Source organism: Spinacia oleracea, chromosome 3 (genome assembly GCF_020520425.1).
Source record: "Spinacia oleracea cultivar Varoflay chromosome 3, BTI_SOV_V1, whole genome shotgun sequence".
Classification (NCBI taxonomy): Eukaryota; Viridiplantae; Streptophyta; class Magnoliopsida; order Caryophyllales; family Amaranthaceae; genus Spinacia; species Spinacia oleracea.
The window spans coordinates 70,008,689-70,080,777 of NC_079489.1; the positions used below are offsets into that span (position 1 = coordinate 70,008,689).

At 39.2% G+C, this 72,089-nt stretch overlaps 1 long non-coding RNA gene and 1 other non-coding gene across 2 annotated transcripts; one reads left to right on the forward strand and one right to left on the reverse strand.

The window, feature by feature from the left end:
* The first annotated feature begins 29,577 nt into the window (after nt 1–29,577).
* Nucleotides 29,578–29,679, forward strand: LOC130471109 (small nucleolar RNA R71). Its single transcript, XR_008931782.1, has one exon. It is a non-coding gene; the product is annotated as a small nucleolar RNA R71 (small nucleolar RNA).
* A 26,562-nt stretch (nt 29,680–56,241) lies between these two features.
* On the reverse strand, nt 56,242–57,224 carry LOC110802408 (uncharacterized). The gene is made up of 2 exons (XR_002537155.2): nt 56,914–57,224; nt 56,242–56,527 (listed from the first exon to the last, which is right to left on the reverse strand). It is a non-coding gene; the product is annotated as an uncharacterized lncRNA (long non-coding RNA).
* Nucleotides 57,225–72,089: the final 14,865 nt, after the last annotated feature.

The window sequence follows — 72,089 nt, forward strand, 5'->3', positions numbered from 1 at the left end:
AATCCTATTCCTAATATGATTCGGAAATAAGAGTTACGTATTAATTAAAATCCTAACGAGCCTAGAGTTCGTAACAGGCGCAGACGCATTCCGTCATAAAATTGATACGCGCTAAAAGACTCGATTAAATCTCAAACTCTACAGATTTCAGGAATCCGAATCTGACTAAAGTAAACAGCCCAGACCCTATTTTCAACGCCTGGCTCTGGGCGCCGAAATCTTCGGCGCCCAGAAAATACCTGGGTACGTGTTTTTTCCTAATTCTTTGTGGATTAGAACTCTGCAATTCTATCTTTTCACGAACTCTTCCCTATAAATAGACCCCTAAATTCGACGTGAAAAACACACACAACACATAATTATACTCTGAGTATTGACTCCAACCCTTAGCCTAAGCCTCTCGCTGCGAAACTGTTCACGCGTTCTGTCGCAATCGATCCATAAATCGAACAGAACGTATCCTGTCCCATAATTGAGATTCGTTAAATAAAAAGGAGAAATAGCAAAGTCAAAGTGGTTAGTTTTCTGAGAACCGTGACGCACCTCTCAAGGGTGCGTCGTAATGTGTCCCTTTTCGATGATTTAACTGCTTTCCTCGCCCTTTTTATGAACTGTTAAACTAACCTAATCTGATTGTTCTATCACGCCTAACAAATATAATATTTTTGGGAAATCGGATTATCATGCTAGGTCCCTTAATGCTATTTAAATCAGATAATCACGATCGAATTAGTATTATATGTTGCATGTTGCTAAAATCAATTCAGATTAGTTTAATAATTAACGCATGTCCCTTCAATTATTTATGCTGAGCTAGTAAGGATATCCTGCCTCTGGAGTTATCGACGAGCGAAGTACTCCTCTCGGTAGTTACAGTCCTCCGAACCCTCAATCTCTACCTTGCGGGTGTATGTTGAGAGATCCCCACACCAGGGATCACAAGGGAACCTACGGCCGTCGTGGTCAAACATAATTGCACTCCCTTTATGTCACAATTAGGGATGGCAATGGGTAGGGTCTGGGTAGGGTCTAGTAATACCCGGACCCGGACCCTAACTTTTTGACATATATCCATACCCTACCCTTACCCTATAGGGTCTAAAATTATAAGACCCTTACCCGGACCCTATGGGTCCGACAGGGTATGGGTAGGGTCTAGGGTCTTATGCGGGTCCGCGTAAAACTATAACTTTTATTTCCTTTTTTGTATGCAATTATATGTAATATGCAAAAATAATACAAGAACAACGATTAATAAGGCATTTTAAAACAAATAAATAGCCAGTCTTCAAATATTATCCTTGTCTTTCCTTAAACACAATACATTTTAAAGTACGGAGCTCATAAATTACAAAATCCCACATACTTAACTACACAGCATTAATATTAATAAATAGGCATCCATTCAGTACTTTAGTAGTAGTTATCGTCCATATCATCATCTACTTAATCATCAAGATCCTACAAAAAAAAGTGAAGTACATAAAAAAAAATAAAAAATTTAAGCGGGTCTAAATATAGGGTATGGCTAGGGTATGGGTCTTAAGGGTCCGCGGGTAGGGTATGGGTAGGGTACGGGTCTGAAAAATTAAGACCCTTACCCTACCCTAAAAAAAACAGCATATGCCCATACCCTACCCTTACCCTATAGGGTCTAAAAAATAAAGATCCATACCCTAATTTTAGGGTAGGGTCTGACAGGGTCCGGGTAGGGTCCTGGACCCGCTGCCATCCCTAGTCACGATAACCGGGTTATGTCAGTTTTTCTCATTGTCGTTAAAAACCGAATGGCGACTCCTATATTACTAGTCAATTGGGTGTATACTCATAGGAAATCCAATTACACTTGATTTAATAAAAAGAATCGTCACACCCACGAGGGACGAGGTCACGCATTAGCCTCGTGCTTTTTCGACCCCCTCACAGTGGCGACTCCACTGGGGATAGTGAAGGAAATACTCATGCTTGTAGATAATCAAAATAGCCGAAGGGTGAAACGATCCTACCCCGCGTTTATTTCCCCATCAAGTTGGGACGACCTGAAAATCAGCATATTAATGTGAACGGGCAGAACATCATAACGAATCTCGGCTCCCTCGGGAGTTGGGATTAAGGATACCTTTTTCCGCCAATAGGGGGGTGCATACGCCGCCGCGCATGTTTCCCACTCGGTACTTGTGCAGGTAGTACACCTATCCCGAACCCAATCGCTCGCTCATTAGGTCCCTCTCGCCTGCATGCCCCCTTGGCATGCACTTGCGGGTTGGTCTCTTGAGCGAAATTCGTCTGTTGAAGACACTACCTCGACCGGGGCATGTGTTGGATCTACAATAGAAGCGGTACCAAGCCAGGCGAGAGGGATTTAATTTTCAAATCCATGTTTGTAATGTAGTTATGTGTAGCGAAATATGTGATTGTGTGTGACAAACTATCCTAGAAAACCAACGACCTTAAAAGTTACCCAAACATTCATAGACTAATTTGCCAAAGAGTTATACCGAAACACGTGTTCCGCAAACCCGAATGATCGCCACAAAAATAAGCGACGCTCGGGATGGCCTGTAACGAATCCCACAAACGCCGCTACGCGTAAAGGACGTTATTAGGCAAGCACGCAAATCGAAGTCGCATAAACAGAAGACAGAAAACGAGAACCAGCCAGGGACGCATTTTCAACGCCCCTGGCTGGGCGCCAGAATTTCTCACGCCCCTAGCTGGGCGCTGGAGTTGCTGCTTGGCCTTCTGGTCAGGCGCAGCAGCCTCGGTGCCCGAGCGAAAGGAAAATACGTAGCGCAAAAAAAAATGTTCATAAAAAGAATTGCTACGAGGGCGTAAGAAAAGCACTCGATTTCAAAAAGCGACTCGTGAAAAAATTAATAGCTCTTTGTGTCGTTGTTGGGCCTCCTACGACAGCAATGCTCGGCACCAAAACCGAACATGCTAACAACTATGAGTGTCACACGGGCAAGTGTTTCGAAAATCCAAAGAATGACCAAAAAAAAACCAAAAAGTGTACCGACAAAAGAAAGAGTGAAAAACCAATTTAGAGAGTCGAAGTCTAGACTAAGTAATGCTTGAAACTTTGGGAACCTAAACTTTATCTTATCTTATGCCTAGGACTGGTCCTGCCACTTGGTGCCGATCCGGGAATCAACGGTTAGTGCGTCTCGAAGATACATCGCCAACACCAGGTTTAGTGACTCCAAGCTCCGTCCGTCGTCCCTCATTTCAAGGATCTCCGCTTCCCCAACCTCGATTCGCACCTTCAAACTTGTCCATCGAAGATTTGCGAGACCAGATGGTCCAAATGACCCAACTTATGGGCCAACTGAAAATGGAAAATGGAAAATAAAGCTTTAGCGGCTGCGCAAGCCAAAAATGACCTCGATAACGAGAAGAGGATTGAAAAAATGGTCCTACAACAAACCATGGGGAGCAAATACTTCTCCCTCGATCCTGAACCTTTTCCTGGCAAACTACCAGAAAGTTCAGTTCATCTGACTTACCAAAGTTCAAGGCCACGGACAACCCCCGTGATCATCTACTGAGCTTTGTGAATACCATGAACTTGAAAGGCGTGGACAAGTCCATGTATTTACCTGCCTTTCCTTTGTCCTTGGAACATGTGCCGCTCAAATGGTACTATCACCAGGTTCCTAAGCTCTTCCCCACTTGGGAAGACTTTGTCAATGTCTTCATCAAGCAATACTCGTCGAACATGGATTTCCAAGTCACCATGCGCGAACTGGAAGTTCTCTTCCAAAAGAAAAATGAGGGTTTCACAACCTACTTTGCTAGATGGAGGGACCAGGCGGCCCAGCTAACTTTAAATACGAGCAAAATACCAAGGCACAAAAAAAAAGAAATAGAAATAAACGCAAGAACATGTGAAGCAAAGCGTCAAAAATTGACAGTCCAAGTCATTTTCAGCGCCCAGGGCTGGGCGCCGAAATTTCTGACGCCCCAGCCTGGGCGTTGAAACTCTCTGCCTGACAAAAAAAAATTTTGAAGTGCTCGTCATTTTATCCGCACACAACGGAAAAATAACGAACACTTGGGGGGTACAGTACGTATCCAAATAGGCTTACCAACCAAGAATATAGCCATACAAATTAATCGAATTTCGAATTTCATATTTTACACGACTTATGGCAAAAAAAAATGGCAGATGAAAATAATGATAATACTTCACTCATTTGACCGACTAAGTAATATGTTTCCACCTCAGGGCATATCTACCGAAATCCGGCATACTAGAACTTATTCTAAAGCTAGAACTACGCGCGACCTGATTCTGACAAGATACGTAGGCAATCCTTACCAAGGATTCGGTCCAAATAAAAAAATATGTTCTTTGTGCAAAAAGTGTTAGACATATAAAATACATAAAAAAGAGGAGAAACAAAAATAAATGAAAATGAAAAATAAAAATACGCCTTTATTGAGAAATAATAAGAAGGAAAACAAAGTGCTAGGAATAAAAACAAACACAACTGAAATAAATAGAGGGCACCTACACCCTAGCAAAGACTACACTACTCTAGTTCTTCTGGATCATCAAATAAAGTCTTGTAGAGGGCAATATTCGCAGGATCCACCCCCACAGTCTTCTGCGCTGCCGCAATGTCAATCTCCATAAGAACCGGCTCCTGGACACTAACTTCCAAAGATGCCAAGGCTTCAGAAACATTCTCAGTTATAGCCCGCTCAGCCTCCAGGGCACATGCAATGGTGGGAGAAGGATTATTATCATCAACTAGACTAGCCACTGTTTCTACAGGCGGCTTAACCTTCCTAACCCATACATTGTTCCGGCGGCGATCTCCGCGAGAGCTTGCATTTCTTTTAACTACAGCAGGCCCCTTCATGTTAGGCATCTTTTTAGGCCTGAAACTGGAACGGGGAGGAACTTCCTTTCGCTTTCGATCAGGACGAGCTTTCACAGTCTTAATACTATAAGTACGAGGTCTGGCAGAATCAGGACCCTCATACTTAACACGAATACGAGGTATCAAAAGCTCAGCCGGCTCCCCATTACGAGCCTCAGTCCTCACATCTTTATCATCGGAGCTCATCCACAACTTGTAGTTTTCAGAAAGACCCACAAAGCCATTTGTAGCTACGGCCCAACGCGGGAGACCATCATAATACTTAGCCCACGCTAAGACCCGTGTTTGTGAAAAGGCCGCTACCTTAGGTGGTACTGTATCAGAAAAGGGGATAGTCTGCCTTAAACCATATTGACGCATGACTCGGTAAGGGAAAATATAAATGGGACGAGATAGCCCCAACAAAGAAACATAAACCGATACATCAGAACCCCCTGTCATAGTGGTCAAACCCCACCATGGTACCACCCACTTAATAGAACAAATGCCATAAGTAAAAAAGGAGGTCCATTCGGCCTCGTCCTAGCCTTGGTGCAAGTATTTTCGGTTACCCAAAGCTATAGGGCGATAATGTTTAGGATCGGCAGGAGCTTCCAAAAGTCTAAGCCGTTCCGTAAGCCAAATCTGCAAAAACAGGAACGATCGAATCAAAAGAATGAAAAGAAAGAAAAAACGGTTCCTGGGGCGCAGTTTCAACGCCCAGGACCAGGCGCCGAAAATTCCAGCGCCCAGCCCTGGGCGCTGAAACTCAGCCCCAGGCGAAAAGAAATATATGCAAAAGGGACGTGTACGCGCGCAAAGAAAAATCGATTACCTGCAGTAATAGGGGGCTTCCCTTAAAATGTTCAGATTTGGCATCCTTCTTCAGCTCATCCGCACTCAGCAAAGTCTCGGCAACAACCAACGGCATGATAGAATAGCAACTTTCCATCTGGCTAATCAAGGGGATCAACCTTATGTCACCGAACTCACCATTGTTATTCGATAGCAAATAATGATTCAACAAGCAAAATACAAGGGCTCGAATATTCAATTTCTGTTCGGTTATATTCTTACTAGGCCTAAAGTGATGTTTTACAAGTTTTGCCAAGTTAACCTTATCATCTACAACAATTTCAGCAAACGTGTTATCATCTAGCCCTAGGAAAGCCCCTATGGTTATTTTACCCTCTTCAATAGTGCCAGGGGTAACAGGAGTAGCATTAATAGGACAACCAAGGATCGCAGCAAATTCATCAGACAAAGGACATATTTCATTGCCCCGAAAGGCAAAAACATGATGATCGGAGTCCCAAAAGCTTAGGGCACCATGCAGAAAGTTATAATCAATATTAATTTGTTGTAAGCTTAAAAGTGCCTCTAAGTGGTATTCTTATAACAAAGCTTTTTCTGTGGGAGAAAGGGCCCGTAGCCAACGCCTAACAGTCCGTTGGAGTGAGAAAGTAGGGATCGACATGGCAAAAGCAATGAATAATTAAAGCACAACAAAAGGAAAAGAAAGAATTTGAGTAGAAAATAGGGACGTATCTAGCCCCTATATATAGCTGAACGCAACCAATGACATCCTGATCCCATTCGGAAACTTGTTAGGAAATCCGAAGGTCAAATATTACCAGGAAAGGACTTTCAGCGCCCACGGCTGGGCGCCGAAATGTTTAACGCCTGGCCTTGGGCGCTGAAAATGCAGCCCAAGACCCAGATTTCACAAAACACGGAACAGGAAAGGACTTAAGACCGTGCTGCTAAACACGAGGCCCTATTGCAAGTAGGATCAAGCCCAAAGCACCTTTAGCTCCCAAATAAGAAAGAAAAAATATAACATTAAAACTTGGTCGAAACTTAGACTCGTCTCAGAAAATGCTTATGTACACTTTTCAAAAAAAACAAGTTAAATATCATGGTCATTCTTCGAAACACCAAAAATATGTGTCGTCAAGTCATTGGTTTTCCAAAAAAATGTTTGTCTGTCAAAGGGTTAATCCGGGCCAAGCTAAAACCGGATGTCGCCTGAAAACTAAAGTCGCACTCCACGGCTTCGCTAAAGTAGCACACTACTATAGAAGGTCGCTCGCACATACGAGCATGACCCCAAACATGATTACAAGATGCGAAAAACAACCGACGAGCCCCAGTGCTTGGGGGCTCGCGAAAAAATAGACTCCAACGAGGAGCGCGCGATCAAAATCACATTCCCGGACTGCGCCATACACCATATCATGTTTGGATATCTCAAAAAAGAACAACAACAGGTTCGACCTCATCGAAAGGACGTCACTGACACTGGTGCACGGTCCTCTGATCAAAGACCAAGTCGAGCCGTAAAGACTAGCTCAAAATCACGAAAGAAGACAGTCACAAGACAAAGATCCGTCTGAACACGTTGTCAGCCCACGTTCAGGTTACAACTAAATTCGAGCATCCCTCGAAAGAATTCGCTCTTGCAAGAATGAATAAAAAGAAATTCTCAAAAGAAATCACAAAGAAATAGGAACTTGCCCATCTTCAGTCGGCAAGATCGCGTAACCAACCGCGCGAGTTCCCAAATCGAAAAAACGAATTCAGGGACGTCCACCCTTAGCGGACAAGACTCGCCCACCCTCAGCGGGCGGGGTCTGTGTCACTAGCCGCGCAGGTCCTTAGTTTTCGAAAGAAATAAAGTCTTCAAATTTAAAATAGGCTCGCCATCTTCAGCCGGCGGGGTCTACGCCACAAACCGCGTAGGTCCTTATTTTCAAAAAAGCAAAACAAATTTCAAAATAGATTCGTCCACTTCTATCGGACGGGGTGTCCACCCTTAGCGGACAAGGTTCGCCATCTTTAGTCGGCGGGGTCTACGTCACAAACCGCGTAGGTCCTTATTTTCAAATTTCAAAAATAGATTCGTCCACTTCTATCGGACGGGGTGTCCACCCTTAGCGGACAGGCTCGCCATCTTTAGCCGGCGGGGTCTGCGCCATTAAACCGCGCAGGTCCTTAGTCGCTGCAGCGATAACTTTTGCTGGATTTTCCTTCGTTTTACGTCCTATAAAAACAAGGGTGCTGGATTTTCCTTCGTTTTACGTCCCATAAAAACAAGGGGGTTTTCTCGTTTAGCTAGCCCTGAAAATGAGAATCTTTAAAAACATTTTTACCTCGTGATTGGGCTTGGCCAGGCCCAATTACACTTTATAGCTTTGATTTCGAAAACATCTGTAGCTACTCCCAATGACAAAGTGAGGGAGTTTCTACGCACCTTTAGATCCTTCCAATGACAAAGTGAGGAAGTTTCTATACTATCAGTTGACAAATCCCAATGACACGTGAGGGTCGACACTTTAAGTGATGACCCTTAAGTAAAATGTTATCACTCTGGGGCTCGTGAGACCCTCGCAAAACAGGTCACATGTACCATGGCTTGTGTGACGCACTCCGTCTAATACTTTGACCATCGTCTTACTCCAAGACTCAATCAAAGTGGGGGCTAACTGTAGACACCTACTTTTGTCCCCATTCCCGAAAGGGAAAGGTTCGATGATGAAAGCATAAATCTCCACTTGACAACGCATCTCCTATAAAATAAACGAATCTCGATTCCCCATTTCATTTCACCCGAAACCTGCTAATTATGGAAACCTGCTAAAAATAGTAACTGCCGTAAAGGGTAGCTTCTAAAAGTGGCAAGTCATAAAAGATAGAAACCTGTCAGAATTAGGTGTTGCACTCCAACATAAATCCTAAATGAGATAGAAAACTGCGAGAATCCTATTCCTAATATGATTCGGAAATAAGAGTTACGTATTAATTAAAATCCTAACGAGCCTAGAGTTCGTAACAGGCCCAGACGCATTCCGTCATAAAATTGATACGCGCTAAAAGACTCGATTAAATCTCAAACTCTACAGATTTCAGGAATCCGAATCTGACTAAAGAAAACAGCCCAGACCCTATTTTCAACGCCTGGCTCTGGGCGCTGAAAATACCTGGGTACGTGTTTTTTCCTAATTCTTTGTGGATTAGAACTCTGAAATTCTATATTTCCACGAACTCTTCCCTATAAATAGACACCTAAATTCGACGTGAAAAACACACACAACACATAATTATACTCTAAGTTTTGACTCCAACCCTCAGCCTAAGCCTCTCGCTGCGAAACTGTTCACGCGTTCTGTCGTAATCGATCCATAAATCGAACAGAACGTATCCTGTCCCATAATTGAGATTCCTCAAATAAAAAGGAGAAATAGCAAAGTCAAAGTGGTTAGTTTTCTGAGAACCGTGACGCACCTCTCAAGGGTGCGTCGTAATGTGTCCCTTTTCGATGATTTAACTGCTTTCCTCGCCCTTTTTATGAACTGTTAAACTAACCTAATCTGATTGTTCTATCACGCCTAACAAATATAATATTTTTGGGAAATCGGATTATCATGCTAGGTCCCTTAATGCTATTTAAATCAGATAATCACGATCGAATTAGTATTATATGTTGCATGTTGCTAAAATCAATTCAGATTAGTTTAATAATTAACGCATGTCCCTTCAATTATTTATGCTGAGCTAGTAAGGATATCCTGCCTCTGGAGTTATCGACGAGCGAAGTACTCCTCTCGGTAGTTACAGTCCCCCGAACCCTCAATCTCTACCTTGCGGGTGTATGTTGAGAGATCCCCACACCAGGGATCACAAGGGAACCTACGGCCGTCGTGGTCAAACATAATTGCACTCCCTTTATGTCACGATAACCGGGTTTTGTCAGTTTTTCTCATTGTTGTTAAAAACTGAATGGCGACTCCTATATTACTAGTCAATTGGGTGTATACTCACAGGAAATCCAATTACACTTGATTGAATAAAAAGAATCGTCACACCCACGAGGGACGAGGTCACGCATTAGCCTCATGCTTTTTCGACCCCCTCACACCTTTTCTGTAGGAGTAAGGGCTCTTAGCCAACGCCTAACAGCTCGTTGGAGTGAGAAGGGAGGAATCGACATGACAAAAGCGAGGAGGAATTAAAACTAAGCAACTACGAGAGAGAAGAAGATTGAGAGTGATGGGAAAGAGGGACGTATCTAGCCCCTATATATAGCTGAAGACATCGAGTGACATCCTGATCCCATTCGGAAACGCGTTTAGAAATCCGAAAAACCAAAAATCGCCAGGAAAAGACTTTCAGCGGCCACGGCTGGGCGCCGAAATGATTAACGCCTAGCCTTGGGCGCTGAAAATGCAGCCCAAGGCCCGAATCTCACAAAACGCGGAACAGGAAAGGACTTAAAACCGTGTTGGTAGACACAAGGCCCTATTGCAATCAAGATCAAGCCCAAAAGCTCCGTTAGCCCCCAAATAGTGAAAATGAATGTTAAAACTTGGTCGGAACTTAGACTCGTTTCAAGGAATATATGTGTACACTTTTCAAAACAAATATGAGCAAAATAAATATCAAGGTCATTCTTCGAAACACCAAAAAATATTGTTAAGTCGTTGGTTTCCCAAAAAATGTCTGTTTGTCAAAAGATTAATCCGGGCCAAGCTCAACCGGATATTATTGGAAAATAAACTTTGTCGCCCGGAAAATGAAGTCCCACTCCACGACTTCGTCAAAATAGCATACCTAGTCTTTCTAGTCTTTCTTGCTACATTAGTGGTTCTACGCATTTTGCAATGAAGAACCATTAAGTCAACAGACATGTGATCTTCCCAAGTTCAATGAAGAACTCATATAAACAACTCTGTTTTATTGCTTCTTAGGCAATAAGTACTTTTACTTCAACTGTTTAGGTTGCTACTGATGCTTTGTTTGGATTTACTTATCCAAGCAGTTCACAGATATGTGGAAGACTTTCCATCTGTATCTTAGAACATAGAAATTAATATTTAATTTCCCACGCAACAACTCATGGTCTCCAATCCATGTTGCCATTTCAAAACACGATGCTCTATAGCTCGTCCTTGCCAATGGTTAACTCCAAAGGGATCTTGCTTGATCCTTTACCAGTGTTTATGCATGTAGCATCAATATTTAGCATATCTTTATTTCCTTGAATCAAGAACTATTCCTATGTACCTTTTCAAGTACCATAAGTATTCTTGATCTCAATCTAGTTGATCTTCACTTAGATCAATAGAGATTGGTATATGTTCGTCATGCCTAAAGTCATACGATACGTTTTTGGCGATCCTCATATTATATCATACATGATAAATTCTTTTGCAGAATAATTCCCCATTGAATTTTATTCATGTAACTTTAGCTCATTCAATTTCAGTAGATACTGAATCCAGCTAAATTCTTTGATATATAATATAGGTTAAGAATCTCACTTAGATCCTTTGATGTTTAACTTAGTCAATGATTATACATAGTTCAAACATTCATTACTTAGATTTATTCATATGGATCGAATATCTCCAATGGAGTCTTTCGTGTTTGATTTAGTAAATGCCATTACTTAATCTAAAACAATATCATAAGATCTTTGTAAATAGATCTTAATACCCAGTATGTACTAAGTTTCGCCATGGTCCATCATTGATGAATAATCTCAAATCTAAGTCATTAGCATTTGAATGTTATTTCACAATAGAGAGATATGTGTGTGATACACATAAGACAAATTAAGTTTTACGTATTCCCACTAAACTTCTTATATATCTATAAGAATCATGTTCATTTTATGAAACTAAAATACTTATTAGCTTCACTAAAATACAATTCCAATTCCCAATTGCTTGCTCTAATCTGTACTTAGATTTTATAAGCTAGCTTTCCTTTTCAAGCATTTATTTGGTTCCACAAATCCTATGACATACCATGTACATAGTTTCTTCCAACATTTGATTGAGGAATACGTTTTGTCATCCAATTGCCATATGCAATCATTGCTTGATTTATAGACTTGAGCATTACGATTATGCATGAGGTTTCAACACAATCCATGCCATGAATTTGCTTGTAACCTTTAGCAACTAATATAGCTTTGTGTGTGAACACAATTCCATGTTTGATGGTTTTTATCCTTAAAACAAACTTGCAACCAATAGGTGTGAAACTATTCTTGCAAATCAGCAAAATTTCAATTTTGTCATCAAAACATTGAGTATGTTTTTATGGCCTTTAACCAATTAAACATTAAGTCTATATATGGCCTCTAACCATTTTAGGGAATCTATGTTTCATCATAGCTTTCTTACGAGTCACAAACTCATTAATCTACTTGATAAGAAGTTTGACTGCAAGTTGTAGGTTTCTTCACTATCTAATAGAAGAATCGCATAGCTTCAGTGGCCTGAACTCTATGCCTACTTGGGTATAGAACATCAAACAATAGAATATCAATAGCCACTTGAAAGTCCTTTGAATATTCTGTTCTCCTTGAATCACTTGTAAAGTCTTCTTAGAGATGTCTATTCTTTAAAGCCACTTCTAAAGTCCTTAAAGAATACATGTTCGGATTTCCTAAAGAACTCCGAAAAGCCTCCTGAATGTCCGTTTATGTTTGTTGTTCGCCTCGAAGACTTTCGAGGTCTATTTTCTCCCACTTGTCATTTTGGAAACGAATCTCCAAAAGTACATTATTTCGAGCAAACAAACATTATGTTCTCAAAAATTCGTGGTAGAAACAATACCCTTGTGTCTCATTTGAATAAATCACAATGAAACATATATCTATACTTGGGCCTTAGTTTGTTGAACAACAAACACTAAGCTCCCACTGAGTTTAACAACTCTCTAGATATATATTATGAAAAGATATTCTGAAATTACTTTTCAATAGCTTTGACGAATTTGGTTTAGTTTGGTGGTAGTTGAGCATTTTGTTTTAGAAATTATAGGAAAAGTCTTTATGATTCATCATTGATCGAATCAAGTACTAATTGACTTCGATCATTCCACTTAGATATGCCATATCTCATGGAGTTTGATCGTGAAATTACAACACACAATTATTGATGATCATTCTTGGTATAAGTAATCAACAACATGATCTAACCTAGATGTTTATGATTTCTTTCCAAGTGGATTTTATACTTCTGAATCTTTGAACTAGCAAAACATATTCAAATTCATATCACTTTGAGTAAATAAACCAATATTCACTCAAATCCATGTGAAATAATAAAGTCATAAAATCTTTCTTTAGCTTTGAACTCTATTGTCTAGGCGTTCTAACAATAGTTCATATCTTTTGTTACTTTCAACAAGTAAGACTAGCTTGTCTTAAATTGATCTAGAAATAAATCAACTTTCAAAAGTCCATCGAAATAGAGCTTATGAATGTTAACTTGTTGATATGGTCTAAGCAACAATGCCAAAGATTAGTGGAACTCAAATCAAGGGGTTGATTTGATCCTAGTAAAGTTTTTATTTAAAGAGTTGTTTGTTTTACTCAAGCATATTGACTCAACCCGTAAATGACCATTTCATTCAAATAAACAAACAAACAAGCATTGTTTTCATTCTTCTGAATGTGAGTCTTTATGTGTTTGAAGCAGAAATTTAGGTATGCTGATTATGGAACAAAATAGCCATTAAGTTCCAGCCTTTGAAAGGACTTAAAACAAACTTAGATGACCCTACAACTAATGTAGCATTGCCATGCTTCATTTCCGACTTGTAGGTCATTAGTGTATCCTAGCTTCCATTGTTTGAGTTATTACCGAAGTAAGAACCTCAAGCGGTATATGATACCAAGGAAGTTTGATTGCTAGGTCACTTCTCTTTAAACATAAACTTATAGGTAGAAACGGAATTGTAAGTTCCTTTCATTTGTTCCTTTGTTTTCCTATTTCTTGTACCCTTTCTTATAGTCTCAAGAATTGAATCCTCTAGTGTTGACTTTTATACTTTGTTAGACATGTCCAATGTCACTCCAACAAGGTTCTTACCATTTTATGTTGAATATTAAGTTTCAACTAGATGATCTTACCAGAAGCTTCTAAAGTTCTCTAAGCATCGATCTATTCGAATGTCTAGGAACTAGACTCATTCGAGAATTAAATGGAAAAAGATTTTAGGTTGTTAACCATTGGTAAAGCTGAGCGTTTAAACTCAATGCTTTATGATCTCAAAACTACATTGTATTTTGAATTCACAATCACCAATTGGTTTTCCATTCGATTTTGATATTTGAAAACAACCATAAAAGTCGCTAAAAGAAACGTACATTTTAAATTCCTCATTGTCTCTCATTTCTGTGAATCGTTCTTGGATTCACTACCAATCGAGGAAATTTACTGTTACCTTTCTAAAAGGATTTACTGCAGTGCAAGATATTTAATTATAAACAATAATTAAAACATACATTGAAGCATGCAAAGTCTAAACATTTATCATGAATAATAACTTGAAAATTAAAGCAATCATGCAATTCAAACAAGTTATTTGCATTTTATTCGAATTTATTGTTCTGGCAGGTGTGAATAAAATGATTTCAAGACCCTAAAACCATTGAAGAATTAAGAACATTATGTATTTTAACTCAATTCTAAAACATTTTAGGTAAGCAAAAGCCTTTTGCTAATAGTCTAGAAACTACTCTTGGTTGATAGGTACGTCTAAGAACTTATTAGGTAAACCTATCGATTTTGCCACGACATAAAAGGACTCCTTACTTATATCGTTGAGTTTCACCAAAACTAACATGTACTCACAATTATTTGTGTACCTTACCCCTTTAGGACCAATAAGTAACACTTCGCTGAGCGAAAACTATTACTAAATTGATGTAAAGGATATCCAAGTAAGTGTTTATTTTGGCATGGCACCTTTTAACTCAATTTTTTATGTTTGGAACTTAAGGCTCTTACTATGTTGGTTAGATTTTAAGTGAACTAAAATCCTTAATCATGCAACATAATCAAGCCACAATCTCATGCATAATTAAGATATATTTAAAGCAATAAATAACTTAAAGCATGCATAAGATAAATGTGATCTAGTATGGCCCGACTTCATCTTGAAGCTTCAACTTCAAAGTCCATCATGAAAATGGATTGAAAACTCCGTCTTGAATTTCACCGTGGGAGGCGCCATTTTCTTCAAATAGGATAAGCTATAATTAAACTAATTACAACTATTTGATGGTACGCAGACCATATTTAAATTGAAAAACAAATTTGTGCATTAGACCAATTACATTCAAATTAATGGTATGCAGACCATATTTTCTATCCTATTTGGGCCATACTAGTCACTCCATAACCTGCAAAACAGTACATATACAATATATACCATTCACCCATTCATTATCATAAATGGCCCACATAGCTGGTTAGTAAAACACGTTATGCATCACATAAATATTTGCAGCAATTAATTAAGGGCACCAATAATCTATCAATTATCAAGTCCTTATTAATTCTAATCAAGTTGTTTAACCTTAAAGGATTTGTAGACCTAATCAAGAGTTTATGACTAAAAATGCTCCCACTTAAACCAATAAATTCATATACTTTACTAATTTTAAACATAAAAATGTATTTCTAGTCTAACCGGAAACATACAAATTTAATTAAAATTTCAAACTCGTATAAATTAATAATCGAATCCATTAATTTAATTTATTTCAGTTGAATGAAACGAATTTAAATTAATTCAAGATTTAATTTTAGTAAAATAATTAGTATAAATAAAATTTATAATAATTATAATATTCAAAATTAAAATCCGAGAAAACAATTTAAATTACGAATTTTTAAAATTAATTAAAATCGTTTCCGAACTGAAAATTAAAATTAAATTCAAAGCGCATCAATCAGGTCAAGACGAGGCCATGGGCTTGCGCCCATGCCCCGTCGAGTCCACGAGGCAGCATCGCCCCTCACGAGTGATCGCACAGCAAGGCACGAGCAGCAGCCACGCGCAAACGCAGCAAGCCAAGCCACGCTTGCGCGCAGCATTGCTCGCTGGCTTCGTAGCGCATCAGCTGCTTGGCGAGGCTGGGCGAGGCAGCGCTCGTGCTGTGAGGCACCCCTCGCTGCCCGCACGCGCGCGCCTGCCATCACTCGCTCGCCTTGCTTCTTCGCCCATCCGCCCATGCATCATCGCAGCACTCGACGCAAGGCAGGGCAACTGCCTTGTGCTTGCGTGCCCACTCGCCTTGCTCGCTGCATTCGTACCGCATGGGCAACGAGCTCCCTTGCTCGTCGTCGCATGCCCGCACTATACAACACCCCTTAAGGGTAACACGTAGCGTCCATTGCTTTGTGCGTGCAAGTTTATTGAGGGAATCGCATAAAAAATTAAAACTTTTATTTCCAAAATTAATGACAAATTAATAAATCATATTAATTTCATAATTTTAGGGCGAAAAATCGAAAATTTATTAATCAATTAATTTCCGATTAACATGGATTCAAATCTAGGTCATAAAAATTTAAAATTTAACACAAATTAACAATTTTTATGGTGGTTTGTAATCATTGGTACCTAATTAAATTATTAATTAATTATGAAAATCAAATCAATTCTAAATTATTCGAATTTCAACAAATTAATCATAATTACAAATTAGGTTGTATAATTAACAAGGCTAGGCATTCAAACTTGTTAAACATATACAGTAGGTCAATCGAAGATTCAAGATTTATCAACAAGAATCGCAAATATTTAATTTAACATCTTAAATTTACAAACTTTTGCGTTCGAAAAACTAAAACCTCCGAAAAGTCATAGTTAGGCTTCCAATTTGGGAATTCTGGGTTTCGGCGAAAAGTACTGTTTTTGTCAAAATTTTAGAATGCCTTTTACATGCGGAATTGACACAAAAATCACTCGATTTGGTTGCGTAACGAACATTCTGCCGAAAAACTGCGTACATATAATTAAATAAACGCAATTTGCAATTAATTAACAATTACGAAAATTAATCACCCCTTTTAATTCCTTGCAAATTTCTAATATTTAACCATGTTTATGCAATTTAGATTATGAAAATAATAAGAGGCTCTGATACCACTGTTAGGTTATGATACATATGACAAAACATAAATCATGCGGAAAAACCATAAAGCCAGGAAACATATTATTTACACATAATCATTTAGCATAGTTTAGATGTATACACTTTGTAGCGTGCCTTCCCTAGCTGCGCCCGAACCGAACAAGAACAAGTCTTTAGGAATCCAAGTGTCGTCCCTCCGTAGATAGTCCACACCACGTCCGGATCCGCCTTAAGGTTGACCAACTAGAATCGCCCTTAAGGTTGCTTAGGAATTTCGGCTATTATGGTGCAAGTGTTTGGCTGATTTTGCTTAAAAACCTTAGCTTTGAATACTTCAATTGTCTATAAATTATGACCCTAGGCACCTATTTATAGAGATATGGAAAAGGAATTATAATCCTACTAGGATGTGGATTTATTAACTAGAATCCTATTTGAACTCTAAATAATAAATTTAATCTAATTAGGATTAGGATTTAATCAATACCCGAATTCCGATAGGATTAGGATTCGTTAGGAACACGAGCGTCGTATGGCCACGAGCATCGCACCACCCGCGCAGGCCTTGCGGCCCACACGAGTAGTCGCTGCTCGCAGCCCACGAGCACGATCAGCGCGCGCGCCAAAGGCCTTGCTGGGCCTGGCCTTGCGCTGGGCCTGGAGAGGCTGTGGCAGCTCCGTGTTTGGGCGCTCGGCTTGCTGGGCGCGGGCCTGGCTTCGTGCTGGGCCTTCGTCTAGCAAGCCTCGTCCGATGCTAATTCGTACGATGTGCTTCTGATTAAATTCCCGGTTCCGGAATTCATTTCCGATACGAACAATATTTAATATTTCCGATTCCTAAATTAATTTCCGTTTCGAACAAATATTTAATATTTCCGTTTCAGGAATTATTTTCCGATTCCGATAATATTTCCGATTCTGACAATATTTCCGTTTCCGGCAATATTTCCGATTCGGGTAATATTTCCATTTCCAATAATATTTTCCGATACGTACCATGTTTCCGTTTCCGGCAACATCTACGACTTGGATAATATTTATATTTCCGATACGATCCATATTTCCGTTTCCGGCAATATCATCGTTTCCGGAGTATTCATTTCTTGCTTGTGACGATCTCAGCTCCCACTGAAACCGAGATTCGTCGATTCCGAATATCCATAGATGGAGTATTTAATGCCATTAAATACTTGTTCCGTTTACGTACTATTTGTGTGACTCTACGGGTTCAGTCAAGAGTAAGCTGTGGATTAATATCATTAATTCCACTTGAACTGAAGCGGCCTCTAGCTAGGCATTCAGCTCACTTGATCTCACTGAATTATTAACTTGTTAATTAATACTGAACCGCATTTATTAGACTTAATATTATATGCATACTTGGACCAAGGACACTATTTCCTTCAGTCTCCCACTTGTCCTTAGGGACAAATGTGCATTTCCTAATTCCTTTGTCACTCGATGCTTGCTCTTGAACATAAGGTAAGAGTTGTCATCCTTATTATGTCCAGAGGTGTTTCTCGGTTTCAGAGTTCAACTAATCAAAGAAATAGATAATCATAGCCTATGATTCATCTGAGCACGGCCATGCATTTTCCAGTTTCTAGCTCTCCGAGTGGCCTTGTACAACTTTTCAGCATCTCATCCCGATTTATGGGAGGACAATCCCAATCTTGTGATCTTGAGATTAGAATTCGTTGAATAGGTGATTACCTGAGCGTTGCCTTTATAGCCTCCTTTTACGGTGCGACGGTTGACAACGTCAAAGTAAGCAGTTCTCAAACAAGTAATCTCAAATCACTCAGGTATTGAGGATTAGTGTCTAATAATTTCAATGAAATTCACTTATGACAGATTTTCATCTTTTACAATAAAGTTTCATAGGTCTGTCCGATACTAGTCTTCCCAAAGTAAGTATCTATGCAAATGATTACGACATTGTCATGTCCACATAGTTTAAGGAACAGAACTACTAGTCATCTTGCATTCTAGTCGTCTAACGTTTTCTATGCGTCCATCTTTATAGAAAACTCCGACCAGGGACCATTTTCAACTTTTGACATTCAAGTTCACTTGATAGACATTTCTTAGTCACAGGACTGGTCCTGACAGTCTATCTTGTTTACTTGGCAAAATGACAAAGCAACCTTTCTCTAAAGTTGGAGAAAGAGCAATTGAACTATTGGGTTTAATCCATATGGATGTATGTGGACCAATGAGTACAAATGCTAGAGGTGGTTTGAGCTACTTTATCACTTTCACTGATGACTTCAGTAGATATGGTTATGTCTACCTAATGAAGCATAAGTCTGAATCCTTTGACAAATTCAAGGAATTTCAGAGTGAAGTAGAGAATCAATTAGGCAAGAAGATTAAGGCACTGCGGTCTGACAGAGGCGGTGAATATCTGAGCTATGAATTTGATGACCATCTGAAAGAATGTGGAATTCTATCAGAATTGACTCCTCCTGGAACACCACAATGGAATGGTGTGTCGGAACGGAGGAACAGAACCTTGCTAGACATAGTTAGATCAATGATGGGTCAGGCCGAACTTCCAATAGAATTTTGGGGACATGCACTAAATACAATTGCACTCACTATAAATAGAGCTCCGTCTAAAGCTGTTGAAAAGACTCCATATGAGCTATGGTTTGGAAAGCCTCCAAAAGTGTCTTTTCTTAATATTTGGGGATGTGAAGTATACGTCAAACGATTAATTTCAGACAAACTTCATACAAAATCAAACAAATGTATCCTTGTGGGCTACCCTAAGGAAACAAAGGGGTATTACTTCTACAATACATCTGAGAACAAGGTGTTTGTTGCTCGAGATGGTATCTTTTTGGAAAAGGATCACATTTCCAAAATGACAAGTGGGAGAAAAGTAGATCTCGAAGAAATTCGAGTCGAACAACAAACTCTAGAGAATGCTCAAGATGACATTCAGGATGAAACTCAAAGATCTTTAGAAGTATCTGGTGAGACTCATGGACCATCTAGAAATGTAATCCCGCGTAGATCACAGAGATATAGATCTCAACCGGAAAGGTACTTAGGTATTTTGACAAACGAGAGCTATGACGTTCTATTACTTGAAAGTGATGAACCTGCGAGTTACAAACAAGCTATGACGAGCCCTAGCTCCAAGCAATGGCAAGAAGCCATGCAATCTGAATCAGACTCCATATCAGAAAACCAAGTTTGGGATTTGGTCGATTTGCCAGATGGCTACCAAGCCATAGGAAGCAAATGGGTTTTCAAACTGAAAAAGGACAAGGGTGGGAAACTTGAAGTTTTCAAAGCTAGATTGGTTGCAAAAGGTTATAGGCAAGTCCGCTGTGTGGATTACGATGAAACCTTTTCACCAGTTGCAATGCTAAAGTCTATTCGGATAATGTTAGCAATCGCTGCATATTACGATTGCGAAATATGGCAGATGGATGTCAAAACCGCTTTCTTAAACGTTGTTTTAACAGAAACTGTGTTTATGACACAGCCTGAGGGTTTTGAGGATCCAAAGAATGCTAAAAAGGTATGCAAGCTTAAGAAATCAATCTACGGATTGAAGCAGGCATCAAGGAGCTGGAATATATGTTTTGATGAAGCAGTCAGTGACTTTGGTTTCATCAAGAAGGCAGACGAATCTTGTGTATACAAGAAGGTCAGTGGGAGCAAAATTGCTTTTCTAGTATTATATGTCGACGACATATTACTTATCGAAAATGACATTCCTATGTTGAACTCTGTCAAGAGTTAGCTTGGGAAATGTTTTTCGATGAAGGATCTAGGAGAAGCACAGTACATATTGGGCATCAAGATTTACAGAGATAGATCTAAGAAGATGATTGGACTTAGTCAAAGCACTTATATCAATAAGGTGCTTGAAAGGTTCAAGATGGCAGACTCCAAGCGAGGCTACCTACCCATGTCTCATGGAATGACTCTAAGCAAGACTCAGTGCCCAAAAACACTTGATGAACGTAGACGAATGAGTGGGATTCCATACGCATCATTGATTGGTTCAATAATGTATGCTATGATATGTACACGCCCGGATGTTGCGTATGCACTCAGTGTTACGAGCAGATACCAGTCAGACCCAGGAGAGGCACATTGGACTGTTGCCAAGAATATTCTGAAGTACCTGAAAAGGCACAAAGATTATTTCCTGGTATATGGTGGAGATGATGAATTATTTGTTAAAGGCTATACGGACGCAAGTTTCCAAACCGACAAAGATGATTTCAGATCACAGTCTGGGTTTGTCTTCTGCCTCAACGGAGGTGCAGTAAGCTGGAAAAGTGCTAAGCAAAGCACCATTGCGGATTCAACAACTGAAGCGGAGTACATTGCTGCACATGAAGCGGAGTACATTGCGGATTCTACAACTGAAGCGGATTCAATTTCATTTTTCCATTTAATTTGTGGTTTATTAAATGATGAGTCCCTTCAATTTGACGATATATTCAAGATAGATTGTCGGGACCAGTCCTGTGACTAAGAAATGTCTATCAAGTGAACTTGAATGTCAAAAGTTGAAAATGGTCCCTGGTCGGAGTTTTCTATAAAGATGGACGCATAGAAAACGTTAGACGACTAGAATGCAAGATGACTAGTAGTTCTGTTCCTTAAACTATGTGGACATGACAATGTCGTAATCATTTGCATAGATACTTACTTTGGGAAGACTAGTATCGGACAGACCTATGAAACTTTACTGTAAGAGATGAAAATCTGTCATAAGTAAATTTCATTGAAATTATTAGACACTAATCCTCAATACCTGAGTGATTTGAGATTACTTGTTTGAGAACTGCTTACTTTGACGTTGTCAACCGTCGCACCGTAAAAGGAGGCTATAAAGGCAACGCTCAGGTAATCACCTATTAAGCGAATTCTAATCTCAAGATCACAAGATTGGGATTGTCCTCCCATAAATCGGGATGAGATGCTGAAAAGTTGTACAAGGCCACTCGGAGAGCTAGAAACTGTAAAATGCATGGCCGTGCTCAGATGAATCATAGGCTATGATTATCTATTTATTTGATTAGTTGAACTCTGAAACCGAGAAACACCTCTGGACATTATAAGGATGACAACTCTTACCTTATGTTCAAGAGCAAGCATCGAGTGACAAAGGAATTAGGAAATGCACACTTGTCCCTAAGGACAAGTGGGAGACTGAAGGAAACAATGCCCTTGCTCCAAGTATGCATTTAATGTTAAGTCTAATAAATGCGGTTCAGTATTAACTAACAAATTAATAATTCAGTGAGATCAAGTGAGCTGAATGCCTAGCTAGAGGCCGCTTCAGTTCAAGTGGAATTAATGATATTAATCCACAGCTTACTCTTGACTGAACCCGTAGGGTCACACAAATAGTACGTAAACAGATCAAGTATTTAATGGCATTAAATACTCCATCTATGGATATTCGGAATCGACGGATCTTGGTTTTAGTGGGAGCTATATAAATATTATCCAAGTCGTACATGTTGCCGGAAACGGGATCGGAAATGGAAATATTGCCGGAATCTGAAATATTGCCGGAAACGGAAATATTGTCGGAATCGGAAATATTATTGGAATCGGAAAATAATTCCGGAAACGGAAATATTAAATATTTGTTCGAAACGGAAATTAATTCCGGAATCGGAAATATTAAATATTGTTCGTATCGGAAATGAATTCCGGAATCGGGAAATTAATCGGAAGCGCGTCGTACGAATTAGCATCGGATGAGACTTGCTAGACGAAGGTCCAGCACGAAGCCAGGCCCGCATCCAGCAAGCTAGCGCGCCACACAAGACAGCCAAGGCCACGCTAGGCCCAGCAGGCCAAGGCGCGCGCACGATGGGCTGCGAGTTGAGCTGCTCGCGTGGGCTGCGAGGCTCGCGTGGGCCGCAAGGCTTGCGTGGGCTGAGCGTCCACAAGGGCGATGCTCGTGTTTGTTTGTGTCCGATACAAATCCTAAATCTAATGGGATTTGTTCAATGATTAAATTCCTAATCCTAATGGATAAATTAGTTAATAAGAGTTTTAATAAAATTCTAATTAAGCTAATTAGTATCCTAATAGGATTCCAATTCCCTTTCCATACCCATATAAATATGTGGCCTTGGTTCACAATTTACAGACGAGTTTCAAGTATTCAAAGTGAATTTTTGAGAGCAAAATTCAGTCATATTATTGCCCCATATTAGCCGGAAATCACTAGTACCTTAAGGGCGATTCTAGTTGGTCAATCTTAAGGCAGATCCGGACGTGCTGTGGACTTTCTACGGAGGGACGACACTTGGAGTCCTAAAGACTTGTTCTTGTTCGGTTCGGGCGCAGCTAGGGAGGGCACGCTACAAAGTGTATGCATTATAGACTAATTATTTGATTATGTGCAATTAATTTGAATCCTGGCATATAGGTTTTTCCGCATGATTTATGTTGTTCATATGTATCATAACCTAACATCACTATCACTTCTAAGGGTGAAAATAAAACAAAGGCTAATAGGCTTGTAATGTGCTCATAAGAAATGAAGGGGAAAGGCTCAAATGGCTAGCAAGGGGGCAAATGCAAACAAAAACATATGAGAAAAATAGGAAATAAAGTCCTAAACTAAAAAGAAAAATAGTCACCGAAAGAAATGCCTCTATCGTCCCCTAAAGTAGTTCGGTCGCGGTCTCGGGAAGGAAATAGTCAAATTTGGAAGATAAGAAAGTCAATGCCAAGGATCCATGCCACTCAATATATGTATATGTGTTTGGGCTAATTTGAACATGAACCTTACATGGGAGCAAATACCACTCTCTCCGGTTTCAAGTCACTAGAGAGATCGACACTATCTTACCACAAGCCAAGGGTTCAAGACGCATGCTACCCAAAGTTCAACCAACTTTCTTAACACCTAAATCCTAGATTCGACCCAAGACATTAAAAACCGTGTAAACATCTACCAATTAGGAATAAAAGCATTCTAGTCTACAAGTTCCAATTTTATTTGCGCAAATCAAGAATATTGCCTAAGAAAACCTAGAAAAACTTGCCTTGACAAAAGGAAAGGAAAAAGAAGAAAAAGAAAGAAAAAGGAAGAAAATAAGAAAACACACCAAAAAGGAAAACAAAAAGAAACAAACAAAACAAACGAAAAGAAAAGAAACTAAAAACAAACTAAAAACAAATAAACTAATATATACAAGTGCGCATAATGGTATGGTTTCCAAGACATGAGCATCACAAATAGGCAACTACACAACAAAACTCCCCCCAAGCTAGAATTAGGTCATGTCCTCAAGGCATAAAACTAAACAAGGAGGGGCACAGCTACCCATCCAACCAAATGCCCCATATGCAAGATGCCCGTCCCAAAGAATGCATGTGATATAGAAGGATATTACCGAAAATGTCGTGGGAGCAAGTCCTGCAAAGAGCCGGTAAAAACCGAACAAAACTCACCGAACAATCGACGGACAAGGCAATGGTGGAAAGTAGGAACCACATCAACGAAACCATACCAAAAGCATGCAAAGAAGCCGTAGGGTGCCTCCCGGAAGCTCTCGTTTTACGTCATTAGCTTGACGAATCCCCCCAAATTCATGGGGGGTCCTTGAGGTCCAAGGTAGCAAAAGATCCAATAGAGTCTCCCAAGTAATAGTGTTTGAGCCGATGCCCATTCACTTTGAAGGACCCGGAATCATCATTCCGAATCTCGATGGCACCATGGGGGAAGACCCGAACAACATCGAACGGACCGCTCCACCGGGATTTGAGTTTTCCCGGGAACAACTTCAAGCGAGAGTTATAAAGGAGGACCTTCTCCCCTCCTTGAACTCTCTCTTATCAATCTTGGCGTCATGATATTGTTTAGAACGCGCTTTTTAAATGCTCGCCGAGTCATAGGCATTCATGCGGAGCTCCTCTAACTCATGGAGATCGAGCAAGCGCCGATCACCCGCACTAGTGAGCTCGAAATTCAAAGTTTTGATGGCCCACATGGCCTTGTTCTCAAGTTCCACCGGCAAGTGGCAATTCTTTCCATAAAAAAGTTTGTAAGGAGTCATCCCAATTGGCGTTTTGAAACCGGTCTATACGCCCATAAGGCGTCATCAAGTTTGATTGACCAATCCTTGCGGTTCTTGGCAATCGACTTCTCTAAAATAGACTTGATCTCCCTATTGGTGACTTCCACTTGGCTGCTAGTTTGAGGATGATAGCCCACACCAACTTTGAACACCATACTTCCGCAAGAGAGCCTTGAACTTACCATGGGCAAAATAGGATCCCTCATCACTAATCAAAGCCCTAGGAACCCCAAAACGCGGAAAGATGATCTTCTTGAAGAGGTTGACAACCACTTTGTGATCGTTAGTGGGAGAGGCAATGGATTCCGCCCACTTGGAAACATAGTCAACCGCTACAAGAATGTAGAGGTTGCCATAAGAAGAAGGGAAAGGACCCATGAAGTCGATCCCCCACACATCGAACACCTCCAACTCTAGGATAGGATTTTGGGGCATTTCATGTCTCTTGGAAATATTACCCGTTCTTTGACAACGATCACAAGACTTGACAAATGCCCAAGCATCCTGAAAAAGGGTAGGCCACCACAACATACTTTGAAGAATCTTGGAAGAGGTTCTATCACCTCCCATATGCCCACCATAAGGGGAGGAGTGGCACATACGAAGAACACTAGGGAACTCCTCATCCGGAACACACCTCCTTAAAAGGCCATCCGGGCACCGTCTCAACAATGTGGGCTCGTCCCAAATATAGCGCCTAGAATCATACTTCAACTTGCGGCGCTCTTGAGTTGTGAGATCTTCGGGGATCGCCCCACAAGCCAAGTAATTCACTATGTCAACAAACCAAGGGAGTTGGGAACTCCCAACCATGTACAAGGTATCATCTCTCAAATCATCCTCAATTGGAACATCATTCGGAGCCTCACTCCCAAGTTCTAGCCTAGATAGGTGGTCGGCCACCACATTCTTGGCTCCTTTCTTATCTCTAATCTCGATGTCGAATTCTTGAAGGAGTAGGACCCAACGAATGAGTCTCGGTTTGGCCTCTTTTTTCTCCATAAGATAGCGAATAGCCGCATGATCCGTGTACACAATTGTCTTTGACCCTACCAAATAGGTCCTAAACTTTTCAAATGCATGCACAATGGCGAGAAATTCTTTCTCGGTCGTGGTGTAGTTGGCTTGAGCTTGATTAAGAGTCTATGACATATAATAGATCACATGGAGCTTTTTGTCCTTTCGTTGACCAAGGACTCCCCCAACCGAGAAATCACTTGCGTCGCACATCAACTCGAAAGGTAGAGACCAATCCGGAGCTTGAACTATAGGAGTAGAAATAAGGGCACTCTTGATTGTGTTGAAGGCCTTGAGACATGCGGAATCAAAGTGAAAGTCACACTCCTTTTGGAGGAGGTTAGTGAGAGTTCGAGCAATCAAGGAAAAGTCCTTAATGAATCGCCTATAGAATCCGGCATGCCCAAGAAAGGACCGTATCCCCTTAACATTCACCGGGGGAGGAAACTTCTCTATGACTTCGATTTTCGCTCTATCTACCTCAATCCCATGGTGAGAGACCTTGTGCCCTAGAACAATTCCTTCCTCCACCATGAAGTGGCATTTTTCCCAATTGAGCACCAAGTTGACTTTCTCACACCGCACAAGGCACTTCCCAAGATTGATGAGGCATTCATCATAGGTGGATCCTCACACCGAAAAGTCATCCATGAACACATCCATTTCTTCTTCGAGCATATCACCAAAAATACTCATCATACACCTTTGGAACGTTCCGGGGGCATTGTAAAGCCCGAACGGCATCCTCCTATAGGCAAAAGTCCCATAAGGGCAAGTAAATATAGTTTTCTCTTGGTCATCCGGGTTTATGGGGATTTGAAAGAACCCGGAATAACCATCAAGAAAGCTAAAATACTTGTGTTTTGTTAGACGTTCAAGCATTTGATCAATAAATGGTAGAGGAAAGTGGTCTTTCTTAGTGGAAAGATTGAGTTGGCGATAGTCAATAAACATGCGCCACCCGGTTACCGTCCGGGTGGAAATGAGCTCTCCATGTGAATTCTTGACTACCGTCATCCCACCCTTTTTTGGAACCACATGGACCAGGGATACCCATCGACTATTTGAAATAGGATAGATAATCCCGGCCGCCAAAAGCTTCATGATTTCCTTCTTAACCACCTCTCCCATAGGTGGATTATGTTTTCTTTGCCTTTCACGATGTGGGACGGCATTGTCCTCAAGCTCAATATGATGCATGCAAAGGGTTGGGCTAACACCTTTCAAATCACCAATGGTGTAGCCCAAAGCCCTTTGATGACGTTTGAAAACATGAGTGAGCTTGAGCACTTGCTCGTCATCTAAAGAGGAATTGATAATCACGGGGTAAGAAGAATTTGGACCGAGAAAGACGTACCTTAAGCTCGAAGGTAGAGGTTTTAGCTCTACCTTAGGAGCTTCCTTACCGATTCGGGCTTCATCCAAAGCTTCTTTCCCATCAAACACAAGCATCCATTGCTCAGGTTGAGCGAAAGGTGAGGGGGCATCCAAGAGCTCCTTGTAGTTAGCCTCTTCAATCCCTAAATCACCTAAGCCTTGTCTATTCAAAAGAACAAGCTCAAGTGGATCGTTAGTGGTGAGCAAGTGCTCATGCATGTCATTCACTATGGGATCAAAAGAGTCCACCAAGAAACATTTCTCATTAGTGGAACTAGGATAATGCATGGCCTTATTCAAGTCAAAAAACAAACTATCCTTCCCAACTTTCAAAGTAATGTTCCCTTGCTTGACATCAATAATGGCCCCCGCCGTGGCCAAGAATGGGCGGCCTAGAATAATAGGGACATGCACGTCCTCATCTATGTCTAGGACTACAAAATCGACGGGGATCACAAATCCACCAACTCTCAAGGGTACATCCTCAACCTTGCCAATAGGGTACTTGACCGAACGGTCGGCAAGTTGCAATGTAATGTTGGTTGGGGCAAGATCACCAACTTCAAGCTTGGCGAACACCGAATAAGGCATTAGACTAACGCTAGCACCCAAATCACACAAGGCATTGCTTATTTCAAGCTCCTTAATAGCACAAGGGATAGAAAAATAACCCGGGTCTTTGAGTTTGGGTGGCATTTGGTTAAGAATGATAGCACTACGATTCTCGGTGAGGCTCACCGTCTCCTTTACGTCGCAATCCCGCTTCCCACTCAAGATTTCCTTGAGAAACCGTGAGTAGGTAGGCATTTGTTTCAACGCATCCGTAAAGGGGAGAGTGATATGCAATTTTCGAAGAACATCAAGGAATTTTGAGAATTGCACATCTAACTTGTGCCTTATGAATCTTTGGGGATAGGGAAGTTTAGGAGTGGGGAGAGGTAGGAGAGTTGCCTCCTTTGGTATAGGAGTTTCACCTTCATCATTGATGGGAGGCTCCTCTTGTACCACATCATTGTCACTAGACTCAATGACTCCCTCTTGATCCTTCCCATTGGGCTTAGAAACCTTATTAGCTTTAGGAACATCATCTAAAATCCTCCCACTCCTTGTCACTATGGCATTAATTTGCTTTGGAGCATGATTTTGGGGTGGGAGACTAGCATGCGCATGATGTTCCCTAATGGTATTAGCAAGTTGAGCTAATTGGTTTTCAATCATCTTCAATTGAGTGTTGGATTGTTTGAATCCATCCTCAAACTCGACATTCTTCTTGGCTTGCGCCCCCACAAACGACTCCATGAGAGCCTCAAGATTAGACTTGAGAGGCGGGAGTGGTGGAGGTGCATTGCCATAACCACTAAGGTTTGGTTGATATTGGTTGCCAAAGGTCCTCGGTCCATTGAATTCGGGAGGTGTAAATTGAGACACACCATATGGACCTCCCGAGTTCAAAGGATAACCCCCACTAGAGGCACCCCTATATTGCCCATAAGAGTAGTTGTAACCCCCTCCACCTTGATGGTTGGGATTATAACTACCTTGATTGTATTGGCCTTGATTGCCAAAATTTTGAGGTTGACCATAGGGCGCTTGGCCTTGATAGCCTTGTGCTCTATAGCCACCTCGGTTTTGGCTATCATACCCACTTCATTGGCCATCTCCTTGGTGGGAACCATACATAGGGGGCCCTCTAGGTTGCCTAGCAAATTTTGATTGTTGGGGTTATCATTTCTAGACCTCTCATTCAAGGCATGAGCATATTCCACATCAAAATCACCTTCATACGAAGGGCCATAATCCAAAAAAGACACATTATGAACCAAGGGGCATGCATTGGGGAAGTGACCATAATCTTGGCAATTATCACAAAAAGAAGTGCCCCAAAGGCATAGTGTCATAGGAACTCACTTTGCTCTTCCCCTTAGTGAGAAGAGTGGCCCTAGGTGATGGAATTGTAGATGGTGATGGTGGTTGGCTTGTTGCTCTCCCCGCGAATGGAGATGGTGGTTGGCTTGGCGAGCTTTCAAGTTTCTCCAACCTCGATTTAAGCTTCTCAATGATCCTAGCTTGCTCCATAGCATAGACCGATCCTTTACCATCATCATTTCTTCCCTTGCCATCATAGTCCCTTGCACCAACGTGCCAAGCTTGATAATTTTGGACCACGTCCTCAATTATCTCTTCGATTTGATCTTGGGTCTTGTTCATGATGGGACCTCCCGCGCCCGCATCAAGGCTTGTCTTTGAACTTGGATTCAACCCCAAGTAGAAGGTTTGAAGCAACAACCATTTAGGGATCCCATGATGAGGGCATTCCCTTTGGTACTCCTTAAACGATCCCAAGCTTCGAAAAGTGACTCGTCTCGTCTTTGCTCAAAGGATTGGATCTTGTGGGGATATTCCGTCGTCTTTCCATGAGAGTAAAACTTACTCAAGAAGGAACTAGTCACCTCGTTCCAAGTGCGAAGTGAGTTGGGATTGACCTCCTTGTCAAGCCAATCACTAGCTCACCCAAGTAGAGAGAAACGAAACAATGTCAACCTCACATAGTCCGATGTGAAACCGTTGTGCTTGATTGTGTCACAATAGTCACTATTAGAATTCTTATCTTTAACGACAACCCAATAACGACAACACAAAAAACATGTCGTGAGAAGCCTTATTATGTCATACTAGTAACGACAAATCCGGTTAGTTGTCGTTAGCATTGAACTTTACAAATTAAAAAGAAAAAAACATATATTTGTTCGTCGTTAATCCCAATAAACCTATAACGATGGGTATCAAATATTTGAAACACATGAAAATTGAGTAAAACACCCCTTGCAAAAGGTAGCAAAGGCGCCGTTTCTCAAACCCTTACCTGGTGAGTTTTCATCTTCTTCTTCTTTAATAAAATTATAATATCTCCATCCTAACATTCCATCAATTAACGATTGTGTTTTTATGTTTTGCTTCAAATTTGGGTCTTGAATTACAGCGAAGATCCTATCTTTAGCTCTCGATAATCCTGGAAACTACCTTGCTTTATATGTTGAAATAAGATGTTTGTTTACTCTCAATTTTATGCTTTTACTTTTAATTCGCGAATTCCCAATGAAAATTTTAATTTTGTTGGTCTAAATTTTAATTAGGGTTTTTGGCCCGAAATTTTGCTACAGTTCTGGTTTCTGACTTGAAATTTTGCTATAATTCTAGTTTATATTACCTAATTAAGCTATTTTTTTAACAATTTTATTTATAAAATTTGTGATTTTGAAGTGGGGTTTCTACTTTTATAGATAATTTGATGATATAGATTGGTTCAAAAACAACCAACTCGATATCCAACATCTGAAGAATGGAGCATCGAAAATCAAAATCAAGGCCATCGTTTTGGGAGCACATCAGATCTCTCGTCGGTAACTCGAATTTTACCCATTTGTTTTTTTGAATCACTCTATTTTTACATTGCAATTTCTTTGTTTATGTGAATTGGATAATTGGATGTGTATTATGATTATTTCATCTAGTTCAAATAATCAGTAAAAAACAATTGAAATAAATATTTGTTAACATGAATTGAAAATTTAGTTTTTATACTATTAAGTATTAACCTGCAATTCGTTTTGTTAACATGAATTGAAAATTTAATCTTCATACTATTAAGTATTAACCTTCAATATAGTTTTCATACTGTTTAAAACGGATGCATCACTGCAGCAAGATGAGAAGGTGGGATGGGGAGCTGTTGTCAGGGATGAAACGGGAATGTGCTACTGATTGCAGGAAGGAGTATGGTGGGGGCTCGGGGGCTGTCAGTGGTGGAAGCCGAAGCTGCTACTGTTTTGTTTGGTCTAAGACTCACCTATGATGCTGGCTACAAATATATAGAGGTAGAGATGGACTGTCTTCACCTGGTCTTAATGTTGCAGGGGAAGAGGAAGGAGGCGACGAGAGTGCAGATGAGGGTAAATGATATTGCTGCATATGTCAGTAGTTTTTATGATTGCAACTCCATTTTGATACTAGAAAATGTAATAAAGTGGCACATACAATGGCTAGAACCTCCCTCTCTTTTGATGAGGAACTTCTCTGGTATGATGAATCCCCACCAAACATTTTACCCCTTGTTCTGATGGAAAAGAGTTTGATTAAATGATAACTACGTATTTTACCCATAAAAAAAACCTGCTATTCATTTTCTTCTTGAATTTCATAATTAGTGATTTACTGGGCATGTGTGTTAATTGACATAAACTTTTCGCACTAGTTTACATGTTGCAGCAGATTAGTTATATTCTTATAAGTTTGGGTGTAGTTGGATTTTGAATGTGCTTAGTAGTACCTTTGAGTTTAGTCATATTATTGATTATTGATCCTAATAAATTCATATTTTTCTACTTTGGTTATGCCCACAAACAATTCTATTATTGGTGTGATTATTGTGTCTCTTAGGATGTATTTTTTAAGTTTGTTTCTTCAACTTGTTTCTAGCTGCACCATTACCTTTAAATTTATTTCCTATATTTGATGGAAAATTTACTTATGGGCATATGGCAAAACTTATGTTGCATAGAGTAGCTTCATTTAAAAGGGTTTCACTTATAGGAAAATGTATGTCAAATTTTATTTTTCTAATTTATTTCTCTTAATGCCTTTTAATAGTAATAACAGATGTGTGTGTTTTTTTAGTATGCGGGGGTCTGTGTATGTGTGCAGGACTTTTGGCAGAGGCATGCAAATGTGCAAGCTGTTGTGATGGGCTGAAGCTTAATTGGTGTGTGCGTGCGAGGCTTGCAGGGGAAACCTAAATCATTTGATGTACTCATTAAGTTATGTATTTCTAGGATACCGTAGGATGGAACTAAGTGCTAGATGTTCTTTTTTCTTTCTTACTATTAAGGGAATTTTGCGAGAAATTGATTTTGTGTTGCCATATTTTTGGCTAAAAATATTATTTTTATACGAAGTTTTTTTGTTCCTTTTCATTTGAATGAGTAATGAAACATTTTAAGCAATATATGTTATTGTTATTAGAAGCTAATTAAAATTTTGGTGAAAATTTGAACATTTTGTTACCTCGACTTAGTTGGTCGATAGTTTCTATTTGTTTGACGTTATTGCATGCATAATAACGACAACAAATTGAACCGTCGTAATAAATTAACGACGGACGAAGTATTTTGTCGTTGAAAATTCACGACGAACATCGTCGTTATAACCAATAACGTCGGAAGCTGTTACGACAAAACCAACGACCAACTAAGTTCGTCGTTAAAAGTTTTAACGACGAACTTTTAGCCTTATAACGATGAAAATGTTCGTCGTTATAAACCATTTTTCTAGTAGTGAGTGCTCGAATTGTTTGAGGTGTTCTTGAGGCGACTCATTGCTCTTCCCACAAAAGGGGTGGCTTTGAACCAAATTGATCAAGGCGGGCTTGATCTCAAAGTTGTGGGCACTTGTTGTGGGGGCTTGGATACCGCATGTAGCTTTGAATGCCCCCGATATTCCCAAGTTCTTAACCGGGAGCGCCATATTCTCAAAAACTTGCTCACTCTCTTGTTGTTCCTCACCAACACTCAACGATTCGAATCTGTTATTGCTTGATGAGATAGACCGAACACGTCTTAGTCTCCTAAGCGTCCTCTCCAATTCAAGGTCAAGAGGATGGAGGGTCCTTTGACGAGCACGCCCCCTAACAAGCATACAAACTCAAGAAAACCGTGAGCAATGCCAAGGAAAAGAAATCTAAGCAAAATTGCAATGTTTTTGTATTTTCTAACGATGAACTAGTCTCAACTAACTCAAAAACAACTACCGTTCCCCGGCAACGGCGCCATTTTGATAGCGTGTTTTCCGTCATTGATAGGTCAACACCTCAGCAAACAAAATTTATAAAACCGCTGGACTAACAAACTATATGAACTATAGTGGCAAGTATAGGGATCGTCCCAAAGAAACGGTGGTTATCGAGTTTAGATGTCAAGCTAGCTCGAACAAGAAGTTTGGTTTGAATTATCGCTAAGAAACTTAAAACTAACAATTATGCGAAGTTGAATCAAGAAAAGGAAACGTTAGGGAGTCGGGGATAGGCTAGGGAAATTGGGGGAAATGAACTAAACTATCTAGCAATGACGATCATGCAACGACTTGGCAACTAGGAAAATAGCATCAAATGACGTGCTCACCACCTCTCGGATGGAGCACGCGAAGCAACCTAGCCTAAGGAAGAGCTTTCGCCTAATCCTAGACTAAACTACTTGCATATAATAGGCACAACTATTTGCTAACACAAGATAGGCTCACAATCTCTTGCCAAACCTAACCTATGCTTCCAATTGAATCTAATCAAGTAGCATTTGCAACTACCACTCAATTAAGCATGGATATCCTATCACCAAATCATATTTAATCACATTAATCAATCAACAAACAATCATCAATTTCCCCTAATTAAGCCCCTAGATTCTCCCCTTTCCCTAACCTAATTCTACTCACTAATCATTCTAAGAATCAAGAAATCCATTAATTCTAGACTAGCAAGCATAAAATTGAAGGATTAGAAAGAGAGAAGCAAATAGTAGAACAACTAATTGAACAATCAACTAGAAAATTAAGAATCAAGTAACTAAGTAAAAGCAAGAAGAATTCAAGAATTAAAGGAATTCAAGAACAATCAACAATCACAACAAAAGCAAGAAGTAAGAAATTGAATTGAATTGCAAGAAATTAGAAGGAGAGTTTAAGAAATTACAACTTGATGCTTCAATGGAGGAGAGTTTCTCTCTCTAGAAAATGCTGAAAAACTATTTTGAGATTCTAAAAAAATGTTAAACTAAAATTCCACACAAATAAAATAAAAGAAAAAACTACTAAAAGTTTCCCAAATAGAAGCTGAAATTCGAAAATATGCAGTCCGCGCAACCATTCGGTCGCACATACCCTCTGTGCGACCGAACGTAAGAAATCCATTCGAGCAAACATTAAGCCCTGTGCGAGCAAACGCAGCGAAGAACAATTCCTTCGTCATGTGCGACCGAACGAGAAATCCTGTTCGGTCGAATGGTGTTTTCTTGGCTCATGTCTCCTTTGCAGTTTGATTCGGTCGAACAGAAAGACCTGTGTGGGCGCACAACTTTTGTGCGGTCGAACACAATGACATGTGCGGTCGTTTACCAATTTTGGGACATTCTGCCTCAAAAAATCCATTCTGTGCTACCGAACAAGAAGGAACTTTCGGTCGCACAAAACTGCAGATTCCTTGATGCCATCAACCCTCCCCTGTTCGGGCGCACAAATCACCACTCGATCGCATAAGCCCTGTTTTGGCTCAATTCTACTTGTTTTCCATAACTTTTCAATATAATCACCTATAAAGCACAAGATGGAGAGAAACTTATAAAAATAACACAAAAAGCTATAAAAACTATATAAAAGCATAACAAACTAACATGAAATCCTATCCTAGGAGCGACATAAAATACCACTGGGTATAGCTCAAGTTCGACCCCCTTGATGGCCATTATTGTAGCTCTGAAGTTCTTGAGGTGGTATTTAGGATTGTCGGTAGACTTGAACTTTGAAATATCATTGGCGGAGAATTTGTCTGGCAGATTCGCCTTCCCCTTGAGGTTATCCTCCATTGAGGTGCCAAAGTAGTTCTCTTGATTATTGACTTTACTGACCAGAGTCTCGATCTTCTTGGTTAAGTCATCAGTAGGCGCGCCTTGCTCCACAACACCCAGTCGGTTGCTTATGTTTTCCACATTGGCGTTGAGGCTGGTGAAAGCTGCTAGGAGTTGAGTGAGTTGATCGGAGGCAGGCATTTGGACTCATTCTCGAAAGGGATTGGAAGCTTGATTTGTAGGAGATGATATGGCTGCTTGTTCGATGCCGGCTATGCGGGAGGCTAGGGCTGATGGAGTTCTTTTCAACCTCTCTCCTCTTCGGCGAACCCACAAGATCCTCGGACTCCTATTTAGGACACCACATGATTTAGAACTTGGACTTCCCGATACATGATATGATATGCATGCAATGAATGAAACCTAGACTTGACTCTAAGTGCCACTCCGAAGATTCGGTTTGGATTTTTGTACTTGTACTCGGGATTTGCAACCCGTTGGAAGTGTTTGAGAGGAGCCTTCATTCTTTTGTGGAAGTTGACTCTTTGTACTAGAACTTGGAATGTCGAAAGAATATTTCGACCTATTGGACCTTGGACTATTTTAGGGGAATTTCAACCCATTGAGAATTTCGAAATTGGACTTGTACTAGAAGATTGAATTTTTTATTATTTCAAGGGAATTTCAACCCGTCAATATTTTAGGGGAATTTCAACCCGTCGGACTTGGAATATTTGAAGGGAATTTCAACCCATTTGAAAGGGAATTGATTTTGTACTATTTCTGTGAGGGGGTCGAAAAAGCACGAGGCTAATGCGTGACCTTGTCCCTCGTGGGTGTGACGTTTCTTTTTGTCAAATCAAGTGTAATTGGATTTCCTGTGAGTTTACACCCAATTGACTAGTAATATAGGAGTCGTCATTCAGTTTTTAACGACAATGATAAAAACTGACAAAACCCGGTTATCGTGACATAAAGGGAGTGCAATTATGTTTGACCACGACGGCCGTAGGTTCCCTTGTGATCCCTGGTGTGGGGATCTCTCAACATACACCCGCAAGGTAGAGATTGAGGGTTCGGGGGACTGTAACTACCAAGAGGAGTACTCGCTCTTCGATAACTCCAGAGGCAGGATATCCTTACTAGCTCAGCATAAATAATTGAAGGGACATGCGTTAACTATTAAACTAATCTGAGTTGGTTTTAACAATATGCAACATATAGTACTAGATCGAACGCGATTATCTGATTTAGATTGTTTTAAGGGACCTAGCATGATAATCCAATTTCCTAACATATTATCTTTATTAGGCGTGATAGAACAATCAGATTTAATTAGTTTAACAGTTCATGAAAAGGGTGAGGAAAGCAATTAAATCATAGAAAAGGGACACATTACGACGTACCCTTGAGAGGTGCGTCACGGTTCTCAGAAAACTAACCACTTTGACTTTGCTATTTCTCCTTTTATTTAACGAATCTCAAGTTATGGGACAGGATACGTTCTGTTCGATTTATGGATCGATTGCGACAGAACGCGTGATCAGTTTTTGCAGCGTGAGGCTTAGGCTTAGGGCCGGGGTTTAGAGTCAATACTCAGAATAATAATTGTGTCCTTTTTCACGTCGAACTTGAGCTATATTTATAGAAAAAAGTTCGTGGAAAGATAGAATTGTAGAGCTCTAATCCACGAGGAATTAGGAAAGAATACGTCCCAGGTAATTTCAGCGCCCAGAGCCAGGCGTTGAAAATAGGATCTGGGCTGTTTTCTTAGTCAGATTCAGATTCCTAGAATCCGGAGTGTTTGAGACTTAATCGAGTCTTTTAGTGCGTATTAACCTTGTGACGGAATGCGTCTGGGCCCGTTACGAACTCTAGGCTCGTTAGGATTTTAATTAATACGTGACTCTTATTTTCGAATCATATTAGGAATAGGATTCTCTCATAATCTCTATCTCATTTAGGATTTATGTTGGAGTGCAACACCTAATTCTGACAGGTTTCTATCTTTTATGACTTGCCACTTTTAACAACTACCCATTACGACAGTTACTATTTTTAGCAGGTTTCCATAAATAGCAGGTTTCTATAAATAGCAGGTTTGGGGTGAAATGAAAAGGGGTGATCGAGATTCGTTATTTTATAGGAGATGCGTTGTCAAGTGGAGATTTATCCTTTCATCATTGAACCTTCCCTTTCGGGAATGGGGACAAAAGTAGGTGTCTACAGTTAGCCCCCACTTTGACTGAGTCTTGGAGTAAGACGATGGTCAAAGTATTAGACGTAGTGCGCCACACAAGTCATGGTGACCTGCTTTTGCGAGGGTCTCACGAGCCCCCGAGTGATATCATTTGACTTAAGGGTCATCACTTGAAGTGTCGACATATCCCTCACGTGTCATTGGGATTTGTCAACGGATAGTATAGAATACTCCCTCACTTTGTCATTGGAAGGATCTAAAGAGGCGTAGGAACTCCCTCACTTTGTCATTGGGAGTAGCTACAGATGTTTTCGAAATCAAAGCTGTAAAGTGTAATTGGGCCTGGCCAAGCCCAATCACGAGGTAAAAATGTTTTTAAAGATTCTCATTTCCAGGGTTAGCTAAATGAGAAAACCCCCCTTGTTTTTATGGGACGTAAAACGAAGGAAAATCCAGCACATCGTTCTTTTTTGGAAAAAACGGAAAACCATTCTTTTAAATTTAAGAAAAAAGGAAAGCTACTCACATCGTTCTTTTTTGGAAAAAACGGAAAACCAATCTTTGGAAAAAGGGAAAGCTACTCACATTGTTCTTTTTTGGAAAAACGGAAAACCAGAAAAAGTTATCGCTGCAGCGACTAAGGACCTGCGCGGTTAGTGACGCAGACCCCGCCGGCTAAAGATGGCGAGCCAGTCCGCTAAGGGTGGACACCCCGTCCGATAGAAGTGGACGAATCTGTTTTTGAAATTTGAAAATAAGGACCTACGCGGTTTGTGACGTAGACCCCGCCGGCTGAAGATGGCGAACCTGTCCGCTAAGGTTGGACACCCCGTCCGATAGAAGTGGATGAATCTGTTTTGAAATTTGTTTTGTGTTTATTTTTTGAAAATAAGGGCCTGCGTGGTTTGCGCCGTAGACCCCGCCGGCTGAAGATGGCGAGCCTGTTTCATTTCGTTCTTTTTTTTGAAGTCTCTATTTTTCGAAAACTGAGGATCTGCGCGGCTAGTGACGCAGACCCCGCCCGCTGAGGGTGGGCGAGCCCATTTTGAATTTCTTGCTTTTTTATTTTGCCTATGTAGAAGGGCTTTTGTGATTACAACCTGTTGGTGGGTCGCAATATTTCCCGATTAGGTGTGTCCTATAAGTGAGTCCACACTGTGTATATTTTTTGTTAACGATATTGCAAAACACCGTTTTTGGGAAAGAAATATCAAGATAACGGATATTTTACACAAATAGGGATTGCGCGTGCCCGACAGCGAATATTCGCTGTCTGGGAAACACTTTCAGCGCCCAGCTCTGGGCGCGAGAATTTCTAACGCCCAGAGCTGGGCGTTGATAATGCGAAGGGGAGACTGGTCTTTAGATACGCGGACCGTCTCCTTCCTTTCCCATTTCCACCATTTTCGCTCAAACTCCTCACCTCTTTCAACTGATTTTTTTTTTGCTCGTTTCTTCATTTTTCTTTGCGAATTCTACTCCAAGTCACTCCCTAATCTTCCCAATGTAAGTAATTTTCAGTAATTTTGAGCTTTTGTGTCAATTTCAGTATTTTTGGTCAAGTTTTTTGTGCATGAAATTGATTTGGGGGTTTTTCATTTTGTGCCCCTTTCCTTCAATTAGATAGTTGGAAATGTTCTACATAACATGTTAATTAATTTGTGCATGTTAATTTTCGCAAGTATGTTGATTCTTGTTGAATTTGGGCATGTTTATACTAGCCCCCAAGTATACCTACGACTCTAGTGTTTTCTTACAATGTAGGTGTTTTTGGTATATTGCTTGCGTTCCTCATAATTCATGAATGACAAATTATGGAAGAATTTTGATTTTGCTGGAGTTAATTTTTTTTGACTTAGGGAATTTTTGCTCAATATGAACTTAGTATCATGTTTTTAGGGAACAAAAATTGTATGACTCCATTTTATGAGCAGAATGCACTCTTTTAGTGATTGGTGTGAGTGCCAATTTTGTTAAAGGTATAATGCCTTGTTGTATCGTTGATCAGCATGTCGGACGAGTCGTCACCTCCTTCTGGTGGCCACGAGGAGCGTGGCATGACGCGTCAGTCTACTGGCGCGGGACCCCTATGGGTGGGTCCTGAGTTCTACGACGGTCGGGACCTGCACTACGACCTAGAGCACCACGTGACTACCCGCCTTCACGCGAGGAGGGACACTACGGTTCGCGGCTACGGTGCAGCGACGAGCGAGATTGTTTTTGGTTTCCTGAGCTCGGACACCCAGGCTTTGGTTAGGGCGAGCTCACTGTTTCTGGTGGTCGAGACTTTCTGGGAGATACTGCGGCTTAACATCTCCCTGTCCTTTCTGCGGTCGTTCATGAGGTGGTGGTGGGATACCACCAACACTTTCCATTTTCCTTGGGGTGAGATGACGATCACTCCCGAGGACTACACGGCTTTAACGCGCTTGACCTTTACAGGGAACCCCGTTCGCCTGAGGTCGGATGGCCCACCGCCGACCGTTGCTGAGGGTACCAGGCTCCTGGGCTCGTGGATGGGCATGAGATTGCCTTTGTACCAGCCCCATGAGATACCTTTTGCTGACCTGATGTGGGCCCTGGAGCATGGGGTGGAGGAGTCGTCTTCCAGATAGGCCCGGCTGTTCTACCTCCATTTTATTACTTCCACTTTTCTATCGGGTCCGACTGACACCTTTGACCCGGGGTGGATAGGCATGGTGGAGGACGTGTCTACGCTGGGTGACTATTGCTGGGGCGATTTGGGCTACGCGACGCTCGCCGGCCAGATGAGTGTGGCGGTGCGCGACTCGGACCCGCGTAGACGTCACTTTGTCATTACATTGGCGGGAGTGCCGCGTTTGATCGAGGTATGTGCCTAGCCTTTCTTTTGTTTTCTCGCTTTTACCGGGCCCCCTTTTTTGACGTATTATTGTCTTTTCCTTTTATAGCTGTGGGCTTTTGAGGACTTGCCTTGGCTGGCTCCCCGAAAGGGGCAGAGGCCTTTGGAGTACCCTGCCGGTCGTCGTTGGGGTTGGAAGAAGAAGCTGACTCCGCGTCCACCGCCCGATACCGTGTGGGATCTCATTCGAGACGGGAACCCTGAGCATGTACAGAATCTTATCCTCTATCTCGTATTTTGTCATTTTTCTTTTATTTTCTATGTGCGAGATCTGACCGTGTCTGTACAAAACAGGTGGTTTGGACCCCATGGCTCTCCTTTAGGGGTACTTATGCTTCGGTCAGGGATAGTTATGCCCTGAGCCAGATGCGGGTCTTGTTCGTTGGCCGCCGCGACCCTGTCTGGTACCTGGGAGAGCGGGTACGTATGCAGACAGTCGGGGTTCTTTCGGTGCCTAAGCCTCCGCCTGCGACCATGCTGTCTACTCGTTCGATAGGCGAGTCGTGGAGGGTCCACTCGAGGACTGGCGTGCCGGCGACGGAGTTGGTGATAGCGGGAGCTAGCTATTATCATTTTATCCAGGATTCTCTTCGTCTCCCAGAGCCTGGCGTTGTGAGTTGCTCTCTCTTTTTGTACTGATTTTTTTTGTTAGTGTTTTCATGCTCGTGCCTATGTGTTTATGTTTACTGTGTTTTGTGCAGGAGTTTCCTGACCCTTCGTTAGGGGGATGGGTGCTTCCCGATGCTCGGATCTCGTATACCGGAGAGAGTGGATCCGAGATTGTGGAGACTGTCCCGGAAGACCGGGTTTTCCATGCTCCGCTCCCTGAGGGAGTACAGGCGGTATGCACCTTTTATTTGTGCACTCTTCTTATATCTTTTGTTTTTTCCTTTTGTTACTAACATTCCTGTTTCAGGTTCCGGCCCGTACGGCCAACGCGATGGTGGGGGTGATCAACCGATTGAAGTCCGCGTTGGTTCGGGCCCGATCTAAACTTTCTTGCAGGAGCCCCCACTCCACTCGGGTAATGTGCCCTCTTTTTTCTTTTAATCTGTACCTTTTGTTTGGCTTTCCGTTACTCACCCTCCTTTTTGTTTTTTGCAGACGGGGGCTGGACGAGCCGGGGCCGACGACGCAGGTCCCTCGGGCGGGGAACGTGGTCATGAGGAGAGAGAGAGGGCACGGCACTCGCCCCTACGGCATCACCGTTCCGATGTGGGGGCGAATTCTTCCGGGGAGAGGTCCGAGCCGGAGCGTAGGCGACGTTCCGTGTCGGTGGCTCGAGAGCCTAGCCCCGAGTTGCAGCCACAGCCTCATTTTCTGGGTGATTCTGGCTGGGGGTCCTCATACCGCGGGGAGTGGAGTGGATGGACCGACGAGGCTTGGAGACATGAAGCCGATGACGAGTCTTAGGCTTGCCTCCTGTTTTGTATATATTCATTCTTGTATTCCGCATGTACATATATTTTATTTTTTGCAAATTTTTGGTGCAAGAATGTTTTGAGCCTTCCATGGGCTTTGCCTCAACATATTATAGCAGTACTAGCTTTCTAAACCAACGACGAATTTCGAAAAGAGAAAGAATTCCATATATAAAAAAAATGAGTTCATACAAGAGTGCACACATATTTTTAGACTAGACGACTACTTGGGGTATTACATATGCATGTTCACTATTTTTTCGTTTTTTGCCGACTCGTGCCATACTCCTTTGTTGGGCTTGTTCCTGAAAATTCTTGTGTCTTTGTTTTCATTCTATTTGGCCTTGCCCGTGCATGGGTTAGGGTATAGTGCCCTTTGTAATATCCTTTTGTCTTGATGTGCTCCATGACTTTAGTATTTTTTAATTTTTATTGGACCGAATCTTTGATAAGGATTGCCTACGTATCTTGTCAGAATCAGGTCGCGCGTAGTTCTAGCTATGATTTTTTGAAATTTTTGAAAGGGGTTTTCATTACACATCTGCTACCCCCCCCCCCCCCCAAGTGTTCGTGGTTCTTTTGATGATCCGGAAAAGGAGTACGAACACTTGCAGAAGCGGGAGGATAGGTGGCAAGAGAGAATGACGCCCAAATTCGGGCGTAGGAAATATCGGCGCCCAGGCCTGGGCGCTGAAACTTTGTCCTTCGTCCTTTCTACTTTAGCGAGTTTTAAGCCGTTTGCTTAGAGTAGTGCGCAGAATGCTTGCTTATGAGTCTTAATGTGTTTTATTAGATGCCTTAACTCCGGACTGAATTTTATTAAATATAGTACTTTTTCAATTGGTCTAAATTCATGAGGTTAGCGAATTCCGCTCCATCTATGTCGGCTAGTTGGACTGCTCCGCCAGGTAGGATGGTCTTTACAAAATATGGTCCGGTCCAATTAGGCCGGAATTTTCCTCGAGGGTCCGTAGTAGATGCGCGGACTTCTTTTAACACAAAATCTCCTTCTTTGATATTTCGAGGTTTGACTCTCTTGTTGAATTGCCTTGCGATGCGCTTTGATACACTTGCACGTGATGTAAAGCTCTCAACCTCCGTTCGTCTAAAAGGACGAGCTCGTCGTACCTAGCTTGAAACCAATCAGCCTCGGGCAGCTTGCTTTCTAGGACGATTCGGAGGGAGGGAATTTCCAACTCGATCGGTTGAACTTCTTCCATTCCGTATACCAAGGAGTAGGGTGTTACTCCAATGGAGGTGCGGATTGAGGTTCGATAGCCCCATAATGCGAAGTGTAATTTGTTGGGCCAATCCTTATAATTTTCGGCCATTTTTTCGATTATGACTTTAATATATTTGTTGGCCGCCTCTACCGCGTCGTTCATTTGCGGCCTGTAGGGAGAGGATTTAAAATGTTTGACATGATATTTTTCGAGCAGGTCTTGGACTTCGGCCCTAAAGTGGGAACCTTGGTCACTTATGATTTCATGTGGAACCCCGTATCGACATAATATGTTCTTTTCTAGGAATCGAGCGACATGTTTGGCCGTTAATTTTGCATAGGAGACTGCCTCTACCCATTTAGTGAAGTAATCAATTGCGACTAAAACGTACTCGTGTCCCCCTACGCCTGTTGGTGTTACCTTGCCGATTATATCTATACCCCAGGTGGAAAAGGCCCATGGAGAAGTGAAGGTGTATAGTTCTGAGGGAGGCAAGTGGTTAAGGTTACTGAAGATTTGGCATTTTGGGCAAGTTTTTACAAAGCGATGGCAATCGGTTTCCATAGTGGTCCAATAGTACCCTGAGCGGGATATTTTGCGGGATAGCATTTTCCGTTCATATGAGGTCCGCACACGCCGTTATGGTATTCTTCCATTAGTCTTTGGGCTTGGTTTTGGTGGACACAAAGTAACTTGATTTTATTCGGCGTGTATTTGTACAGTTCCCCCAGAATTATGCTATATTGTGAAGCGAGGAGGCGTAGGGCCTTTTGTGTTCGCGGGGAGGTGTTTGGGGGAAATTCCCCACTTGTTTTGTAACGAAGGATGTCCGTATACCATGGTTCTTCTTCGGTGTTTTCAGGTTCGGAGTCTATGGCACAGCAATAAGCCGGCTCTTTCCTTCGTTCGACCCGAAGGGTCATTCCGTCCCATTCATTCGGGATGTTGAGCATTGAAGCTAGCTTTGCTAGTGCATCCGTGAATTGGTTGTCGTCTCTTGGTAAGTACGTATACTCGATTTTTTCGAATTGCTCGACTATTTGGTCTAAGTGAGCTTGATATTTTGAGAGACTAGTGCTTCGGACCTTCCATCTTTTGGATATATGGTTGATTATTAGGGAAGAATCCCCGAAGACTTGTAGATGCTTGACTCCGAGGCTAACTGCGGCCTCTAGCCCAACTATGCAGGCTTCATATTCGGCGGCGTTGTTTGTGGCCTCGAAGTCAAGTTTGACGGAAATTGGTATATGGGCCCCTTCGGGACTAACTAGGAGAACTCCGACGCCGCATCCATCCTGATTGGACGCGCCATCGAAGTATAGTGTCCAATAGTCGTCTCGTATCATCAAAAGTTCCTCGTCATGGAGGAGGTAAGCTTCCGTGGTTTCCTCATTCGTGGCATGCTCGGCCAGGAACTCGGCTACCGCTCTTCCTTTGATTGTTTTTTCTGGCATGAATTTTAGGTCGAATTCTGATAGCATGACTAGCCACCTGGACAGGCGACCATTTAGGGCGGGCTTTTCGAACATATATTTTAAGGGGTCTAGTTGTGATACTATATGAACAGTGTGGGCCAATAGGTAATGTCTGAGTTTTTTGGATGCCCAGACGAGGGCGAGGCAGGTTTTCTCAAGTTCTGTGTATCTCGTCTCGTACTGTATGAACTTCTTGCTCAAGTAGTAAATGGCTCGCTCGGATCCATGTACACACTGTGAGAGCATAGCTCCCGCTGCAGTATCCGTGACGGTTAGGTATAGGCGTCAAGGCATTTCAGGCAAAGGCGGGGAAAGGACGGGTGGTTTGCTTAGATATTCTTTGATTTTATCGAAGGCAGTTTGGCATTGTCCATTCCATTCGACTTTTTCTTCTTTTCTTAATTTTTTGAATATTGGCTCACAAGTCATAGTAAGCTTGGAAATGAACCTACTAATGTATTGCAGCTTTCCTAGGAAGCCCGTTATCTGTTTTTCAGTTTTCGGTGGGGGCATTTCGGTAATGGCTTTGATCTTGGATGGGTCAATCTCGATTCCTCGCGTACTAACAACATATCCTAGCAATTTTCCAGAGGTTACCCCGAATACACATTTTTGTGGATTTAGTCTCATGTTATATTTCAAGATTCGGGTGAAGAACTTTCTAAGTGCCGGGAGGTGACCGTGCCGGTCTTTAGATTTGACGATCATGTCGTCTACATAGACCTCGATTTCTTTGTGTATCATGTCATGGAGTAACGTGGTGGCTGTTCTTTGATAGGTGGCCCCCGCGTTTTTCAAACCAAAAGGCATTACAGTGTAATAATATGTACCCCAAGGAGTAACGAAGGTTGTTTTTTCCATGTCTTTTTCTGCCATAAGTATTTGGTTATATCCGGCGTACCCGTCCATAAAGGAGAGAAGCGCGTGTTCTGCGGTGTTGTCTACTAGTATGTCAATGTGAGGTAGAGGGAAGTCATCTTTGGGACTGGCTTTGTTGAGGTCTCGAAAGTCTACGCACATTCGTACTCGTCCATCTTTTTTAGCTACGGGGACAATATTGGCCACCCATTCTGGGTAGTTGGAGACTTTTATGAAGCCGGCGTCTAATTGTTTAGTGACTTCTTCTTTTATTTTCAAGGCTATCTCTGGTTTGAGCCGCCGTAGATTTTGTTTTACTGGCGTCATTTTGGGATCTAGCGGAATTTTATGCTCAGCGATTTCTCGATCTATTCCTGGCATGTCTTTGTAGGACCAAGCAAAGCCACCCTCGAATTCCCGCAAAGTGGAGATTAGATCGGCCTTTTCAGTGGGAGTTAAGGTGAGGCCAATTTTAATGATTTTAGGATTTTCTTCTGTTCCAATATTTACCGATTCTGTGTCCTCAATTATAGGAGTTTTGAGTTCTTGTTCACTTACAGCTTTTATTAATTCGGTATATTCCTCTTCTGGCTCTTTTTCGTGCTCATTAGTGGCGAGACATTCTGCATTATTACTCGGATTTTTAAGCGGCATATACTCAAAAGTTTTGTTTATCTTATTAAAGTCATGAAGCATTACATCAAAAAGATCTCCCGGAGTAGATATTTCCGGGTCTAAACTATTTTTGGGAGGGGTTACAATTTTGCTAGGTTCGGACTCGGAGTCAGACTCGGATTCAGACTCTAATTCTTCGTACATCGGACCCTCTCCCGCAGATATCTTGAACTTCATCCCACGAGCATTAGTCCATTTGAAAGTCTTGCGCCACCCTCGTTGGATTTGGTCATCTTTTGAGGGTGATGGAGCGATCAACTTAGTAGGATCGAACAATTCATCTTGAAGGGCTAATGCCATAATTTCGGTTTCATTCCTTGCTCTTTTCTTTTCTAACCCAAACAATAGCCCGAAAGCATGTGAGTTGGGGAGCGTTTTTGACATAGCATGGTTCTTTGAGGCGAGTGGCCTTTGAGAACGTAGAGGGTCGTGTTCCAGAGCACGCATCTCTTGGGTTTGTGCGACCTCTAGGTATAGATGTTCGGGATATGCTTCTTCCATCGCGCTCCTTGATGGCTATCACGGGTAGGTATTCAGGGGCCCTGCATTATTGTTGTGGAGTAGGAGACACATTAGTTTGTTTCGTGAGTCGGTTTTTAGACGTTTTATGACTACCCTTAAGTCGGACTAGTATATTTGAACTACTATGTGTGCAATTTGAACTCTTTATATTTTCGAAAATCTTTGCCCGTGTGACATTTATAATTATTGGCAGGTTCGGTTTTGGTGCCGAGCATTGTCGTCGTAGGAGGCCTAACAACGACACAAAGAGTTATTTATTTTTTATGAGTCGCTTTTAGAATCGAGTGCTTTTTCTTACGCCCTCGTAGCAATTTTTTTTTTTACGAACGGTTTTTTGTGCTACGTATTTTCCTTTTGCGCGGGCACCAAGGCTGCTGCGCCTGACCAGAAGGCCAAGCAGCAACTTCAGCGCCCAGCGTAGGGAGTGAGAAATGCTGGCGCCCAGCTAGGGGCGTTGAAAATGCGTCCCTGGCTGGTTCTCGTTTTCTGTTTGCGTCTACTTTTGTTTATGCGACTTCGATTTCGCGTGCTTGCCTAATAACATCCTTTACGCGTTGTGCAGCATTTGTGGGATTCGTTACAGGCCATCCCGGGCGTCGCTTATTTTTGTGGCGATCGTTCGGGTTTGCGGAACACGTATTTCGGTATAACTCTTTGGCAAATTGGTTTATGAATGTTTGGGAAATTTTTAGGGTCGTTGGTTTTTCTAGGATAGTTTGTCACACACAATCATATATTTCGCTACACATAACTAACATTACACCATGAGGCAATAATAATATGTCATGTAGTTTATGATAGGCTTCTATAGGTAGTTTTTGCGCCTGGCTTGGTACCGCTTCTATCGCAGATCCAACACATGCCCCGGTCGAGGTAGTGTCTTCAACAGACGAATTTCGCCCAAGAGGCCAATCACGATGTAAGCCAAGGGGGCATGCACCAATGAGAAGGACCTAATGGGCGAGCGATTGGGTTTGGGACGGGTGTACTACTAGCGAAAGTGCCGAGTGGACAACATTCGAAGCGTATGCACCCCCCGGTTGGCGATGGGTATCCTTAGTCCCAACTCCCGAGATGAAACATCCAAGGGAGCCAAGACTCGTTATGCGGTTCTGTCCGTTCACATTAATATGCTGATTTTCAGGTCGTCCCAACTTGATGGGGAAATAAACGCGGGATAGGATCGTTTCACCCTTCGGCTATTTTGATTACCTACAAGCACGAGTATTTCCTTCACTATCCCCAGTGGAGTTGCCACTGTGAGGGGGTCGAAAAAGCACGAGGCTAATGCGTGACCTTGTCCCTCGTGGGTGTGACGTTTCTTTTTGTCAAATCAAGTGTAATTGGATTTCCTGTGAGTTTACACCCAATTGACTAGTAATATAGGAGTCGCCATTCAGTTTTTAACGACAATGAGAAAAACTGACAAAACCCGGTTATCGTGACATAAAGGGAGTGCAATTATGTTTGACCACGACGGTCGTAGGTTCCCTTATGATCCCTGGTGTGGGGATCTCTCAACATACACCCGCAAGGTAGAGATTGAGGGTTCGGGGGACTGTAACTACCGAGAGGAGTACTCGCTGTTCGATAACTCCAGAGCCAGGATATCCTTACTAGCTTAGCATAAATAATTGAAGGGACATGCGTTAACTATTAAACTAATCTGAGTTGGTTTTAACAATATGCAACATATAGTACTAGATCGAACGCGATTATCTGATTTAGATTGTTTTAAGGGACCTAGCATGATAATCCAATTTCCCAACATATTATCTTTATTAGGCGTGATAGAACAATCAGATTTAATTAGTTTAACAGTTCATAAAAAGGGTGAGGAAAGCAATTAAATCATAGAAAAGGGACACATTACGACGCACCCTTGAGAGGTGTGTCACGGTTCTCAGAAAACTAACCACTTTGACTTTGCTATTTCTCCTTTTATTTAACGAATCTCAAGTTATGGGACAGGATACGTTATGTTCGATTTATGGATCGATTGCGACAGAACGCGTGATCAGTTTTTGCAGCGTGAGGCTTAGGCTTAGGGGTTTAGAGTCAATACTCAGAATAATAATTGTGTCCTTTTTTCACGTCGAACTTGGGCTATATTTATAGAAAAGAGTTCATGGAAAGATAGAATTGTAGAGCTCTAATCCACGAGGAATTAGGAAAGAATACGTCCCGGGTAATTTCAGCGCCCAGAGCCAGGCGTTGAAAATAGGATCTGGGCTGTTTTCTTAGTCAGATTCAGATTCCTAGAATCCGGAGTGTTTGAGACTTAATCGAGTCTTTTAGTGCGTATTAACCTTGTGACGGAATGCGTCTGGGCCCGTTACGAACTCTAGGCTCGTTAGGATTTTAATTAATACGTGACTCTTATTTTCGAATCATATTAGGAATAGGATTCTCTCGTAATCTCTATCTCATTTAGGATTTATGTTGGAGTGCAACACCTAATTCTGACAGGTTTCTATCTTTTATGACTTGCCACTTTTAACAACTACCCATTACGACAGTTACTATTTTTAGCAGGTTTCCATAAATAGCAGGTTTCTATAAATAGCAGGTTTCGGGTGAAATGAAAAGGGGTGATCGAGATTCGTTATTTTATAGGAGATGCGTTGTCAAGTGGAGATTTATGCTTTCATCATTGAACCTTCCATTTCGGGAATGGGGACAAAAGTAGGTGTCTACAATTTCAAGGGAATTTCAACCCGTCAATATTTTAGGGGAATTTCAACCCGTGGATAGGACTTGGAATATTTTAGGGGAGTTTCAACCCAAGAATAGGATGTGAAATTTGAACTTGTACTATTCCAGGGGATTTTCAACCCATTGGAGAATTGGAACTTGTATTATTTCAGGGGATTTTCAACCCGTTTGACAATTGGACTTGTATTATTTCAGGGGATTTTCAACCCATTGATAGAAGGTGGAATTTGAACTTGTACTATTTCAGGGGATTTTCAACCCATTGGAAGTATTTTGAGGGATTAAATTTGTATTATTTTAGGGGAGTTTCAACCCATCGAATAGGAATTTTAAACTTGTATTATTTCTAGGGAGTTTCAACCCATTGGAAATGTTTGGAATTTTGAATTTGAGAGTAATGGAGGGCAAGGATTTGCAGCTCGAAATGAGTTTGAAGTTGGAATTCAATTCGAAGTTTGAACTTGGAACTGGAAAGGACGCACTTTTGTATTGGAATGTGAGGCTTTGGATATGGAAAATCCGGCATTATGACGCCATAGATTTGAGACATTGAATTTGGGGATTTGAAATTCCGGCATTATGCCGCCGTGGACTTGGAATTTTGAAGTGTTTGGAAATGAGATTGAATGAGGGAGATTATGCCATCATGGATTTGGAATTGGAAGCTTCGAATATAGGACTTGAGATTTGAGGGTTTGGAATTTTTGAACTTCGAACTTGAGGTTTGAAATCGGCATTACGACGATATGAATTTGGAACTTGAACTTGAGGTTTTGAGATTGGCATTGGCAACTCGTACTTGAGGTTTAAAGACTTGAATGTTTGGACTAGAAAATTCGGCATGACGCCGTTGGATTTGGGCTTTGAACTTGGAATTTAAAATTTTGACTAGAAAATCCGGCATTAAGACGTCATTGGATTTGAGTTTTGAACTTGGAATTTGAAACTTTGAAATTTGAATTGGAAAATCCGGCATTATGACGCCGTTGGATTTGAGTTTTGAACTTGAAATAGGAGTTTTGACTAGAAAATCCAGCATTATGAAGCCGTTGGATTTGAGTTTTGAACTTGAAGTAGAAATTTTGACTAGAAAATCCGGCATTATGGCGCCGTTGGATTGAGTCTTGACTTGAAACTCGAAACTCGAAATTTGAATTGGAAAATCCGGCATTATGACCCCGTTGGATTTGGATTTGAACTTGAAACTTGAGGTTTTAAAATGGAAAATCCGGCATTATGACGCCGTTGGATTGCATTTTGAATTTGGAACTTGGAATTTGGACTCGAAAATACGGCATTATGACGCCGTTGGATTGAATTTTGAATTTGGCATTTGTGCGTGAGACGTGTTTAAGGGTTTTGAATCAAATGGAGTGGCACTCCTAAAACACCTTAAATCGGCGATTTTAGATGCATGGGGTTTGAATGATGCTCCTAGGGGTTTGGTTTCCTAGTTGGAGGCTAATTGGTTTTGGCAAGCTAGAACTCGAGGTTAGCCATTCACGCGTGCAAAGACGCCCACACAATGCACAAGTAGCACGTTGTCACACTAACATGAATATGAATGCGACATGCAAAGTTCTCAACCTAAAGTCGATCTAAGTTTTGTATGATGCAAGTGGACGGCTTAGGGTATCAAAAAGGTACTTGGCTAAGAGACGGATCCGGCGACAACTTGCACATCCGCCTAAGGGACGTGTGTGTCGGCGGACGGCCTCCATACTTGACATCGGGAATGTCAAGCAAATGCCAAGTTTCGGTAGGCGCGGAAATGGTCACACACTTTGGTCGGGAACCGTATGGAGAGTCACCATTTCGTTGCCCCCGGGGCTAGCCCAAATGTAGAACACATCCGTTTGGGCAAGGTAGAAATTCATTTTGCACAACATGGTTTTCGAAAAATGCATGAAATGCCTAGAAATTGAAATTTGAAATCGTACTAGAATTTGTATTTGTAAATCTCTTTTATCGACATTTGTTCACGAGGCTTGGGAGCGTCCTTCCAGATTCAAAAATAGACTAACTCCCAACACGAAAAGTTGAGCAAAAGTGGGCAACAAGCCACTGTGAGCCACTGTCCTAGATGCAGGCAGTGGCGTTGGGCGCAGGTGGCTGCGCCTGGCACCAGTGCTGGCGTCCAGTACTTAAGCAGATCAGTGGCTTGTTGCTCGAAGTCTGCTCGCATTTTCGAAAATGAAATTAGAAATGATCCCCAGTGGAGTCGCCAGAATTGTAGGGGGTGTTTTCGAGTTCGCATCGCGAGTATGCTCTTTTCCTACAAGGGGGCGGTTTTTTTTAGAAAACCATTGTATTTTTGTACCTCGAAGGAGTCGCCACCAAACGTTATTTAAAGTATCGTTTGGAAAGACCGCAAGTGACTCTATTTTGGGAAGTAGTCGTGAGCAACCCTAAACATTGTGGGATCTTGAAATTTGAAAACTTGAACTTGTATATTGAAAAATGGAGTCTTGAATCTCAAAAGACTAAACCTTTAAAAGCTAGAAAGGTGTCATCTCTGATTACTCCATACTTGAAAGTGATTCTAGTTCAAAGAAGTGATTGCAAACAACTTTGAACATCCTTGAATCTTGAAAGTTTGCATTTTTGTATTTTGAAAAGTTTGGATTTTGAAAAGATGTATGATTGTTGCAAGTGACATTTTTAGTAGTAAAAATGCCAACTTACTAATCATTTTTGAAGTAGGAAAATAAAAAAAAACATGATTGAATATTGTGGGATTCGGAATTACCTATTTAGGTTTAGGCAAGAATTCCTTTTAAAGCTCCCAATTGCTTAGAACTTGAAGTTTGTATGTGTTTTTGAAGGATTTTTGGACTTGAATTTGAGGCGTAATTTTTGTATTACGACGTTGTATATTGAAGTTGCCCCCCCAAATGCTGAAAATTAGGGGTATTTATAGGAAAAATGGCTGGAAACCGCCAGCCAATGCCAGCGTAGCACGCCAAACCAGCGCTGGGCGCTGGTGACGTGGCATGCGTGCTGCCAAAATCAAGGACGCGGGCTCCGTCTTTGATTTGTCTTGTATTGATGTACCTTCGTACGAATAGTACGATGCTTGGCACGTAGTGCTTTCTTTGAGGTTAAGACTTGATTTTGCGTAAAAAAACAAGCCGTTGCGGGTTTTGAATTCCGGTTGTACGGGACGGGGCCCGGCTTGCTCGGTTTTGTGGGTCGGCGCCCGAATTTGACTTGCCTTATATGATTTTGAGTTGAAAAAGGCCTAGTAAGACCAATGGAATGGTCTACTAGATGAGATTGTACTTGGATTTTGAAATTGGTTTTTGAGAATTGTATTTTGTACCGAGTTCCGGGAGGGGAACGGCCCCGGGGATTGGATTTTGGATCTTTTATTTTGGAGATGTTCTTAGCAATTGGGATTTCCGCACGGAGTTGCTCCAACCGCCTAGTAAGGATAATGGTATCGTCATCATCCAAGAGGGGAGACACCAATTAGGTGTCTACAGCTTGGAATCTTATTTGGCATAACAAACTAATTGTTAAATTAGCTTACTATTGGAGATGCTCTAAAGGAACAATCACAAAATCACTCGCTACCTCTATACATTGAATATCCTAAACCAACGGCCGCAAAGAACGCCTCATTCTCAAACTGATTCACGTGCAGCAACCACTGTACCGGCACATAAAAGGAGCTGTCAGCTGAGAGGCGGTGGGAGGTTGACTTGAAAATAACATTTATCTAATCCCATTCGGCCGCAGTCAAAGGTGGAAGCACCTCTTCATGGTCCATATAGTTAGCCACAGTACTCCAACGGCTCATCCTATAATACTTCTCTTCGTCCTCGGTGTGAAAGACGACCCACCTCTTTCTCCATTTGAACCACTTAGAGGGCTTCCCCATGACAGTTTGATAAGCGCCCCGGCTACTCAAAGTGAACCACCCCTCGGCGGCGTTTGGGGATCTAAAGATGGACAATAAGTGAAGAAAGGCTGAAAAGGACGGTTGAATTCCCTTCAGCGCACATTTAGCAATATAGCCAAAGACGTTGGCCCAAGAATTCGGAGTTAACTGGGCCACCCAATTTTAAAACCGTCCAAGACATCCACAACGAAAGGGTGAGGAAGGAACCGCATGCCAAGTTTGACGGCGGCGGCGTACACTGGGAATTCGCCGTCCGCTAGAAGACTCACGGTAGACTCCATGTCCGCCACCACCCTCAGCTCATATCCCTCTCCCACGCATAGGCCATCTCGATAGTCAGCGTCGTGCTTATTCAGCCACTACATCCATTCCTGATCTGGATGAATTTTAGAGGGAATAAGGTTAGCTTCTTCTTGACCGCCTCGTCCAATTTGGGCCAGGGGAGGGTCCAACGCCCCCTCCGAATTAGCGCGAACTCCTTGGCGTGCTTCATCCACCAGGGTTCGCCCAGAAGAACTAGTGGCCCCTTCTTCTCCGTGGTCGGCATAATCATCGATCTCCTGAAAGAGCTCGGCAAAGCTATCATCTTGTGACGGCTCAATAGACTAATTAACTTCGGGAGGATGCATTAAAACCCCATCCCGCAAACGTAAGCGAGTAGAGTCATCCGTCTGCTTTATTCTTGCCTTAACCGTCTGCATAGTATAACAGAATACGACTTAAGGAGGGCTCGGAAAGACAAAACAAGGAGGACGGATGTATATAACACAAAAACTGAACTGACGCGTCACTCTAATACCTAGCCTCTATCACACCTAACGCTCAGTTCTCGCCGGCTAGTTCCTAATGCATGCCAGAATTGCCAAAAGAAAAAACACAAATAGAAAGAAAACATTAAAAGAGGGTAAAGTAGCATGCCCCAAAAGATCTGAAGTCGAAAGTAGGATGAGTTTGATGAAGAACATGTTGAGTTTCGCGAAGAACAGGATGAGTTTCGCAAAGAACATGTTGGGTTTAGTGAATAACAGGTTGAGTATCACGGTGGCCGAAAATCGGCTGCTGGTATTTCTCTCTCGTCGGAAATCGCCTATTCAGAGCTCAGTAAAATCAAGAAAGGTTAAAGTGAAAAAATGAAGAAGTTACCCCCATACTTATAGAGGGGCAGAATTGAGATTTGTGACACTTGTCACCATCCCCGAAATGGCCCAAAGTACCTCAAGAATACCAAAGGGTCAAGAAGGGATATCTGAAAGATCGTTTCTATAAATACCCTTCTTGAGGGGCAAATGTTGTAGGCAAAATTACCATGCTACTTGTACCAATTGGAAGGTGACACGTGGCCCGATTTATGCCCAGTAAGTTATCCCATGTGGACTATCACCTATTACTTATCATTGCATCTAATCATGCATGCCCGTAATGAGGCGACGTGTCCAAATCTGGGTCAAACACGTCGATCAAGGTTCAAACCACCTACATCAGCATGATTGGGGGAAGCTTATTTAACTTCCATTATGCACAAAGGCCTAGTAATCCGTTTATGTCATCAAATCACTATGGCTGCAAAAAATAGAGGACACATGTCCTATCCTCCAAGCTCAACCAATCATATGATAGGGATTCTAGTACTATATAAAGCTCCACATCCCAAGGGACAAGAACATTCAATCACACAACAACCACCAAAAATATTTTGTTCTACCTTCTCTCTACTTTCTTTCTCTAAAAATATATTTACTTAGACATTTGAGGGAATATTCTGAAAGGAATATTCTTGTTTTGCAGATCGGATCAAAAATCATGCCGTGTCAGACCGAATACCTCTTTGTCATCAGCTCATCGGAAAAACCCACAACAATACGTCTATTGCGAAATGAATTAGATTGTTATGAAGTGTCTCCACTGCTAAAAGCCTAAAATGGAAGAGTAGTTAGTTTACCAAATATATTTTTTTCGTATAATTTGCTTAAACGTGTACGGTTTGGGTCAAAGGCTTTGTGAAGTTGTCTGTTGAGTATGGCACGTATAAGGAGAAGGTACGTATGGCTCCACGCTCTTTTCATTTCCCGTCTTCCTCACATTAGATTGCACCGTCAAACAATAGTGTAAAGGTGAATGTGGATGCTCATGTTACTTGTGGTGGAGGCGTTCGATTTGGAGTGATTATCCGAGATAACTGGTGGACAGCCCCTGGTTGCTGCTGTGAAGAATATTGGGTCAAACTGGCCTCTGACATGGCCGAAGCTGGTGCTGCTCGTTATGGTGTGGAGCTGGCACGTCGATTGGGGTATGCCGTATGCGCATGTAGTTCTGGAGTGTGACGCGCTGAATGTCGTGAGAATGATACAAGCCAATTAGCCAAGAGGGAGAGAGCATCACCTATCTATCTACTCTTTGATGATATTTACATGATTAGTAGAGTTTTTGAGGTTGGGTAAATTGAGTAATCGATGTCGTTCTTCTGGATTTGACTGTTTTACAAGTAGAAAAAGGTAAAATCGTCGACAGCAGGGTGTCGAACCTGCGCGGGCAAAGCCCACTTTTCACACTTAAAAGTGTACATTAACTTTTCATGGGGAGTGTTTGTTTATAGGAATGGGATTTCTAATCCAACATTCCAAATTTTCATGTTTGTTTGTGGAGATTGAGATCTAAGGGTGGGGATGCATTTTCCCTATATTCCTAAACTTTCATGTTTGTTTGGGGAGATTGAGATTTAAGAGGTAACGTTGTAAGTTTTTTATATAAAAAAAATGTCAACCTCGGTTGACGGTAAGTGCTTCTGTAAGGTGGTCTTACAAGAACGTTATTGAATCTCGACAACTAATTTTAGAAATTTAATTAGTGTGTAGGCCGGGCAATGCCCCGAGTTTCTACTGTTAGTAGATTTTATATTTTTATTTCACGTTGAAGGTGATTGGTTGATGTTGTGATGAACTTATTAAAAATTATGAGATGTTGAACTACGGGTAATTTGTAATATGAGTAATATATTGGACGATGCTTAATAATTGAAAATGTAAAACATGTTAAAGTAAAATTCCCAATCAAAGTACTATTGTGTTAAGAATTTTGGTCGAAGCTTATCTCAAAATGTAAGTTGTATCTTAAACATGATTAAGAAAAATTATGGGGGAAACACTATTATTGTCTTGAAAATATTGAGAGTATTCCTCTTATTTGGTGCATGTCTTAATATTTGGAAGAAAGCCCATCAAAGAAGATTATGGGGCTGACTGGAATATCGTTCACTGGGTATGTTTATTTTGCTTCATAATTTCAGGGGCATTGTATTTTTGAATCACTGGATGATTTTTATTACATCAAATTATCTGTGGTAAAGATTTTAGGGGTAACATTAGTTCCTATCTTACCGAAAATGACATCAACTTGCTTTCTGGCATTAAAAAGTGACATCAGAATTCTAACAATATAATGCACATTCAGGTAACCAAGAAAAACATGCCACTCATTGCTACAAAAAAGAAAAACATGCCACTCGTTACGAATATAACACCAAAATGATGTGAAGAAAAATGAGGATACTCATATGGACATGCATATTATTTACTACTGCAGACTATTAAACCTCAGATTCCAACATTGTTTCCAGCAATTTCATCTCCTCAAAAATCTCATATTACTTTATACAATAGATAGAGGCCTTTGAAACACACTTTAAACTGAGCAACTTGCCGAAGTTTTTTTTTGCAGGATAATATGATACGCAACGATCGACCGATACCCCCGTCTTACTCAAACCTGCAGAAACAATACACTCAAAAAAAAATATCAAATACAAATATATAAGTGCAGAACCTAATACCATGAATAGATATAAAAACAAAGGAATTAAATTTTCATAAGAGTTTAGAAGCGTCGATTTAGCCTAATTATTTCTCATTAACCTTTTTCAAAGGGGTAGCAAATTCGGGGTAGATGAGTTTAGCAAAATTGTAGGAATATGTGTTGGGAACCTCGGGGGTGGGGGTTACTTGCATGCAATTTCAGTTACAAACTTAGGCAATCAATTGAGGAATTGAGTGAGTTGAGTTGGTTCGAATTCTTCACTTTAATTCATGGTTGAGAGTAATTGAATGGAAATTGAATAGATTACAATTTATTTTCAAAAGAGTTAAGAGACATACCATAATTGAAATCGCAAGATCTCCGTATGATCAGCTACCTCGCCCAACTCGAAGCCCCCTAGCTGAAAATCAGCACTAAGATCGACGAATCTTCTTCCTCTGATTTGATTACTCATAATTAATTGTTCCCTTAATTAAAAGTAATCACTTTATCATGAAGAAGGGGATTCAAAAATCTACGCAAACCACAATCCATTATCATGTTTGGCTATTTCCCTCTTAGTGATAATTACAAAGAGTTTTTGTTTTTAGTAGAAGCTTTGAAAGAAAATGGATAAACAGGAAGACAAATGAACAATGAAATCCTTTAATTCTTGTATTTTTTATTTTTTATTTTTTATTTTTTATTTTTTTTATTCTTCCTTTAAATATATGTATATATTGATAAAGAAAAATAGACCATGAGTCATACTTGGCTAAAATGGTAAGAAGATTGCAATTTTACCAGAGGTTCAGTGTTCGAAACTTAGCAACTATGGAGTACGTTTTTGGTTGTTATAATTGACATGTCAAATTACCAATGGATGCTACATGGCGTAAAGACGATGATTAATAGTGACGTGGCGTAGTGCTAGTGCAAGAAAGGAGGAGTATACGTGACACGTATATATTTGTATAAACGCCTTTTAATATATTAGTATAGATATTAAGGGTGTACAGAATATTCATTAGAGTGATGGACTTTATATTAAGGATATTGGGTATCGTTAATTATTTTTTTCTAGTAAGAGTATTTGATGCATCTCTACTTCCATAAGAGAACTCTTGTGGTTTTTACCTTTTTAGTGTCTCGTGAAATATTTAGAAAAATTGATGTCATCAGTTTCAACTACGACCAATTTTCTTTAAAATGTCTTAACTTTTGATTAATCTAGTTATCCAGGACGGTCACAACTTTCATTAAAATTCGTGACTTAATTATAACATGCTAAAAAGTTCCTTTTCCTTTTAGTTTTCTTTCTTACTCACATGACACACAAACATTGCTCATTCACAACAAAACATGGCACAATACCATTGTTTACTAGATTAAATTCCGTGCACGCACGGATTTTTTAAAATTATTATTTAACTATATTTTTAATAAAATATTTATCCTCCTAAAACAAATATATAATTAATAAATTTTAAGCATACTCATTTAATCGTCTAATATGAAAATTTCGTCCCACTATGTATTACGTACTTCATATTTTATAAGCTTATTATGCTAATTTAATTAAAGTATTGAGTATATATATTTTACATTATTGATATACGGACTTGACTAAAATAATTCTAAAATAATTTTAAGCAAATTATTATTACGTGATATCTATTATTTTCATATTCTATAATCCAATATTTTTTTCCATATATAAACCGTTTATAAAACATAATAGAAAAAAAATTAAAAAAGTAAAGTAGATTATATTTTAGGAAATATGATTTTGGCGGGAAAAAATTGCACCAGGAAGTGACATGTGTCATTCCTGGTGTCTATTTTAATATAAAGTAATAGATAGATTTTACTTTTGAACTTAAATGCAAAAAGGGAGGGGGGGGGGATTAATTTTTTTAAAAATTATGGGAAAGGGCTTTTATTTTTAGTTGGACCAAGGGCTTAAGGTTTATTTAAATCTCATCCGGTGTTTTTTATTTATTTTTTAAAATTCCTATTAGGGGCTTAAGTTTTTTATTTTCAATTGAGGGCTTACTTTATTTTTGAATTTTGACCCGGTGCTTAAATTATTCTGTAGTTTCATCCGGGTATTAATTTTTTTTTTTAATAAAAACATAAAGTATTCTTTTCAGAATAAAACTTTTAAAGTTTTTAAAAAATCTAAAAGTAAGATTATTATACAAAAACATGATCGACCAACGTAAACCTGCATGTGACACAATTAACTGATTTACGATATTAATTTTTGTTGGATATTGTTTATAATTGAGACCCCTAAAGTTGGGACCGCCCTAAATCAAAAGTTGTAACTCCTTTTAGGAAGACCGGTTACAGTTGGAATTGATGGAGTCAATTTTTCCAAATATTTATTGTACACTTACTAAATATTAATTTCGTTTTAATGAATAAAACATATACTAATTCAAATATATCTAGAAAATACCATTTTCTGACCAAAAATATTAAAATTTTCCTTTCCTTCTTTTGTTGAAGGAAATCATATGGGACAATAAATTTCATTAATAAAAGTCATACGATATCTAAAATAGATATTCAATAACAACGAAAACAACTCTATCCAAAACAAACAAAAATCTTTTATGAAAGGACTGAGAACCTAATAGCATAAATCTGAAAATTTGAAATAGTCTCAAACGTTGCCTTAATATATCTTACCACGAGTGGATCCTCATCTATCTATCTATATATTATAGTAAAAGAGAGGAAATCGATGTGATGATGACAAATGTCACTCATTGATTGGTCTCTCTTATAGATATAAAAAAAACTATAAAAAAAATAAATACTTGATTCTATAATTATCTTGTTAACTTTTAACTCAAAAAAAAAATTGACCCTCTTTTCCTCGAAATAAGAAAAAAAAGATTTCATTCTATACATAGAGAATATTTTTAAATTATGCGTAGTATATCTTTTCTATATTCCATAACAAATTTAACAAATATAAGATTATCTTTTTATAAAAATTAACCATTATATGGAGTACATAGTATGATTTTTATAAAAATTTAAGACTAGTGTACCTATTTGTATTTCATACTTACATAATTCGAATACAAATAAATTAGAAAATCAATCAAGTATACATAAGAGTGTATTAAAAAAAAATTACAATAGTACTCTATAGTATTTTAACCGACATTGATTGTACTATTTTATACATAGTACATAGTATATTTAGCAACTAAATATGATAATTATCACCACCATTGATAATTATATTTTACTACTCTAAAAAAATTATATAACTTCTTTAAACATGAGCAAAACTTGTGTAATCTAATCTATCTACTACTTTACTACGCAATTCCTAAATTTTTTAGATGCAACTATTTGATTTTTACACTAGCTATTATATTAACACATCCCTCTACTTTTTTTGTGTGATTATTAATACTTTATGATGAACATATATAGTCATGAACTCGGTAGCATTTTATTGGATTTGTCTAAATACTTACACAATACTACCATTTTTTAAAAATAATTTTTACTACTTGATAATTTAAGATATTAATAGTTGAAGTCATTTACTAACAACCGTGAAAATAAAAGTTGTTTATCCAAAAAATGGAAGAAGAAGTAGTAAACAAGAAAAATGATGCGCGCCTAACACGTAATCCTATCTACTTAAAAACGTTCCTCCAAATATTTTAGGCTAAACAATTGACTTATATTTTAGTCAATTTTTAATAAACATTTGTATACGGAGTACTATACTAAAAGAGAGGCAAATTGATGTGGAGATGACAAATGCCGCTCTGATTTGCCTCTTTTATTAATGTTGATAACTAACATATGATAAAATAATTAATATACTTTGTATATATTTTAACTAAAATCTTCTAATTTATTATGGTAATAATCGATTATACTACGAAATCCTTATTTACTCATGTCAATAAATTTCTTAATTTAAATCTATATACTCCGTACTATACTAAAAGAGAGGCAAATCGATGTAGAGATGACAAATGCCGCTCTCTGATTTGTCTCTCTTATAACATAAATGATGCATAATTTTAAGTACTATCATGTTTTGTTTAGAAATTGTGTCATATACTGAGTACGGATATGTTCAAACGTTCCTTTGATCGTTTATTATTTGTAATCCGATGAAAATTCTTTTCATACAATTTCTGATAACCGATATAGAAATTATAATAGTTTAACTTGGAATATCAATTATATTATTACAATACTATAGAGCTTTTTTAAAAAATTTGTCATATAGAATACAGATATGCATAAAAAAAAGTTAACTATTGATTTAATGTGTTTAACAAGGTTGTCTCAAACATTTTATAGGTCATTTGTTAACTAACAAAATGAGCCCCTATCCATATACTTTCTTTAGTACGAAGCCTATACTTAATCTTAAATATAAAAAATAACTTTTCATATTCTCATTATCGTAATATTTTTATACGAAGCACGGATAATAATTTATTCGCTCATATTATTGAAGTCTTAAGAGCATGTTGTTTGAAATTTTGACTAATATATTGTTATCAACTATGTCCAAAGTCATAAGATCTATATGATTAAGTTTTCTTATTATTAATATGTTTGCAATAACTAAATATTTTTTATATATTAACGTAAATGATTTCAATATCACTTTAAAATTTCTTTGCAAATTAAAATTTATATATGTAAATGGTGAATCACACTTAATGATGGGGCGAGTTTGGATTTTAGATAGATAAGGCGACAAAGTTAAACGTAGATGATTGACTATTGATGACTAACAAAAAGAGATTTTTGGTGGATGAGTATAAGGATAATATGTACCCGCCTTGGTGATGGGGCGAGTTTGAATTGATAAGATTTGAGAATACTCACCCAATCCTAATTATGTATGTCACTTTTAAATAACTTTTTTCAATGTTATAGCTAATACAATCAATTTTGATACATCGTAATAAACTTATGTCAATATATTCAAAATTTAGTTGAAAGGGAAATTGGATTATTTGGCGATGGAGTAAAGTTTATTGGGTGATGGGGTTAAAAAATGTATTCGTCGCGAATGAAGGGCTGGATTTTAGATTGGACCACCCGAATCGGTAATCCTTCATCTGATTGATTATGAATATATATAAAAAAATTACTATAAACTTACATATTATTGTGTTTTGTTTATTTACTCAATAACTCTAATCAGACAAACGAAGTTTCAAACGCTCTATAATATTTTAAAATTCAAAACTCTCTTACCAATAAAAAAAATGTCGAGTATAGGGGTGGATGTGGATACACGGGAAGAGAGGAATTGAAGAGGGGATAAATTTTATTTTGTACCTCTCGAGACAGGGGTTGAGAGGGGTGGGTATCGTTCCTATTGTGGATGAAGGGGAAGAAGATGAGAATTGTAGGCGGGTGTGCAGGCTTTGTCCCGCATCAAAGTAAATGGTCTAGATAGGAGTTAAGTGATCGGGTAATGAGGTTGACAGGGCATCTGTGCGAATATTAAGTGGGTATAGTATTACTATCGAAGTAAAAGGCGGGTGATCGAGATAACTTTATGCTTGACACATGTGGTGAATGAGAATGAAAATAATTTTTTATGTAACCTTATCTGTTGTAATTGTTTTAATAAATAAGACACCGAATGAGCAATACCAAATTTATCCATCATTAATTATTTTTTATTTGGAGAATATATATATAAACTCTATTTTGATGATAATTGTAGATTTAATACAAATTTGTATTTAGATTATAAATCGTGCATCGCACGGGTACTATACTAGTTACATAATACTAAAACAGACACCAGGAATGGCACGTGTCACTTCCTGGTGAAAAAATTTCCCGCCAAAAACCCCTTTCCTAAAATAACATATGTATTACTATTTTATACTTCCTCCGTTCCGTAAATATCGCACCATTTTATTTTTTACACTGTTCACACTACAACTATAGTCATATTTCGTGAATCATACGTAAGAAAATTGTCTTCATATGGGGACATGTTAGATTCGTATTGATATATATTTTCTCTCCTTTTATATAAATTGTTTTTGTTTGGAAAAAAATATAGGATTATAGAATATTAAAATATTGGACGATTTTGGTAATATTTTAGTCAAATACTTTAATATGATTATTAAACATATTTGACTAAAATCGTCCAATACTAAAATCGTCAAAGAATATTAAAGTATTGGACGTTCTTACTAAATATTTTGGTCAAATTAACATGTCAAGGGTATCAAATATTTTGGTCAAATCATCATATTATTAAACATATAAAATATATAATACGTACTAGAGCGGAAATTGCATATTAGATGATAAAAGGAATACGTTCGAGATTTATTAATTACACATTAGATTTAAGGGATAAAAGGCAATCTAGTTGTGGTGTCAGGTCATTCACTCAACTTGCTTACAAGGAATGCAGGGGAAAGGGAAGGCTGAGATGGGCGGTGGAACAATTTCCGCCCTCGACTGGCGCCTTTCCCCGACCTAGCAGCAGACGGGCGTCTTTGGCTTCACGAGAGAACGTCCGTCAGAGAAATTGATTTGGTACTTACTTATATTTTAGTTGAATATGTTATAAAAAATGGACAAATAATAATTTTCGAATATTCGTACGTGCACATGGCCTAATCTAGTTCTATCATAAATTTAAGATGAAAATTCTTGTGTTAATCTAGCAAATTGTAAATGAACGATTGATATCGGCCATTGCAAATACGTATAACGGTATAACCAATTAATCATCAATAAAGATCTAGCAAAAATGAACCAAAAATATCCTATATATCTCTATTATATAAGCCAAGAGGGGAGGGTTATTTTCGTAATCACGTTTTTGGTGTCCCATTTAAAATACTAAAATCCCCTTCGTATTTCACACTTACATATTATTGTAAATCTGATTATTTATTATTTTAAAAAACTAATTAATTATTTTTTCACGGCAAATAATTACCTATATTAGCTATATAATCTTTGATTTTATTATGTAAATCAATCACGGTAAATAATTACCTATATTAGCTATATAATTTTTTATTTTATTATGTAAATCAATCATGGCAAATAATTACCTATATTAGATAGCTAATTGTACTCCTGTATATTAGTTGTCAAAGATACTCCTAGAAATCAAGCTTCCATCAATGCGAAACACATAATTTCATTCATTTCTTAAATATGGGCTTCATCTTTATGTCATTTTCTTTACGTTAGTACTACAATTTAAATTTTTCGTCATATAATACATGTATTTTTACATTTTGAACAATTTTTCTAACATATTATTTATTGTGATTAGTTGTTATAACGCAATTTTTAGTTTTTATATCTCGCACGCATAGCGTGCATATAAGACTAGTCATCCAAATAGTCAGAGGTTGTATTGAGAAATTCTCCATTTCGTAAGTAAATGCTAGTATTTGGGCTAGGGTGATTTTCCGGGTTATTATGTGAATAATAATTATTTATTATTTTTTAATGAATTTATGTAAATTTATTTTTTCACAAGATAATTATTATATATTATATCAATATTAATTTTGCAAAGATAACGTATAAAAGGTTATATCTCAATTGGATAACACTCTATTGTTTACACAGGTCATCATTTTTAACCATTATGCCAATACCTTATTTATACTTTCTCCATTCTTGAATTTTAGTATTCTTTTCAGTATTGAGTTGTTTTTTTCTTTCTTGATAGTATATTTTAGAATTTTTCCTTATCTGTCCAACAATTATCCTCATTATACCCTTGTAAATATCCAATGATCGGCCAATTGTTTTTCACAAATTATTATTTACAAGTAGTGTACAGTCGTTGGGTAGTAAAGGTGAGATTATTAAAAAATATGTCGTAGGTGGGATTAATAAAAGAAAATCGGCCGAAGGTTGGATTAATATTACCAATTTTTCCCATAAATTTTGTACATCGAAGTAATAGTTAAATCAAAATGATAAAAAATTATCCTTTATGTAAAAGTTATCCATTTTTTAGATAATATGTTTATTTTATTAATTTTTTTTCAATATCACTAACAATGTAAAAAAATTATCATTTAAGCTTTTAAAATGTTTATCTATCAAATTTTATTTATATACGGAGTATAATATAAAAGTTGCTAAAATCATACTCCCTCCATCCCACATTACTCGTTTCACTTAACTTTGCACAAAATTTTAGATGATAAGTGGTTGTTTGGTTATCGATTGTTATTTTATTGAAAAAATAGATGTGATAGGAGTTAATGTGGTATTTTTTTTAATTGAATGAGATAGGGTGTGATGACAAAACTTTTTGTAGCGGGAAGAGAAACACAATATAATAATTATGGGGTTATTTAAAAAAAAATATATAATAATTATGGGGTTATTTCTGATTAGAAGTGTAACAAATAATCTGGGACGGACGAAAAAAGGAAAGTGTAACAAGTAATTTGGGACGGAGTGAGTATTAAAAGTTACAAAAAACTAGATAAAAATTATAAAAAAAATTGGGTAAAAGTTATCATGGTGTACAATAAATTTAAGGATTTTTCATAAAATACCCCCGAGGTTTAACTTAATTCATCAAATACCCTCGTATTTTCAATAATTCACCATATACCCCTTGAGGTTTTACAAAAAATCACGATTTACCTCTGTTGTTAAATCACCGTTAGAATTTAGGAGTTGCATCTTCTTCGTCCGTCATTCTTCATCTTCTCTCTCCACCTTCTTCATATTTTCACTCCTACTTCTCTATAATCTCCCTCCTTCCATCTCCCTTGGCTTCTCATTCTCTCTCCTCCCTTGCCTCAAAATATTTTCCAAAATGCAGGCAATTTTACCTACCTAATATCTATCTCCTCCTCCAACAAAAATCAAAAATTGTAGCAAGTAGAACAATGGCAACCTCAACCTTTCTTCCCTCACCTCCCACCCTAATTCCTTTACTTCAGCCAATCGACAAAAAAAAAAAAAAAATACAATAACAATGTCGTTTTAATACTCCAAAGAACAAACCCAATAATCTCTCACGACCTAATTCAATTAAGTTGTCCCAAAAGAAAGAAATAAGAACAAGTAAACTTGAAATCAAAATTTAATTAGCATGAGATTCGATTGACAATTTTTTGGAACACTCAATAGCTTTAGACCCTCCTTCCCTTTTGTCTTCTTCGCTGCTACCAATAGAGTTGTTGCTCCTGAAGGAAATAATGCCCTTGGTCCAAGTATGCATTCAATGTTAAGTCTAATAAATGCGGTTCAGTATTAATTAACAAGTTAATAATTCAGTGAGATCAAGTGAGCTGAATGTCTAGCTAGAGGCCGCTTCAGTTCAAGTGGAATTAATGATATTAATCCACAACTTACTCTTGACTGAACCCGTAGGGTCACACAAATAGTACGTAAACGGATCAAGTATTTAATGGCATTAAATACTCTATCTATGGATATTCGGAATCGACGGATCTTGGTTTCAGTGGGAGCTGAGATCATCACAAAGCAAGAAATGAATACTCCGGAAACGATGATATTGCCGGAAACGGAAATATGGATCGTATCGGAAGTATAAATATTATCCAAGTCGTAGATGTTGCCGGAAACGGAAACATGGTACGTATCGGAAAATATTATCGGAAATGGAAATATTGCCGGAATCGGAAATATTGCCGGAAACGGAAATATTGTCAGAATCGGAAATATTATCGGAATCGGAAAATAGTTCCGGAAACGGAAATATTAAATATTTGTTCGAAACGGAAATTAATTCCGGAATCGGAAATATTAAATATTGTTCGTATCGGAAATGAATTCCGGAACCGGGAATTTAATCGGAAGCGTATCGTACGAATAAGCATCGGACGAGGCCTGCTGGACGAAGGCCCAGCACGAAGCCAGGCCATCGCCCAGCAAGCAAAGACGCGCGCCAACGCCCAGCCCAAGGCAGCGCCAGGCCCACCGCAAGGCAGGCCCAGCGCGCCAAGGCAAGGCTGCCCAGCGTGGGCTGCGTGGGCCGAGCGCACGCGTGCGGGCGCCCTCGTGGCTCCGTGCGTGTGTGTGTTTGTGTCCATGCATAATTCCTAAATCTATTAGGATTTGGTGTATGATTAAATTCCTATTCCTATTAGGATTATTTAATTAATTAGAGTCCTTGTAGGATTCTAAGTTTAATTAAATCGTATCCTACTAGGATTCCAATTCCCTTTCCAAACCTCTATAAATAAGGGCCTAGGGTCATAATTTATAAACACGATTGAATTATTCAAAGGGTAAGTTTTTGAAAGAAAATTCATCCATACACTTGCATAAAAATAGCCGAAAATTCCTAGCACCTTAAGGGCGATTCTAGTTGGTCAATCTTGAGGCGGATCCGGACGTACTGTGGACTATCTACGGAGGGACGACATTTGGAGTCCTAAAGACTTGTTCTTGTTCGGTTCGAGCGCAGCTAGGCAAGGCACGCTACAAAGTGTATGCATCTATACTATGCTAAATGATTATGTGTAAATAATATGCTTTCCTGGCTTTATGGTTTTTCCGCATGATTTATGTATTGTCATATGTATCATAACCTAACAGTGGTATCACGAGCCTCTTATTATTTTCATAATCTAAATTGCAAAAACATGGTTAAATATTACAAATTTGCAAGAATTAAAAGGGGTGATTAATTTTCGTAATTGTTAATTAATTGCAAATTGCGTTTATTTAATTATACGTATGCAGTTTTTCAGCAGTTTCTTCATTACTCATCCAAATCGAGTGATTTTTGTGTCAATTCCGCATGTAAAAGGCATTCTAAAATTTTGACAAAAAAAAAATTTCGGCCGAACCAGAATTCTCAAATTCGAAGCCTAACTATGACTTTTCGGAGGTTTTAGTTTTTCGAACGTAAAATTTCGTAAATTTAAGATGTTAAATTAAATATTTGCGATTCTTGTTGATAAATCTTGAATTTTTGATTGACCTACTGTATATGTTTAACAAGTTTGAATGCCTAGCCTTGTTAATTATGCAATCTAATTTGTAATTATGATTAATTTGTTGAAAATTGGAATAATTTAGAATTAATTTGATTTTCATAATTAGTTAATAATTTAATTAGATACCTATGATTAAAAACCACCATAAAAATTGTAAATTTGTGTTAAATTTTAAATTTTTATGACCTAGACTTGAATCCATGTTAATCGGAAATCAATTAATTAATAAATTTTCGATTTTTCGCCCTAAAATTATGAAATTAATATGATTTATAAATTTGACATTAATTTTGAAAATAAAATTTTTAATTTTTATGCGATTCGCTCATATAACTTGCACGCACAAAGCAATGGACGCTACGTGTTACCCTTAAGGGGTGTTGTATAGTGCGGGCGTGCGACGACGAGCAAGGGAGCTCGTCGCCCACGCGGTACGAATGCAGCGAGCAAGGCGATGGCGCGCGAGCACAAGGCAGCAGCCCTGCCTTGTGTCGAGCGCTGTGCGCGATGGGCGATGGGCGAAGCAATGGCACGCTGTGGGCGCGCGAGCGAGCGAGAGCTGGTCGCCCAGCGATCGCTGCTCTGCGCACCACAACGCGTGGCCTCAAGCGAGCGAGGAGCGTCGTAGCTGCTGCGATGCTAAGGGCAGGCAGGCTGCGTGCAAGCGTGGCTTGTCTTGCTGCCTTGCGCGTGGCTGCTGCGACGTTGTGCCATGGACATCGATGGGTCGTGCACTCGACGAGGCTTGGGCGCAAGCCCAAGTGCTCGTCATGTCACGATTGTCGAGTTTTAAAATTTTAATTTGAAATTTTCAGTTTACGTAATTTTAATTAATTTTAAAATTAATAATTTAAATTGTTTTCTTGGATTTTAATTTTGAATATTATAATTATATTAAATTTCATTTATTCTAATTATTTTACTAAAATTAAAATCCTGAATTAATTTAAATACGACTGAAAAATAAATAAATTAAAATCAATTCAAATATGGTCTGCGTACCATCAAATAGTTGTAATTAGTTTAATTATAGCTTATCCTATTTGAAGAAAATGGTGCCTCCCACGGAGATTTTCAAGACGGACTTTGAAGTGGAAGCTTCAAGATGAAGTCGGGCCATACTAGATCACATTTATCTTATGCATGCTTTAAGTTATTTATTGCTTTAAATATGTCTTTATTATGCATGAGATTGTGGCTTGATTATGTTGCATGATTAAGGATTTTAGTTCACTTAAAATCTAACCAACATAGTAAGAGCCTTAAGTTCCAAACTTAAAAATTGAGTTAAAAGGTGCCATGCCAAAATATACACTTGCTTGGATATCCTTTACATCAATCTAGTAATAGTTTTCGCTTAGCGAGGTGTTACTTATTGGTCCTAAAGGGGCAAGGTACACAAATAATTGTGAGTACATGTTAGTTTTGGTGAAACTCAACGATATAAGTAAGGAGTCCTTTTATGTCGTGGCAAAATCGATAGGTTTACCTAATAAGTTCTTAGACGTACCTATCAACCAAGAATAGTTTCTAGACTATTAGAAAAAGGTTTTTGCTTACCTAAAATGTTTTAGGATTGAGTCGACAAACTGTGCTTAATTCTTCAATGGTTTTAGGGTCTTGGAATCATTTTATTCACACCTGCCGGAACAATAAATTCGAATAAAATTCTAATAACTTGTTTGAATTGCATGATTGCTTTAATTTTCAAGTTATTATTCATGATAAATGTTTAGACTTTGCATGCTTCAATGAATGTTTTAATTATTATTTATAATTAAATATCTTGCACTGCAATAAATCCTTTTAGAAAGGTAACGGTAAATTTCCTCGATTGGTAATGAATCCAAGAACGATTCACGAAAATGAGAGAAAATGAGTAATTTAAATGTACGTTTCTTTTAATGACTTTTGTGGTTGTTTTCGAGTATCAAAATCGAATGGCAAACCGATTGGTGCTTGTGAATTCAAAATACAATGTAGTTTTGAGATCATAAAGCATTGAGTTTAAACACTCAGCTTTACCAATGGTTAACAACCTAATATCTTTGTCCATTTAATTCTCGAATGAAGTCTAGTCCCTAGACATTCGAATAGATCGATGCTTAGAGAACTTTAGAAGCTTCTGGTAAGATCATCTAGTTGAAATAGAATATTCAACATAAATTAAATGGTAAGAACCTTGTTGGAGTGACATTGGACATGTCTAACAAAGTATAAAAGTCAACACTAAAGAATTCAATTCTTAAGACTATAAGAAAGGGTACAAGAAATAGGAAAACGAGGAACAAATGAAAGGAATTTACGATTCCGTTTCTACCTATAAGTTTATGTTTAAAGAGAAGTGACCTAGCAATCAAACTTCATTGGTATCATATACCGCTTGAGGTTCTTACTTCGGTAATAACTCAAACAATGGAAGCTAGGATACACTAATGACCTACAAGTGGGAAATGAAGCATGGCAATGCTACATTAGTTGTAGGGTCATCTAGTTTGTTTTAAGTCCTTTCAAAGGCTGGAACTTAATGGCTATTTTGTTCCATAATCAACATACCTAAATTTCTGTTTTCAAACACAGAAAGACTCACATTCAAGAAAAACAAAAACAATTTTTGTTTGTTTATTTGAATGAAATGGTCAATTACAGGTTGAGTCAATATGCTTGATTAAAACAAACAACTCTTTAAAGAACTTTACTAGGTTCAAATCAACCCCTTGATTTGAGTTCCACTAATCTTTGGCATTGTTGCTTAGACCATATCAACAAGTTAACATTCAAAAGCTCTATTTTGATGGACTTTTGAAAGTTCATTGATTTCTAGATCAATTTAAAGACGACTAGTCTTACTTGTTGAAAGTAACAAAAGATATGAACTATTGTTAGAACGCCTAGACAATAGAGTTCAAAAGCTAAAGAAAGATTTTATGACTTTATTATTTCACATGGATTTGAGCGAATATAGGTTCATTTACTCAAAGTGATATAAACTTGAATCTGTTTGGCTAGTTCAAAGATTCAAAAGTATAAAATCCCTTTGGCAAGAAATCATAAAGATCTAGGATAGATCATGTTAATGATTACTTGAGGCCAAAAATGATCATCAATGATTGTGTGTTGTAATTTCACGATCTAGTTCCATAAGATATGGCATATCTAAGTTGGAACGATCGAAGTCAATTAGTACTTGATTCGATCAATGATGAATCATGAAGACTTTTCCTATAATTTCTAAAACAAAATGCTCAACTACCACCAAACTAAACCAAATTCGTCAAAGCTATTGAAAAGTAATTTCAGAATAACTTTTCATAAAATATATCTAGAGAGTTGCAAAACTCAGTGGGAGCTTAGTGTTTGTCATTCGACAAACTAAGGCCCAAGTATAGATATATGTTTCATTGTGATTTATCAAATGAGACACAAGGGTATTGTTTCTACCACGAATTTTGAGAACATAATGTTTGTTTGCTCGAAATAATGTCCTTTTGGAGATTCGTTTCCAAAATGACAAGTGGGAGAAAATAGACCTCGAAAGTTTTCGAGGCGAACAACAAACATAAACGGACATTCCGGAGGCTTTTCGAAGTGCTTTAGAAAATCCGAACTTATTCTTTAAGAACTTTAGAAGTGGCTTTAAAGAATAGACATCTCTTAGAAGACTTTACAAGTGCTTCAAGGAGAACAGAATATTCAAAGGACTTTCAAGTGGCTATTGATATTCTATTGTTTGATGTTATATACCCAAGTAGGCATAGAGTTCAAATCACTTAAACTATGAGATTCTTCTATTAGATAGTGAAGAAACATGGGGTTCAGGTCACTGAAACTATGCAATTCTTCTATTAGATAGTGAAGAAACCTACAACTTGCAGTCGAACTATTATCATGTAGATTAATGAGTTTGTGACCTGTAAGAAAGCTATGACGAAACCCAGATTCCCTAAAATGGTTAGAGGCCATATATAGACTCAAATGTTTAATTGGTTAAAGGCCATAAAACATACTCAATGTTTTGATGACAAAATTGAAATTTTGTTGATTTGCAAGAATAAGTTTCACACCTATTGGTTGCAAGTTTGTTTTAAGAACAAAAACCATCAAACATGGAATTGTGTTCACACACAAAGCTAGATCAGTTGCTAAAGGTTACAAGCAAATTCATGGCATGGATTGTGTTGAAACCTCATGCATAATCATAATGCTCAAGTCTATAATTCAAGCAACGATTGCATATTGGTACATATGGCAATTGGATGACAAAGCGTATTCCTCAATCAGATGTTGGAATAAACTATGTACATGGTATGTCATAGGATTTGTGGATCCAAATAAATGCTTAAAAAGGAAAGCTAGCTTATGAAATCTAAGTACAGATTTAAGCAAGCAAATGGGAATTAGAACTGTATTTTAGTGAAATTAATAAGTATTTTAGTTTCATAAAATATACATGAATCTTATAGATATAAGAAGTTCAGTGGGAGTACATAAAAATTAATTGGTCCTATGTGTATCACACACATATCTCTCTGTTA